The 72,089-nt window shown below is 39.6% G+C and overlaps 2 protein-coding genes across 3 annotated transcripts in view; both read right to left on the bottom strand.

Moving 5' to 3' along the window:
• The window catches only part of SELENOO (selenoprotein O), an 11,877-nt gene extending 11,368 nt beyond the window's left edge, over nucleotides 1–509 (bottom strand). The window contains exon 1 of the mRNA XM_075208906.1: nucleotides 1–509. This exon is cut by the window's left edge and continues 117 nt beyond it. Coding sequence (XP_075065007.1) covers nucleotides 1–459 — 459 coding nt within the window. The 5' untranslated portion in view covers nucleotides 460–509.
• A 23,033-nt stretch (nucleotides 510–23,542) lies between these two features.
• Nucleotides 23,543–64,435, bottom strand: TRABD (TraB domain containing). 2 transcript variants are annotated; one of them, XM_075208904.1, is made up of 10 exons: nucleotides 64,113–64,435; nucleotides 51,019–51,075; nucleotides 47,535–47,613; nucleotides 42,130–42,296; nucleotides 41,703–41,843; nucleotides 40,537–40,647; nucleotides 29,707–29,846; nucleotides 29,363–29,535; nucleotides 27,856–27,967; nucleotides 23,543–26,871 (listed from the first exon to the last, which is right to left on the bottom strand). In XM_075208904.1, the coding sequence occupies exons 2-10, from the start codon at nucleotides 51,040–51,042 to the stop codon at nucleotides 26,691–26,693; spliced, it is 1,128 nt and encodes a 375-aa protein (XP_075065005.1). In that variant the 5' UTR covers nucleotides 51,043–51,075; nucleotides 64,113–64,435; the 3' UTR covers nucleotides 23,543–26,690. The 2 variants fall into 2 exon arrangements, with proteins under 2 accessions (XP_075065005.1, XP_075065006.1); XM_075208905.1 differs by having other exon boundaries at nucleotides 42,130–42,293.
• Between the last annotated feature and the right edge of the window lie 7,654 nt (nucleotides 64,436–72,089).

Here is a 72,089-nt window from a genome sequence, read left to right as displayed (position 1 = left end):
GCTCCCGAATTGGTGGCCGCAGTAGCAGTGAGCGGCCGGCCGGGAGCCTGGCAGTAGCCGGTTGCCACTGAAGTACTCGGCCGCCTGGTCTTCATCTTCCTCCCCGAGCTGCAGACCAAGCAAAGCCAGTGCTGGGTGAGACAGCGCCACCACCTTGGGGGTCAGCACCGGGGTGGGACGCACTGGGGAGAAGCAGGCCCCCGAGACCTGCCGGGACCGCACGGCGTCTTCGTCCTGCCCATCACCCTGCTCCACGGGCAGACTGCGCAGCGCCCGGTTATCAAAGCGCAGAGTCCGCAGGTTGGAGGCCGGACTGGCGGAGGTCTGCAGCGCGCGCTTCATCATCCCCAGCGCCGTCGTGAGCAGTGTGTCCATCCGCGACCCGCCTGTCCCTGGGAGCGGGCGGATCACACCCGAACGTGCCAAAATACAGCAGGCACGTGTCAGGCTCGGAGCCATCCGCGTGCCCACAACCAGGACAAACCCAACATAAACACAAATCACATGACACAGAGGTAGACTCCGCCCCTTAACATCATGTCCTATAGTGACAGCGTACCCCGCCCACTCCGCTGGTGGGTGGTGTCATTATGTACAATTCCATTTCCCTCAGAGGTGAGCAGAAAGTTCTGTGATGTCCAGGTCCCTAGTACCTGAGAATGGGAGCAGCCAGACATCCTGGTGACACCTGGCGACTCCTCACTCAGAAATGAATTCCCTCCTATACTTGCAGTATGTACCCCGCACTAAATAAAATATATGTTTTTCACTGCTCTGCAAAGGTAAGTACTTCTGTGAGACTATTCCGTACTTAGCAAGGAACAGTATCAATTCCTCTAACTGGCACGTGTAAACGTCTGCCTTTTTTGCAAACGCAAGCTTGCTCTGCAAACCTATGCATTTTGGCAGAAATCTGGGTGAGCAGTGGAATCAGGGCATGATTATCCATTACGCTCAGTGTTGACTGGGGCATGAAGGGCCCACCAGGGGAATGCAATGGTAGGGGCCCAAAAAAAGGATGTGTGCCAGCGGCACACTGCTGAAGGGGGTGTGACCAGACACCTGAGTAGTGTAAGACAAGGCACATGTTATACTTTCATGCATAATAATTTGCCTAGGAATCATGGGACTGCTTCTTGTTACTTCTGAGTCCTCTGAGTGTGTGTGATCTTATTCTAAGGACCTAGATGGGTGGCCAGTAAATCATACTTCCCAACTTTTCCTCGTTGACTTCAGGGAGATCCCAGAGAAGGTGGGTGTGTGGGGGCGGGGCTTGATTAATTGCATCATTTTGGCACCGTCCTCTAAACTATTGTCACAATTTTGGCCAATTAGAGCAGGGGGCGGGACTAAGATAACAATATTTGTGTCATTAAGCCCCGCCTGCACCACTTATCTAGTGCGGGGGCGAGAACCGGGAGGTTTCCCCATACTTGCCAACTCTCCCGGAATGTCCGGGAGACTCCCGCATTTTGTGAGAGTCTCCCGGACTCCCGGGCGAGTGTGGCAATCTCCCGAATTCTGCCCACTTCACTAGGAAGTGCCCCACTTCCTAGTGAAGTGGGCAGAATTAGATCCCAAACGCCGCGATTCCCGGTGAATCGCGGCGTTTGGCCCCGCCCCCGCTGTCAAATGACGCAATTTGCGTCATGACGTCACAGGGGGCGGGGCCGAAATGACGCGATTTCGGCCACCCCGCCCCTTCACGCCCCCCTCCACTGGCTGGCTCCCGGAAGGGAGCTGAAGAAAGTAGGTAAGTATGGGTTTCCCTGCTCGCCCGGGAGGTCTCCCAGAAATGCGGGAGTCTCCCGGACATTCCTGGAGAGTAGGCAACCATACGTTAAAGAAAAGCAGCTACTGAATCTCTAGAGACTGAAGTGTCTTACATTTCTGTCTCCATTGCTGAAGTCATGTTGTCTTACCTGTCAGTCTTTGATTAAATCTTGGTCTCCATGAAAATGGCCACCTCTATAGGTCTCAATACATGGACATAGGACACAATTTCTGAACTGTGTCATCATGCCACAGATGGCGAAGCCAAACACATCTTGTACTGGCTCAGCATCAGGGAGAATGACAGACTCTTCAGGGAGTGAGGGAGATCACCCCTATTTCAGGGAGTCTCCCTGACATTCAAGCAGAGTTGGCAAGTATACAGTAAATACAGGATTAAGTACTTGATAAAGTACATCCTAGTGGTTATATATGTGGCCAGTCTTTTGTACCTAAAGGTATGTCTCTCTTAGTTTTGTTTCCTGCAGTACTGTACAATAGAAAGATTCACAATAATAATAACTGATAAGTCTGGCACACAAATAATGTAAAACAATGATATCTAATACTAAAAAAAAATATTTAAATTATCCAAGTTTGATCATTATGATTGCTTATTAGTTGACAAAAATTACACTGTTCAGTTTAAATTAATTGTTACAGAAAGAAGATTGAACAGATTATATCTAAAGACAAACTGATATGTGGCACCTCCTACATTATGGTCGAGTTTTAGATGCTTTGCATGCAAATGTACAGCATGACCCCGTTTTAAAGTGTATTATGTTACGCACTGCTTACAACCCTTTCCCCGAAAATTAACTGTCCCCCATTTTTTCCCAGATTTATCTATTAAGTGGAGCCTACCCACAGTGCATGTACACTTTTTTGTTCCTTCTCTTCCCACTCCATCCCACCTCCCTATCTCATATTGCACCAAGCGAACATATTTCATCTGTTCACTCGGCATCAAAAAACCTCTACCACTTTACACACTGGTGCTTTTCTCTTTCTGTGGTCCGCTCTGAATGACAGAAGATCGCTGCTTGTCAGTACCCATTCAAACTGCACACCGAAAAGTAGTACTAACTACTTATGAGTAACACTGATTTTCATGGTCCAGGGTAAGTGTCAAGTGGAGATGTGTTCACATAGTAGCTGTAGATCATCTAAAGAGACAGCAGCTGTGCCAGGTAAGTTATGCCGAGGGTATGTGGTCAGAGCTGGATTAAGGCTTTGGGGGATCCTGGGCACTTAAGACAGGGTGTCCCTATGGTCTAATACAGTGCTCAAAGTGCGGTGGTATGTGCCGATAAGGTATACTGGTACTTCTTCTCCCCACTCCATGTAAAGAGCATGTCAGCATACAACTGGTTCTTCTGGGGGAGGGGTTGATGGCACAGCAGTGTGATCGAGTGACTGGATTTGTCACCTGTCACATTGCACCTTGCTGCAAGCAGGGGTGCCAAGATGGGGGTGTGGTAGGTGTTGCTGAGTAATGATAACCTCTTCCGTGGAACTTCCAGTCATCTACAGTAGATTTGATGGGAATCTGCAAGGAGGCGGCTGTCTGTTAGACTAGCAGTAGACAGCTTTGACAGCCAAGGCAACAGAAATGGAAACATAGTCCAACCCACCAGTGTCTACTGATTGCATCATGCAAGAGAACAACACTCTGCTCACCCAACTGCCACTGTCTCCAGACACACTGTGCTTTGATGAGGAGGAAGACCTGGGGTTGTTCAGCAATATGGAGAAACAGGGCAGAGACAACAAGTTCATGACAATACAAAAAGTTTTCTGAGTTTCGTTTATGGCGTTTTGGAGACTGCTGCAATGTACTGCACATAATTGATCTGTAACAGAAAATAGAGTACAGCAAGCAGTCTGTAAGTTACTGAATGCATGGAATAAAATGTAGTATCATCTCTTTGTACTTTAAGGTTTATTATAACCACTTTATACTGGTGTGTTTCCTGTTTTCCCCAACAATACACATATGTTTTACATTCTTCTATGTCAGTATCTGATTACAGGTATGATACAGAGCAAAAGTATTGATGACTGAAAATATACCTGTGACTGGATCACTATTAAATAACTTTTGGTATAAATTTATTTAAAGCAAATAGCGCAGGGCGCTTAGTTATATAATTGCACATGCACTTATTTTTGATATTGTGTATATTGTGAGATAGAAAATCGTTATTTCTGAGACCAGGGTAGAAAATTTGTTTTTCTGTTGTAATCTTTCAAAAGCAAATACCTTATTTCTGATGTATATCTGATACTATAAGTCTTTGTTTTAAAAGCCTTTTCATATCTTGGTGCAAGGAAATGCTTTTGTTTGTAACCTTGCTAGAGGGAATGCATTCATGTCTGAGGTATATGTTTGATTTCTGATAAGCATTTGTAAGTTTGTAAGCGAAGCCCCTGAAAGATCTCACTAAGAATAAACTCCCCAAAGTAGTTCCATGGACACCCGCTTGTGAGCTGGCATTTCAGTCGTTAAAGGAAGCCCTGGTTCAAGCTCCAGTACTGTTGGCACCTAACTATGAAAATGACTTAATTGTGCAAACTGACTCGTCACAGTATGGACTGGGAGCAGTGCTTAGCCAGGTGGGGCCTGATGGGCAGGAGCACCCTGTGGCCTATTTGAGCAGAAAACTGCTAAACAGGGACATGGGGTATGCCACAATTGAGAAGGAATGTTTGGCGATTGTGTGGGCAGTGAAAAAACTACAAGCTTATTTGCATGTACGACATTTTACTGTGGTGACTGATCATAATCCTTTAAAGTGGCTACAATGCACCTCAGGGGAAAATGGCCGTTTGTTGCGCTGGAGCCTTGCACTTCAAATTTATAACTTTGACATAATTCACAAGCAAGGAAAGGCTCACAGCAATGCGAATGGACTGTCTCGGCAGGAAGAGCCAGAACCTCCGGGTCACCTCCGGTAACCCTAGGAAACGGCGGACCAGGAGCAAAATCGTCGGACATGGCACCCTGGTTGCTGCGTAGACAAGGGGGGGGGGGGGGGGGGTGTGACTGGATCACTATTAACTTTTGGTATAAATTTATTTAAAGCAAATAGCGCAGGGCGCTTATTTATATAATTGCAAGTGCACTTATTTTTGATATTGTGTATATTGTGAGATAGGAAATAGTTTTTTGTGAGACCAGGGTAGAAAATTTGTTTTTTCTGTTTTAACCTTTCAAAAACAAATACCTTATTTCTGATGTATATCTGATACAATAAGTCTTTGTTTTTAAATCCTTTTGCATATCTTGGTGCAAGGAAATGCTTTTGTTTGTAACCTTGCTAGAGGGAATGCAATCATGTCTGAGGTATGTATTTGAGTTCTGATAAGCATTTGTAAGTCTGTTATGTAGACTAAAGGATGTCCTAATTAAGGCTAATTAAGTCTATTCAATGTGAGTGACCAACACTTGAATGCACATCAGGGGGCAGTTACCTGAATGCAGGTCCTGTTAGACAGACAGGAACTCTAAACAATGGAGACAGAACATCTGAAGAGATCAGGGGAATGTGGAAGTTAAATTGTGTTAGATGCAAAAATTAGATTACATCCTGAGATCTGAGGGAATATTCTAGACGGGTTGGAACCAGCTAGGTCCAATGGGCTGGCTTACCCCTGCTAGGAGTTATGTCAGAACTGTATAAAAGATGAGCTGTTTGAGCATGTAATGTATTTTTCTGATTTTCATCTGACCTGATCACACTGGTACCTTCCACCAGTGTGAGAGCAAATAAACATCTTGCTTCAAAACCTGCTTGAAAACATCTTCAATATTGCTGTATTCTTGCAGATTAGACCCAAAATCTAATCCATTCTCCTGCTGTCTGAGGTTTGGACACAAACTTTTCCAGTACCACCGCTCTGCCTGTTACCCATGCAGCCCTGGTTAGTGTGACAGGCATGGGGGGATCCATCCACAGCAACCCTGATCTATAGTGAGAGGTCAGGAGTACCAGCCCGGGTACACCAGCAACGAGGTACACTAGCAGTGTCAGTTACCCAGAAGGAACGTGGTTCTGAGTGCCATAGAGCTCAGTGGTGGCAGCAGGCTCCTCCCACTGCGGCAGGAGGGGCGTATTCGGAACAGCGAAAGGGACGGTGGCAAAGTAAGCCCAGCTGGTTCCCAGCAACAACAGACAGGGTGGCATAAGCGGTCTATCCTGTCACAGTACCACTTATCCATATTACATCATGTTACTGGGCAGGGGCTCCAAGAAAGTGGACAAAGTAATCCAAACAGTTTGGCACTGCCCTCTTTGGCAGCACAGCAGCGCTCTGCAGTAGCCACAAACTCAATCAGCATCTATGGAAGGGGTCCCAAGAAGTTGCGTTATCGGGGGCATAAATCTCTTTTGCAGCCATGGCTGCACAGAGAGTATCTGTTAACTTCTGTTTATACCGTCGCCTGCAGCACTGCTTAGTACTCGTGCCCCATGCATTTCTGCTCATCTGTCTTACATCATCTATATTCTAGGTCAACACCCCTTATCCTCGAGATCTCTATGATTATCAGCGTGGAACGATGATGTGCTCTGCTGCGATTTTTACAGAATACAAAGCAATGGATGCAGCTACTTCCATCTGGACCTCAGACTAGATTCATCATCATCCTTATCATCAACATTTATTTATATAGCGCCAGCAGATTCCGTAGCGCTTTACAAATGGGAACAAACAGTAATAAAACAATACTGGGTAATACATACGTAGAGGCAAGAAGGCCCTGCTCGTAAGCTTACAATCTATGGAATCTAGATTCCTAATGTGACCCACTGAGAGCCATCCTTCAGAGATGCTGTTGTTAGACTAATGATAGCTGGGTTTTTGCATATATCTTGGTATCTGTAGGAGTCCAAGTGAACAAGAATCAGGATTAACCCCCTTGAAGTGGGCTGCTATGTGCCAAAGAGGTGAGGTACACAGGGTGTATAGCATTGCATCATTTAACATGTTTTATATTATACTATACAGTATTAAAAAAGCATATACATTTTTATCAAAAATATCCCGCAGTTTTCTTTAATTTCCGTACCAGTACTTCTAAATTCCCACTTCGACCATTGGTCTAATACATATAGAGATAGTGTTGCCCATATACAAAAACATTGTCCTTGTATTACTTACATTGCCCCCTAACGTCTCTCTCACTGTTGTTTGCCCTCCATATATTGGTATGAGTTGGCGCTGCCTCAAAGTGGCAGTGCCTAGCCCTCTCCAGGCGCTAGATCACCTCTATCCCTGTGTTGTGCTCCGTTACCGGTTCTTGCATCTGCTGTTGGTTTCTTGAGGTCAGTTACTGCTTGGCCAGATCCTGGAATGTTGGGTTCCTGTTTGGAAAAGTGTTAGTTACTATTCACCTCCTGGAAAGCTGAGCAATGACTATACACTAGGAAGTGGTATCACTACCTGGGGAGAAGGTCAGAGAACTCCTGAGACACATTGCAATTTGTGACTTTCTAAGCTATTAACAGACAAAACACGTTGAGATACTGGTACTAACTCTGTCGTGATACTGCTAGGAAATTACTCTCATCTGGACGTGGTTCACTACATGATCAATTATACAGATAAGCTATTATTCCTCATCTAAATGTGAGTGCATTACTTTGTATGTATGAAATAAATTTTGTTGCATTTACAATATTACACTATCTGGATCTCTATTGATTATTCTCATGAGGCACAAGGTTACCATTTGGACCTGAAAGAAATGTGTCCTGATACAGAGCAATGGATTTCATACAGATAAGCCATAAAGATTTTATATCTGGTACGCAGTTATACACATAAGTGGGAACGGTGTGCACTGCCTGGTACATCTGAAAACACTATCTCTGGCACAATTTCTCTGGTTAAATCTATCCAACCTCTCTTTGGTGATGAGGTCTTTGTGAATGTGTTTCTATACTGTACTAGCCTGGTACACACATGCATATCATCTAACAATTGTACTACTTATATATAGTTTTCTGCATCCTTTCAGTTGACTTAATGTTGACTGCAGCAATCTTTTAGTCTAGATATTCTGGTGGTTTTTAAACATGATGTGGGCAGCTAGGTGGTTAGCACTTCTGCCTCACAACACTAGGGTCGATTCCTGATCAGAGCCTTATTTGTGTGGCGTTTGTATGTTCACCCCATGTTTACGTGGGTTTCCTCCGGGTACCCTGGTTTCCTCCCACATTCCAAAAACATACTTGTAAGTTAATTGGCTGTTAACAAAAATTAACACTAGTGTGTGTTGTGTGGGGCAGGGACTGATGTGAATGACAAATATTCTCTGTACTGTAATTGGTGGTGCTATATAAATAAAAATTGTGATTGATGAATTCTGAATATCAAACCCCCAAAGCTTTTTTTTAGCCATGTCATTTTCCAAGCAAGAAATACTCCCCCATAGCTGTATTTTTATTGGATATGCATATTTAGAACATATATTTGTTTTGTTTTTTTAATATTGACATCAGAATGTCCAGTGTTAAAACTAGATCTTGTCTAAAGTTTCAAAGAAAAAGTTCCAGCCATTGTACTGTACTACATAAAGAAAGTTCCAGCCATTGTACTGTACTACATAAACAAAGTTCCAGCCATTGTACTGTACTACATAAACAAAGTTCCAGCCATTGTACTGTACTACTACTGTACTACATAAACAATGTAACAGGGGTGGATCTAGAAAGATTTTCTTCCCCGGGCGATTTAGGGGGGGGGGGGGGGGCGATTTAGGCCCCGCCCCCTTTCTGACTTTTAAGGCTGCCGGCGGCTGCACAGTATGTGCAGGTCCGCTCGGCAGTGACAATGTGCTGCCTGGCTGCTCTGATTGTGCTTAAAACACAATCAGAGCAGCCGGGCAGCACATTGTCACTGCTGAACGGACCTGCACAGTGTGCAGCCACCAGCAGCAAGCCCCTGCTAGGGGGGGCGATTGCCCCGATCGCCCACCCCCTGGATCCGCCACTGCAATGTAACAATACAATAATATGAAGGAGTGATTTAAATACTACACCTCTGCAATTAGAAACAGGATTTATTGAATAAATTTACTTTTAAATTTAAATGAAGAAAGACAGTCCCGCCTGTTTTAAAAGGTTTTAATTTATTTTCAATTAGTTGTTTTCATTGGATCAACCTATACACACACAGCTTAGCCTACATGAGTAAATTACTACAAGCCACTGCCGCCTCCAGTGCGATGGGACAGTGCCTCACTTGCACTCTATGCACCCTCCTCACTGAAGATGGCGTAGTGAAAAGGGAACAGTGTGATGAGGGGGCAGCAGTGTGATGAAGATGGCGCAGTGTGATTAAATGGGAGCAGTGTGATGAAGGGGCAGCAGTGCGATGAAGGGTGATCGGTGTGATGATGGGGCAGACATATCTTATTTGTATTACTTAAAATAAAGCAAATAACAAACCTGACCAACTTGTATTCTAAAATACATTAAATTGTGAGACACATAGTGTTGTGAGGCACCCTCTCCTCTCCACTCCCTACAGGAGTCGGGAGTGGAGAGGGGGAGGAGTCTGTAGAGGGGAGGAACCATGACTAGAGAGAGGGAGGGGGCAGGATTTATCAATAAACTGCCCCCCCACCCAAAAGAAAATTCTAGATCCGCCCCAGATCTCAGTATTCTTGCATGTTGGCACAATCTGCTGTAGTGAATAGGGAAGTGAAGGGGGTGAAAGAGAACAGACTACTAGATCTTCAAACTGAAGCTGATTTATACATGTTAGCTGAAATCTCCAGCTTAGAAATACATAGTATAGGTAGAATTTTTGTATCTTTCTTGTTTAACATCTGTGTTGTATATTAGAAGTAATAGGGTTATGCATGCAGTTGTCTGCTACTCCCAATCGGCTATCTACCGGAATTTATTTCCCCTCCCACTGGCCTTTAGGAAGCTGTGTTTAGCTTTAGAATTTCTAAAAATTGGTGGAGACCATAACACTGGTTTCTTGATTTTATACACCTCTGACAAAGGGTGATTGAAACACCTCAATCAAATAAATTACAGGTGTGGCCAAACACTTTTGTCCATATAGTATATGTCCTAGATACAGCATCTCCCTAAACACAGTAATGAGTTTCAACTATTACCCTATTACACCAGGGGTTTCATGGGTTAGATTAACATGGTTGGTGACTCAAGTATGTCCATCAAAATAAACAATTATTCGCAGAGCACCAATTGCAAATGCAAACCCAACAGTATTTTTCTGGTGACTATGCTAAGAAACTTGTGAACATGTGACCATAGTCCATTAATATAACATTGGTAAACTCAAACAAAAAAAACCAAACCATAGAAAATACTTTTACATTTACAAACCTGCAAGATATGCAACCCCCCTGCCAGTACATTTTTATTTGTACAAATGCACCCTAAGTGCACACCTTCTTTCCTGTTTTTGGAACCGCGCCCGTTAAATCACTCTGCTCGTACTTTTACAGTTTTGGCTAGAAAAGCACATGGTGTAAAGCGTATACCATTTACTGCAAATTCCAGCCTACTAACAGTGTAGGACCACCCTTTATTATTTCTTGAATGGATCATGTGATGATACAATGCACTTTTGTTTCAAAATTGTTATTACATGGATAAGTATTTGTGCACTTATAAATGTGCTTATCAGCATCAAATGAACTTGTATATGAGAAGACAAAAAGCAGGAGGGAGTGGAAGGAATACTGTTCAAAGTATAGGACAGGTCCTGAGGACAAACCTGTCCATAGCATCAATAATAATAATAATAAAAATTAGAAAAAAAAATGAAGACCTCTTGTAGAGAGGGGGTGGGGAGAAGCTCCAGGGCCACCCATAAGAAAACACCCTTTAAATCCGATTTAAATATTTACTGACAACATAAAATTTAGATTAAAGTGGGTGTAATTTGAGATGCATTTATACATCCAAATAACATTTAACTAGAAGAGCCCTGATCATTCTACCTTCAGCAAACTATACTAAAAAAAGTTGCACCCTCCTGAGCACTCTGACATCTTGCCACACAGTACCATGGGAGCGTTTGTGCAAAAGAAGCACAATGTTAAGGAAAAAGCAAAATGTAGCATGGAGTTGCATTTATACACATTCATAAATGACCCCTTATGTCTCCCTTGAACAGGAGCATAACAAGGGCCTGTGCTGTTCTATTTATCCACCGTGATTCTGTAGAAATATTACTACCCTGTTTATTCTTTTTTGGGATATTTCTTCCGACCCTCCTCCAAAATGTCATCCAGGTAGAGCCAGATCTTGATTTCTCTTTCTGACCCGTTTTCTCAGTGCCGCCACCATGATCAGCACCAACACCTTGATAAATGTTCTTGGGGATGATGACAGACCGAATGGTAGGCAAGTAAACTGAAAGTAGTGATCTAGATTCTAGAACACAAAATCTGAGAAAATGATGATGTTGGGACATGAAGATATGCATCTTGAAAATGTGGTGATGTTTGAAAAAGTCCTACCTGTAATGTTTTTATAATTGAGTTTATGGTCTCCATACGAAAGCACTTGAATTAATTTGTTCAAGCTTCTTAAAACCATTACTGTCCCGAAGTGTCCAGACTGCTTTTGAACCAGAAAAAGTTTGGAATAAAATTCTGTCCCTCTTTTATTGATCGGGACTTAATTTAATTAACTTAATTTAATGTTTTGTTAGAAGTATCTGTAAACTGTTGATAAAAACCTTGTTTTGCACCAGGGAGACCAGAGTCCTGCGGGTAAATATATTAAACAGCAAGTTGTGCCCTCAAAGACATTGCCGTTTTAAATTTAGCTGATAAAGTCACCAAATATCTGCGATTTGCCGAAATTGCAGTTTAATGTTCCCAATTGTAAAGCGCTACGGAATTTGCTGGTGCTATATAAATAAATGATGATGATGATGATGATGATGATGATACATTTACCCCCAGAACTTTATGAAAACAATTCTTTTTGGAGTCTCTCTGAATTCTATTTTATAACCTGTGGTTACAATATCTCTTAACCACTGATTCTGGTTCATTAGGTTCTAACTCTGTAAATAATTGATACTCTGCCCCTAGATCTTAATGCCTTTCTTTGACTCTAGAATTTTGAAAGGACTGTCTAGGTATATTATTTTCTGCCCATCTGAGGTAAACTGTTTACAAGCTGTCAACAGTTTCTTCAGATTGTGCGGTAAATTATGCAATGTTCCCCCAATCACACAGAGGAATCTAGTTTATCTCCAAACAATAAAGATCCTTCAAAAGAAAGCATGACCAATTATTTTTTTTGAAGAAGGATCAGCTCGCCAAGGCCAGAACCGAAGCCTTCTAATATAGCTCTTGCCGATTCACCATGTCTAAGGAAGCTCGACATAGAAAATCTAGATCCTTCAATACATTTTAATAAAAAAAAAATCTCAAAATCTCCATTTTTTTCCTTGAGTATCTTTACATAAAGCTTCCATCCAAATTCTAAAGGCTCCATCTGCTAGTGGAATGGTAGTTAGGGTACATCCTTTCATTTCTTTTAGGATTCTCTGACATATTTCTGTTTTTTTAATAAGATCTTTAATAACCTTATGCACCAAAAAATACTCTGTATTTAGGTTGACTTTATTCAGAGAAAGTGTTCTGTAATGTTCTCATGACTAGTATATCTTAGAAGTCTTCACTGTCTGACAACCAAATCCTCCTCTTCCATAGATTTTCCTGATGTATACATCATACACAGGGCCGCCATCAGGGGAGGTACGGGGGGTACTGATGTATGGGGCCCAGGCTCACCATGGGCCCCGCTGGCCACCAATGAGCTGTTCATCACTTCTGTGTCCTCCCCAGTGTCCCTGCTGCTGCTGTGAGCCTGGCAGTGTCAAGCAGCTGTGAAACGCAAATTTCATCTCCGATCCACGTTTGACAGCTGCCTGTCACTGCCAGGCTCACAGCAGCAGGGACACTGAGGAGGACAGAGCAGAGATCGCAGGGGAATGTTGGCTCCACCCATTTAAACATGTGATCAGCCTTCTCTTCCTGTCAGATGATGGTGTGACCTCACATCACACAGAGGGGCTGCTGCAATCAACTTCTTTTTCATTCTGGACAGTGTAAATAATTTTATTTTACTTGTAGACACTCATCTTAAGCCATTAATTCGCACTATTTTGATTTTATAGGCAGTTTTCCCCCTCATTTCTATTATTTTGTCACTTGGTAGTTTCACTTTAATAATAATTTCTAGTGTTAATTTCTATGTATATTATTCATTCAATATAGGATGTAATACGTCCTTTTGATTTATTGTATGATGGTAGGATTATGGGTATGGATATTATGATACATTAGGCCAGTGGTTCCCAAATTTTGCAGTTCGTGGCACCCTTAGAGTCTCCATAATTTTTTCAAGGCACCCCTCCAAAATAATTACTGAGCAGTCCTGTTTTAGAAGTAGTTGGGTCAAAAAAATGTAATAAGTATTTAGGTCAGGACAGAAATACTTATTTAGTTGTATGCAAAAATGCCCCCTCTGCATCCAGTCACTCTGCCCTCTCTCACGCTGCCCCCCTCCTCTGCCCTCTGTCACGCTCCCTCTCACTCTGCCCTCTGTCACGCTGCCCCCCTCCTCTGCCCTCTGTCTCCCTCCTCTCCCTGTGTCACGCTGTCCCCTCCTCTGGCCTCTGTCTCCCTCCTCTCCCTCTGTCACGCTGTCCCCCACTTCTCGCCTCTGTCACACTGTCCCCGCTCCCTCTCACTCTGTCCTCTCTGCCGCGGGAAAGCCAGAAAAAAACAAAACAAAACAAACTAACCAATCCGCGCGATGCCGGGACCCAGCATTCTCCCTCTCTCTCAGTGACAAGCTGCGTGAGTTAGGAGGAGGATGCTGGGTCCCGACGCCGCGCGGATTGGCGAGTTTGTTTTTCTGGCTTTCCCGCGCCACCCCTGGGAGCCGCGGCGCACACTTTGGGAACCGCTGCATTAGGCAGATGTGCTAATGTATCTCTTATTTATTTTCTTCACTAGGGTAATTTTGTTAATAAGTAATTTAGTTGTTCACTATAGGGCACTGTATAGTATTAATAGGTTTATTTCATTTTTCTCTTCTATCTACACTTTACACTTTATATTTATGGAACATTAGGATTTATATAAATTGATATGTTTTTCTAAGGGTACTATATTACTGCTGAAAACGTTTTATAGGAATTATCCATTCAGGGTGATCAGGTTTGTATTTTTTATTTTAATTTTTAATTTTTATTTTTACTGGATCGCTCACATATATTCCATTCCTCTAAATATGAGGACTCTTTAATGCCTCACATTAGAGTTCTAATGCTTTGAAACTTACTTTCCTGTCATTTAATTTTCATTATAATTTCAGTGCCTTGATATTTACCTTCTTGTCATTTGCTGAAAATGAAACATTCAGTGTTTAACAGCATTTTCAATTCATATTTACAAACATGTGGTAAGAACGGTTGCCCCCAAGCGTCGCTAGGTATGACGCAAGTAAGGGGGTGGACCTATTTCTATAAATAGCCAATAGAAGGGTCGCCTCGGGCTGCCTTGAAAAAGACACTAGCGAAATGCGCGTCTGAGAGACAAGCTCGCCGCCGGCTCTGTGCTATATAATTAAACTTTTAGGCAGGGTTCGACTTTAAAACAACAGAATTACCATTGAGAGTGGCCTAAATTTAAACTAATAACTTCCCCCGTCGCTAATTGAATATATCATGTCGCAAGAAAGAATTACTAAGGGGACTTGTTTACTTAACAGGAGCCTGGGCGGCGTGCTTTTAGCGGCTATTTGTCACTATCTCAACAGTCATTAATATTTTTCAGATTCAGCACATTTTTCGCTTTTAATTATTTCGCTAATCTTGTTTTTAATAAATACATTTTTTTAGAATTTGAGTATTATATTAATGCATATCAATAAAGCTTATTAGCATGTTTTATTATAGACAGGACCTTTGAGTGCCTTATTAGCCACATTTTCTTTCTTTCTCTAAGATTATTGTAGGATTTTCAACAAGCACAGTGTGCGGAGGATAGAGATAGAGTTAACTAAGTGCAGGTCTGTAAGGAAACACATATTGTGTATTGTGTCCACCATATCAGAGAAAGTAAAAAAAAAAAAAAAACAACTACATACTGTGCATAGAAAACCCTTGTCCACCCCACACAGCACCACAGCTCATAGAGAGGGAGACATTAACTATGCTTGCGGGGAGGGGAGAGGGGGACATTTACTGTGATTGGGGGGAGGGGAGAGGGGGACATTTACTGTGATGAGGGAGTGGGGAGGAATGTATTGTGATGAGGGATAGGGGGCACATGTATGGCAAAGAGGGAGGGGAGCACATGTATGGGGAGGGGGGGGGGGTCCTGCCAAATTAATTAGTACTAGGCCCCACAGTTTTTGATGGCAGCCCTGATCATACACGTATATCATACATATCTAATCACATATGTGTGTTTTAAAGCTTCGATGAGCATACACATAATCCTTAATAAGAAAAATATGTTTTTCATGTAGTCCATTAATTCTCTTTGGCTGGCTTGATCCTTCGTAACATGGGGTTTACACTCCACACAGAAGGGCTCTGAATAATCATTAGGTACATTTATTTTATTATTATTTTTTAATCACAGTCTCCACAATTTCTATGATATGTCTTGTAAGATTTCTTTTTCCCCCACAGACTCCGTAACAGTACTAAAGAAAAAAAAAATCCATGACCACACAATCATTAATGTGGTTTACCATGCTTTTTTTTTTTTTTTTTTTTTACCTCTTTAGAGGTACCTTAAGCAAGAGACCGTGGCTGCTTATAGTCAGATGCTGCTCAATTGCTACTGCTGAGCAGAGATATAGAGCAACACGAGAGTACTGCAGTGGTAATTCAGCCAATGTAGACATCAGATGTTGTTCTGATGGTATCACCGACTTCACTGGACAAATTGGTTAAATCCAATTTACACTGAGAGAGGAAGGGTGGAATCAAAATGAAACAAGTTTGCTTGCTAAATTACCACAGTCAGCTCGCCGAATGTTGTAATCTTATGTGGGGCATTGGCACCAATGGTATAATAAGCTAGGAATGGTTGGTATGTGTAGAAAGCACTAATAATAATCTTAATGTGTGGAACTAGGAATGGAGGCAAATCATTGTGTTTATTATGCAGATGATGCAGGTTAATAAACCAAGTGAAGTGTGGCAAGGGTAGATTTAATTAGAGATCAACAAAATACAAGGCTGATGAGGACAAAGGTTTATTAGGGTGTGATAAAAGGAAGAAAGGCCAAATGTGGACTTTAATATGTAAAGAAAATGCAGAGAGGACACTTTATACTGAGGAACACCTAGTGCAACTGTAAAGCAACAAATCTACACCGTAGAGGCAAGACAGGTTGGCTCACCTATTACATTTGAGAATGCTTGTGTGTATTTTTACTCTCACACACAATCACAAAACAATGCTAGACGTTAAAATATTAAGAGCACCCCCTTCTGGAGGTCCCCACCACACATCTTGTATCTCTAGCCCAATGAAATGCATGACACAAGCAGAATGATGCCAGAATGAGGGAGAGTACAGCAGCTATACTGTTCCAGGAATGGGTCACTAGGGTGACGAGTATTGTATGCCTGTTCTTAACATACTGCGACCAGATGTGTTGCCAAGGAATACATTCACAGAGGAGGAATTCCCAATTTTCTCTTTCACCATGTTGGTTCCATGTCACTTCATCTTCCCAGACAACCCCAACAATGCTGCCCTCTCTTCTTATGGTTTCCCACATAAAAAATTCAGGAGAGTTGGGAACATTTTATTAGTATTTCAACAAAATTTGAGTAAAGATGGCTTCCTTGAATATTTTAGAAGATCTAAGTTCGAGACAAGAAAAATGGGGAACCAATACAGAAAATTTATTTAGTGAGTCACATAATAGAGATCCTGTAGGTCAACATTTGTCAGAAAATTTATTAGACCTAAAACATCTATTAATAAAAGGAAATAAAGACCTTTTGGAACAAGATAACCTTTGAGAGCTACATCAAGCATAAATTAGTCCCTAGAGGCCTTAGACCTAAATTATTCCCTGGATATGAACTAGCTGATAACACATTGAAAGATGAATGGAAACAGACTCTCCTTAAATGGTCACATGACTTGATTAAGATTTTGATTAAACACGATCAAATCAAATTAGAACAATATAGGATAGGAGAAAAACTTAAGGAATTTGAGAATGTAGACAAATTTCAGAGAACTTATGAAAAATATAAAAAAGAAATAGATGAAATAGAACATATGATCAAAGATAAAAAGAAGAAGAAATTCATTAGAGACAAAAATGATTTTGATCAAAATACCATTTTCAAATGGAATCATTGGAGAGGCAAAACCGTGAATCAGGGTGCCTAATCAGGCTATACCACATCCGAAGTGAAAACATCGGATGGAGAGATATTGGATAGCCCGAATAGACGCTCAGAGTACATATCTTCCAGAAGGAATTTTTCAGGGGGAAAGAGAAAATTAAAAGAGCTAGAAAGGGAAAGAAAACAAGATGGGGAGGACAGAAGCATAAGAAAAAGAGAGACAAGAGATTGGGATGGACGGTTTCAAGAACAGCACAGAAAACGTCGTTATTAGAAGTACAAGAAAATTCATTACAAATTATTAATTTGTCTACGAAAAAATTATCAACACAAATTAATGTTCTCACAAGAGGACTTTCATTTTCCCCTTCAACTAATATGAATTGTTTTATATTAGAGAAAGATTTACATTTGGTCGCAAATTATTGCTAAAAAAGATTTTTAAACACAAACAAATGTTTGTTACTGTCAGTGACAACACTGAGCAACAAATGCAATTGCAAGATCTAAGTAGTCAAGATGAACAAATGATATCTATCCTTGAGGAATTACGAGAATCAGAAGATCCGCCTGCCCATACGGAACATAGCTCAGTCTTGAGAAAAAAGTCAACATTTAGTCCAAATCCTTCAATATGCCCAGAAATATAAATTTTTATTGATCTTGTCTCTAAAGATATAGATAGACTTATGATTAATTATAATGAGAACAACATCACAAGAGAGGAAAGACAAGCAATAAGGGAAATAAGTAACTGGCAGGACATAATAGTCAAGCCTTCAGATAAGGGTGGAAATGTGGTCCTGTGGCCAATTAAGGACTACAAATCAGAAGTATATAAGCAATTGGGAAATACTAAATGTTATACTAAATTATCTTCCAATCCGACAAAGTCCTTCCTGATATTGTACCTAAATCTTGTCAGGAAAACATATGAAGATGGTATAATTAATAAAAACCAACTATGATTTGCTATGGGTAGAGAACCCTAAGGTAGCAACCTTCTACATACTTCCCAAAATCCACAAAAATGAAAAAAACAAAACAAAACACCTGGCAGGCCAATAGTGTCAGGTCAAGACAACCTGACCGAAAAAGCCAGTGTATATGTGGACACGTATCTGAGAGAATTTGTATTTTCTTTACCGTCATATGTACGAGATACCTTAGACGTACTGAGCAAAATACAGAATATTACTACTCATGAAGATACGTGGCTTTGCACATGTGACGTGGAATCCTTATACACGAGCATAGAACACAGTAAAGGCTTGCAATCTGCAAGGCATTTTTTGGAAACTAAAGTAAAAAATGAGCACAATGACTTTGTGTTGCAATCATTAGAATTTGTCTTGACTAAAAAGGATTTTACATTTGATGACAAATTCTATTTGCAAGAGATGGGTACAGCAATGGGGACCACATGCGCTCCCACATACGCCAACCTTTATATGGGCTGGTGGGAAAGAGATGTAGTCTTTACCCCTGAAAATTAAGTGTACACGAAACATATCATGTGGTTACGCTTCATTGATGATATTTTCCTGATTTGGGAAGGTGATAAAGAGATCTTGGTTGCATTCATTAATTATCTAAACATAAACCAAATGTATCTGAAATTTACCTTTGATATAAGTTCGGAGAAAGTATCATTTTTAGATCTAATGATTTTTGTCACAGATCATAATGAACTATCTAGTGATATTTTTAGAAAGGAGACCGCAACAAATAGCATCTTGCATGCTTCAAGCTCCCATTATCCATCAACTATCCGAAGCATTCCAAAGGGAGAATTCCTTCGGACCAGAAGGAACTGTGGCGATCTAGACCTCTTTGACAAAAGAGCTAAAGAATTACGTGAAAGATTGTTAAGAGGTTATAGCCACAATATTATTAAAAAAGCTTATAGAGAAAGTAGAGATGTACAACGAGATTCACTCATCTTTCCACTACATAAGAAGATACCAGATGAGACCACGGTTAGATTCATTAGTACTTTTAGCAATCAGTGGCAATCAATTTTACAAAAACATAGTCACATTTGAATTTAGATCCGGATCTCTAAGAAATTATAGGGGATAGAATTTCTAACTGTTGGAGGAGATCCAAAAATCTACGTGACATTTTTGTACACAGCCATTTTCAGGATAAAACTATCAACTGTGACTAAAACAAATTTAACAGGTTTTTATCCATGTGGCAAATGCAAGGCATGCAAAAATACCCAGAAACCCAAGCAATTTTTGGATAAATTTGACAATACCCACATCATTGATAGTTTCATTAACTGTGAAACATCAGGAATTATATATTGCCTATCGTGTCCCTGTGAGTTAAAAATATATCGGGATGACAACTAGACCATTTAAACAACGCCTATTAGAACATATTGGGAATATACGTAATGCCATGCAAGACTCGAGAAAGATGAAAATCCTGACTTCAGTAGCACGACATTTTCTGAAGGTACATGATGGTGACCCTAGACACCTTACAGCATTTGGCATGCAAAAAATTAATCTCGGCTTGAGAGATGGAGATCTGAAACAGTCACTATTGAGACAAGAAGCTAAAATGATATTCCTAATGTGAACCACTACTCCTAGAGGATTAAATGATAAAATCAACTATACAGTCTCTCTATGACTTGGATAGAGATGTGTTATTATGAGTACTCATTTAATACAGAAAAGAGTATGAATTATTATTACAGTACAAAAAATAGAATCCGGACTCATACATAGCATAATTATGATGACATTTGCCATATAGTGTTTCGAAGAATGATCATCAAAATACAAAGCCTTGCGTAATACACTCATACAAATTAATGAAATAAATGTGTTATGATTATATTTCTTTCATAATTTTTACACATTTTTTTTGCAGTTAGTTCTTCAGCATTATAGTTAAGTAATCATTATTTTCATATCCCTTACCTGGACCAAATTTTGGTCCCTTATTTCAAAATCACTTGTTCCATTAAGGATGTCAATAGTTTACGATTATTATTAATTTTCAACACTTTGTCACAAGATTGTATGTTTATATAATTTCATATTAATCTAATACACAAGATTGTTGTTTTTTTATAAATATTTAGACAATAATAATCTTTTACACTTATTAATGATCACTGTCTTAATTACCAAGGCATATCACTCACTTCCACCAAAATAAAGACATGGTTTTATAACTTAATTTTTTCTTTTCAAGTGATATACTAGTATATATATATATATATATATATATATATATATATATATAAAAAAAAAATAATCACATAATGTTAAGTGAGAAGATGAGGCCAATATTAACATTCAATAGTATTAGCTAACATTTGGTTATATCTAAATTGAGTTAATCCGAATAGGACAAATCATCCATTTACATGCAATTATATAGTATGTCTTTACCAATAACCATACTTCGACCAAGTTATAGTAATAATAGCTTATATGTCTCAATAGAAAGCCTCATGTTGAGGATATTATGAACGACTAGGATATGATGATTGCAGCTTATAGTTTGTCTGAAGTAACTATATTTATAAGTCAATTCACATGAGGGAATAGAGAACTTCTTGCTGAGAGTATTCCTGTTGCATATCAAGGATTAGAAGATTGCAGTTTAGAGATTGCTTAAAGAAATTATACGTACCTGTACTCTCATTAGCGCAATATGTTTTATATGACCATGGTAACCCTTGACTAATTAGAACAGTCAGGGAGGAGCTATAACCTTTGACCAATCAGCACAATCAGGGAGGAGTTATAACCCGGAAAGCACGCATTAATGTATGACATGGGTCTAGTGATTACCGCATAAAGGTCTTAACGTTTGAAAGATATCTCCTATATGAAGTAGGTAACAGCATGTTGGTAGCGATGTGTGATCACGGTTAGCTTCCATTAATTATAATGAAAAAATAGGAATGGGCATTTTTAACAATCGGATCATAGATGACCAACATATACAATGTAGAGTATAATTCTCACATATACTGGACCTAATATATTGAGGTCATTTATACCCATGTTTCATATTAGGTGAGCTTTCCATTTACTATCGCAAGAATTGTTGCTATGGGAACAGCTAACCAAAAAGTAGGAGGAGTCTCCAATACCTATCAAATGTTTTTCGGTACACCATGATCGTTATTTAACTTACTGTTTATGTGATTCAATGGTAGCTTATAAATGTCACACGGATTATAGTTCAGATAATTGGAGTGTAGAGATCGCCTAAAGGAATCACGAGTACTCGTATCTTTATCAGTGTAATATGCGTGACATAACTAGGGTAACCCTTGACCAATCGGAATAATGACAATACGGGAATGGACATTTTTATTTATTGGATTACAGATGACATATATACAATACAGAGTTTAATGTTTGTAAACACTGGATTCAATACATTGAAGTCATCTATACTTATGTTTTACATTTGACGAGCCTTCCATTAACCGTCGTCATAACCGTTGCTATGGTAATGATTAACCAATAAGGATGTAAGTAGGCGGAGCCCTCAATATCTATTAATGTCCGATTGTACACCAAGACTGCCAATCAATCTATTATTTATGTGATTCGCTAATAGTTTAAAACGTCATACGGAATTCCCACACTGACGGTATTTAACAGCTGTGAGTTCAGATCTTCTTTTGCCAAGACTAAGCACACAGCGAAACGCGCGTCGGCGTTTCGCTGGCTGTTACCATATCCAATTACAAGGGAATTTACGAATCTGTTTGCTCCAATAGATCCATATATAGAGGGAGCTACAGATAGGCAGATAGCAATACACTATTTATTATTTTTAAGAATATTCAGCAGTCGGTATTGCAACAATTGCTCCGAAAAATCCACAGCTAGTTGGAGCACAGCTAGGCAGCTAGCAATTCACAATTTATCTAATAGATGTTTGAACTTTAAGCCAGCCAGGATTAGTGATTTCTATGGTTGTTTTCACACATTGGAATAACTGCCTGGTGTCTGGCATTGCTGTGAGTGGATACAGCCACAGCAATACATGATCTATCTAACCAATAGATTTATGGACTGTAGCAAGCCAGGATTAGTGATCTTTTTTTCTTGGAGACTTTAAATTGCACCAATACTTGCCCATTACTTTATTTTGCTACAGCTGGATAGAGTCATAGTTATTCATGATTCTAATATTTATCAGGATTTTGAGCGCATTGTTAGCCAGTATTAGTGATCATCTTATTTGAGATTCCGTTATATTCAATTATCCAGCATAGCACTAATATCTTGCTATTATATTATTCCCAGAAGGAGATAAATTGGTGATGGTCCATCTGGCGGATTTTAAAGCACACAGTTGTTTTCAAGTCCAAATCTTTTTTAATATTTCGCTACACCATAGCAAATAAAAGTTACGTTTTAAGTCTCAGTTCCTACTTCTCTATAATATTCCATTTCTGAGAGCATTAGTGCATCCTATATATTTATTTTCCTCCCTCAATTGTTTATTCGATTTCAATAATATGGTTGCACTCTCCAGATCATGGTATTGTCATAATTATTGAACCATGATATCGTTATGTTAGAGAATATGCTCAGATCATTGGTGCGATAGTATTAGCTTTTTCCATCTTCTCTTCTTTCTTTCTTTGCTAGGCATATATTGGTTTCCTCAAAGACAACAAAAGCCAAGGCAGCAATCAAGGAGACACTTGCTAAATAAACTTTGCAACTTCCAAAACAAAGTAAGCCAGATAAGATATTATACTCCCACAAATAACCTGTAGTATGCAAGAGTTTTGGAAACACAAGTTTAGTGAAGGTAGAGTAGTTCTTCAGATGTCTGTAGGACAGTCCCCACCTAAGAGTGTTTGAATGTCAGAAGTGAAGGACAAGGCCAAGAAGATCCCCAAATTCCACTTCAAACATGTCTTGCATTCATCATTACCTTACTATACATCTAAAATACTAAGCAAAAAACAAGCATGTTTAAGCTGATCATACTACCCAACTGTCTGCTTGTTTCAACCTCTCTTCCCATTTACACATCTGTTCTACCTTTCCAATGTAATAGCTCCTTTTGTGCTGCTATCTGTAAAGCACCTTATTAAAAAGTACCCCGATAGATACAAACTTGGTGGACAGTACATTCACTATCTCATATATTGCCAATGCATTGCTCAAAACACACACTTGTACCAGTTACATCATTTTCCTGTGTCCCATTATTGTGTACTCTTCAGAGAATAGAACCTACAGTTCCAATTTTGTGACATTTATATGTACATGCAGAATATGTTGGTATGTTATAAATAAAATTGATCTTTATTGTCTCCATTCACAGTAATACAAATTAGACTACAGCAAACAATGACTCACTGTTGCAGTTCTTTATTTTTATACTATAAATCACAATGTTCCCCTAAACCTTAAAAAGGCACTCTGCTATTGCAAAGAAGTACACAAATGCTACAAAGCAAATGTACAGTTATGAGAATCAGGCAAATAAAATGTTATGGCTTTACAATTTCAAGGACAGCAGGGCCACTATATGTATAGGCTTAATAAGTGTTATAAACCATTTCAGTGTCATTTTAAAACAAGGAATAGAAAAAGAGGGGGAATAAGAAAAACCCATCAAAAGCGCGCGCACACACAGACACACACCAGACGAGGAAGAGCTTCTATGGATCTGCATGCTCTCAAGAGTCCATCAGATAAACTTAGTGACCAGAGAATAACGCATATACTGCTTTTGACCATCAGGGGAGGATCAAAAGAATATTTTTAAGTCCTGGTGCGATGACTTGTAAAGGCAAACTTTACAAGTCATCACCACTTTAAATTTCCTCTGCAAAGTCTCAGATTTCCAGCGACCTGCAGAAATCGAAGTTTCATACATTTACCCCCTGGAGAGGATTTCATGCTGAACCAGACAGCGACCGATATGCCAACACAAAAAAAATAAAATAAAAGCCCACACCTTGTCCGGTAAACAATTAGATACATTTGTAATCAATATATTTATGGCACCTTTATTCAAATAAAACAGTAAGATTAGAATAGGAAATTGAATGCAAATTAGAGGATTTTGCTCCAGTTTAGAAAATAAAAAAAAAAAAAGAAAAAGACTTAAGGAGCAATTTGCCATTATAAATTAATTAGCGGACTCACAGAATGAAGAAACGCTGTGTAGTAAACATGCTCTTTTCAGACAAAATAAGATAGAGGTAACAAAGAATATTTAAAAGATTACCAGTTTCCTTCATTAGCCATTTATCAGATGTATTATTACAGTCTATGTGGAAAACTATTTGAACTGGGTATGGAAAAAAAAATCACTGCGGTTTAAAACACCTGGCCCCAATAGCTTTCTATGTGGGATGTTTAAATCACCAAGATCATCAGGAAAATTAGGTGGCTCAGGGTGGAACCTGTATACTAGATCCACTAAAGTGCTAATTATTTCCTATAAAAACCACTGTGACAAAGACGAATATAAGTGGCTAGATCTCAAAAACAGTACCCAACACATGATACATGTCAGGCATGTAACTTTACATAAAATTACCTTTAAGATGTTTAATATTCATAAAATACTTTCTAAAGAAGAGTTAATTGGAGTTCACAATCATTAAGAGAGAAAACCAATACAAATGAAACTCCAAAAACGTAAATAGTTATTAGGATGTAAAATAAAAATAAAAAAGCAGACAATTTAGACAAGGCATAAATTCATTCACACAGAGTTTAGAAATTCCTGAGACACATAAAAGCAAATGTCAAAAAGTTACATATTCAAAATTAGCTAGTAACAGCTCCAAAAAGGTACCTTTAAAATATTTGGTATGCAACAAAGGCTAGTTTGAGACAATACAAAATGCAATATTATTTCCATGCACAAAAGAAAAACAAAATAAAAACACAGGTAGTTATAAAAAATTACCAAATGCTATTTTAGAATAGAGCAACTTGTATCTTCACTTTACAAACAAGTAGTAAAATTAGTAGGACCCCAGAAAGTATAACGGAGGATTTAAAAAGAAATAGAACACATATGGGAAGAGTACTTTGACAGTAGTGAGTCACCGGGAAAGAAATGTTTAAGGAGGGAACATTAATGAAACCAAGGAAAATACGTCGTCTGTATAGTTACACAGATCATCCGGTCTACGTTAAAAAAAGCGATTAAATATTTAGTACCTTTCCTCCCTCCCCTCCCCCCCCAACAAACTTGTATTCCTCTGGCATACTATACTTCTGCAGCAAGGGAGCAATGATCTTTTAGTAATCTTTAAATAATTAGGGACTCAGACAGGCAATTTTAACAATCTCAATATTCATTTAGAAATAGAAAAATGTACGTCAGTGATACATAGTGCATGAGAAACTATTTTTTTTTCATCCCCAAGTGAAATTTATGGATTTGATTGAAATATATGTAGATGTCCCACAAAGTTATACAACTTTGTGGGATAATGACATTAAGGGAAATATTTTTCACCTTGTCCAAATTGTGTGTGCTGTATAATTGTACACAGCAAGTCTTAAGAAGGTAATGGGGAGTGAGGGGGGAGGGATCATTTCTAACTGGATCAGTTATATATAAAGAAAAGAAAAAAAAATCAGTGTGCCACGTGGTGGGAAAATGCAAAGCAAGTGATACAATCTAGAATTCAAATTTGTGATTTAGGAAAGACTAACGTATGTGGGTAGCTTTAGATATGCATGACCTCCAACAAACATGTAGCAAAAGTTCCTTTTGTTGTATGTATGTGCTTGAAAAGGACAAAATTATAGTGAGGTGGTGACATAAGATGGTAAAGAAACTAAAAGGTCTATTAAAGGACAATGAACAGTCAATTCATTGTGTGCCAGTAGTTATACAAACTCATTGTATAGGAAAGGTGAACTGCTTAGAAAGGAGCATTTCCAATACTTGTGTAACTGTGGACATCCCTAGCTCATTTACAACAGAGTGCTTGTCTCCCTCTTACATGGCTCTAACAAGATCTTTGGATACAGAAGGCATACTGATACGGGGTAAAAAAACAAAAAAATAAACCTGTGGCTATGCGAGCTAACAAGCAGTCAGTTGGACCATAAAAGTAGTTTATTTATGAAATATTTCAGGTTGGAGGTAAAGTCATTGCTTTATAATAAGCATTTTATTGACCTACTCCTAAAAAAATAGTTAAAAAGATTACCAAAAAAAGGTGTGATTTATTTTATGTGAATGGGATTAATACATTTTTAATTGTTTATGCAATTCCTGTGAATGTTACATTCTTGCCTGTTTGAGACACTTGATACAACCTATGTGCAAGCCTCCTGTCATCACAGAACAAGGCCAATTTCTTCATGACCTGCAGTGGTGCCATTACAGTGAACAAAGTGTGGCACTCAGGTGACACTGCAAGTTTATGTAGGTAATGCGTAAGTGAACCCAGAACAGTCAGTGTAACCAGTACTATAGAAAGACCACGACTAGCTCTGTAGTTCCGGAATCCTCATGGTCCAAATTTAATAGTCCCAGATTCTCATCTTGTTCAATCTTTGAAGGCAATACTGTGTGGCTGGCACGGAGAGGATAAACCGGACAGTCCTTTTACTAACACAAAAACAACCATAACCTACAAGTCCAAAAAAGGTCACCTTGGCAGCAAAAGTAACCACTTTACTCAGTGTTGAGGGGGGAGGCACACTGCAAAAGAAAAGGAGAAAAGATTAAATCAATTTGTAGGAACTTCCAGTCAGGAAGATAACACTTTACTGTCCCCTCTTGGGCATATTTGACCCCCATCTGTGAACCTCTTAAAACATAGTGCCTGGCGTTCAGAAGCAAAGGTTTGGGATTTTATTATGGACAAAATTAAGAGGCTAATGACATGACTTACTGTTGAGAGGCTTAATATTGCAGTTTTGAAATGAGATTCCAGTACAGTTCGAGTTACCGCTGTACCTTTACCTACTTTTCCCAACTACTTCACATGAATTTTAGAACAGCTGTGGCAATTTGCCCTGAGCATAATTCCCTTTGGCCCAATAAGATATGTTATGAACTGTCAAAAGGAGAGTACTCTGAAAAACACAAAGCAGCCAACACTGAATATGCTTCCAGATCAGTGACAGTTGGGTTAAATTGAGGCGTTGAACAAATTGGATGTATGAACAGGGTTTCATATATAGAGGTGTGACAGATACCTCACATTACTATTCTGGGTTGTTGGATGACCTGATCCTGCCACTCTAAGCTTCCACTGCCCTCCTTATATAATGAAACTGCCACATGCAATATAGGCAAGCTTCTCTTGTGGAATACTGTGTTCTGAGCATTCCAATTACAATTGGCTAGAAGTTGCTCAATGATCACCCATTTCAGAACTGGGGGCTGGAGATGGAAAATGACGTTGCTCTGAATCTAGTTGAACGCACCTTAAAAAGAGCACATCAAAAATAACCAGACAATGATGAAAGCTCCATTTTGTAATACTGTTAATATAAGTTAAGTTTTCTTATATCATGTATAATAGGTACACAGATATTTACAGTCAGCCTTTATAACTGGTTGACTGCATAATGGAGGATACATATATAAAACCCAACTGTAATTGAAAGTCAGTTTTTATAAGAATACATAAAGAGATTTCTAGCTGATAGGTCTGCATCATAAAGAGGACATCGTTACCTCATGATTTCTTGGATATTTACATCACTGTTCCAATTCATCTCGATGCCAGGTACATGTCCCATACCAACCACTCCAACAACTATGGATGGCACACTCTTTCTAGGCTCAGCTGAGTAAGGAAAAGCGACAAAACATAAAACGTTTACATGAACATTAGTAACACAATCTGGACAGACTTGGCTTCTATGATAGGCATGGCCAAGCATTTAGACTTCTTAAAGAAATTCCACAACTTCATTTTTTAAATGAGAGTCAGTCACCTTGAGCAAAAGCAACTTAAAAATAAAAATATACTATAATATACTCTTTAAATGGCAATTCACGGGTTGCACGCTGGTGGGAAAATGATGACCCAGTACACAATACTAAGGTTTTGGAGCCTTCATGTCAATATTTTCTCTGTGGGACCATACATCAAAATTAAAAACAAGTTACATAGAAGATAAATATGACATTAAGCCTACATTCAGCCCTGTGTGAAATGGGCACAATGTACAATTATATTTAGCAAGGTTTACATTTTTAGTTGCCATTTTATTTTTTACTACTAGATGTGTTATACTTAATATGCATATTGAAAACAAGAATGAAAGAACATACCAAAAAATAAAGAAACCACTATGCCAGTCATGGCATGCTATAAACAATGCTCAAACTAATCCTGGGTAATTTCTGATAACACTATAGTACAGAAATGGCAGAACATGTATGAAATAGCTGTGCTGTAGATTGGGTAAAGGTGAAGAATGGGTGGGTAGTTTGTTAGCACAAATAAAACCAATAAATGGTGTTTTTAAGAAGAATGGTTTGTAGGCTTTTTAACATTACAATGCCCCTTCCTGCACTATCATACAGTGAGGGCAGTGGTTTATTATATTACTAATAGGTGGTCCAGGGATCCACTGGCTTTGGGGAACCCCCTCCCATCTCCCAATATACCTCTGCCACATTCTGCATCTTTATATTGTGTGCACATCAGCTACTTCTTGTTTAGGATCTAAAACCATTTGCAGAGATTCTCAACCTTTCACCACTGGTGCTTTTATTAGTAACTCCTGGCATCGGAGGTCTCTGCAAATCGTGATGTGTGATCCCATTTAGGAAGTAATTGTATGTGGGGCTCATGTGCACATGGTCTTTACCTAAAATGAAGATGCAGATTGAGGCCAGCGGCTCAGAGGGGACTTCTGAGGGGTATTTGAGAAACGGGGAGAGAAAGGGGTAGGAAGGCAGACAGGCGAAGTCGGAAGAAAAAGCAGACAGTAGTAAATGAGGCAGCAGTGACAGACGGAAGGACAACATCTTGTGGATTTGGATACAATTTTTAAGTCTTTGTTTTGCACATTGCTTTATGTACAATATCGGGTATAATGGGACAAAATACATTCAGGAAAGACAGTTACATGTATTCATCCATACATATAATTATTTAAATCTATTGATGCTATACTTCTCATTACGAGTTAACATTGGCAGAAGGATAACACCAAAAATGTGTAATTACATTCAGAGGCACGAGGTAGTTCGGTTCTTCGAGCTGCTTGTTTTAACATGTAGGTGAGATAAATATCTCTTTCAGACACTATGGTACGGTGGAGGTCAGGAAATTCACCAATCATCTCTGCCATCATCTGCTCCAACAAATCCTTCTGTTTACATTTCTCAACGTCATCCTCGCTGAAACAAAAAGCCGGCATACAAAGGATAAAGTCAGATTTCCAAATGACTATCCGATCATTAGTTGACAGAAAAGAATAAATGAACACAAAAATGTGATCATTGACATAGATCTACAGCACGTACATATAACAAGGGCTGAAGGCTTATAGATAAACCAGTTTTCTGTACCTGATTGGATCCGATAAAGAGCATAGGCCCCAGGCAAGTTTGACCTTCTGCCAGAATGAAAGTGCAGCAATGGCTCTCTTGAATGTTACAGGAATAGGTCTATCTCCGAGGTGAAACTTGCAAAAAGGCACTTTGCTGGCCTGCAATATGACACACATCATTAACATTTTGTAGCAACCACAAAAAAAGTCAAATTCAAATGAGCTTTATTTGCAGGACCAATTCCAGTGTATAATATCAAAGTATGTAGGATATAGGAGAAATTAAATAATGATTGGGGGTGTTACAAGAGCAGGCTGTTTAGTCTAGTTTTCAGTGGGTTCCAAAGCAATCTAGACATGTCTACTGGCGGTGTTGGGTACATTTTTGAAAGTTTTGATGTACAGCAATATCAGTGGTATAGCTATTCACAGGGTGTGAACCTTCAAAGTATATTATGGTTGGTTAAATAAAGTTAAGAAAAAAAAAAAAGAAAGAGCAAGAGAACTGTAAACTATAACAGAGAAGAACAGGTACCATCTGTCACAATTTTTAGGCAATTTAGAAGCCAGGGCATTTGTGACGGATTCCACAATCTTACACTGCAGTTAACAGAAAGGTTCTGTATGGGCTGCATATTGGTGGATCCATAAACGTATTTCCAGCATCAGACAGTCAGTTATATCTAACGTAACATTAAAACTTCATAATTTTTGCCCTTGAAAATGAGATCTTTTTTAGTATATCATCAGAGTTGAATTTAGCCATTTGTGGTGGGGTAAAGAAATGCGTAATGCTTTATGCGTAGAAGTCAGGGAAAGCCTGAACAGTGCATTCATATTTTATATGAAAATTTCAGCTTCTGGGTTTAACTGTTCATCATATGTGTGATTACAACCCAAAACCATAAACAGCCATCCGTCTAGCACACAAGTGCAGCCTAGAAGACTGACACACATCTGAAACTTTGTGCAATATAGAGCACATTCTAACCAAGATGTGGCTATGTTTATGGTGGTGCTAAATACTTACAATATACTATGGGACAATATGTCAGAAAGCACAATGAAACCACTATTATAAGACCGGTATTTTGTGCCTTTTCAGAAAATGAACAATTCTGAAATCTAGCCGTTTGAACATAGCATAATAGGATACTCAATAGACATCTAAATGTCACGATGAGAATACAGCTACCTGCGGATATTGACACTGCAACACAAGGAGGCGCAGAGTCTAACACGCCGCCAGTTTTCACCAGGGACCCCCGCAAGGAAGTTTGGATTTTGCGGCTCTCCCAGGAAGCTATCCGCGATGCAGTGATGAGAATCGTAGTCGTACAGGCTGTGGTCTGGCAACGTGCGGGCAAACAAGGTACAGAATCAGGAGCCAAAGAATAGTCAGCAAGCCAAGGGTCAATCCAGAGAGTGTGGTATAAGGCAAAAGGTAATCCAAAACAAGGTCAATGGGAGCCGGGTCGGTACACAGGAAGTCAAACTGAGTATACAGGAACATGGGACGCTGGAGGCTAGATAACTAGTTGCTCTGGCACCCTAATCGTGTCAGAGCCATCTTTAAATAGGGAGACAAGGAAGTTCATTGGTGGACAGCAGGGGTGACGGTCAGACACGCTGACCGCCGTCACGCATGCGCCTATTGATCCCCAGAAGTGGTGTCTCCGTTGTCTAGCAACGGAGCGCCTGGGAGAAGGAAGACGTTCGTCCCCGGCCAGCGGGGACGGCGTCTGACACTAAATGTCTGTGAAGGAGTGTATGTGGTATGTCAAACTAGAAATATCAGGAAGGTATAACTGTACATTCTATAGCTAACACACACCTGCGCTGCAATATTATACTGTCACTGTATTCAATGGTTGAAGAAAACCTAGACAAATTTCAGGAGCCAAGTACTATATAGAATATACACATACATAAAATATATACTGCGGGCAGCCAAGTATTGGGAGAACAGATGCATATCTTGCCCATTTCCTTAAAAAACCACAGATAATGGATAAATTGAACCATATAATGGGTTCCATGGATTGCAGATCAAAAAAAATAATTTCTCTCTTCATTGGGTGAAGTATGTGTAGAAATGGTGCAAGTGTCACTATTAGACTTCCCAGAAGAGGGCTTCCAATAAAATAACTTCAAGAGTAAGGTGTACTATACACCATGAGGTTACAAAGATCCCCAGAGTAAAAGTCAATTTGTGTCCATGAAGTAACCATACGGGAACACTGAAATGGAGTTGTGTGCAATGAGGGGAACCAATGAAGAAAGTACTGCGATCTGAAAGTGACATTACCAAAGAACACCTGGATAATCCACTCAATAATTGCAGATGCCTTGAATTCTGATCTGTATCAGAACATTCTAAATGTGAGCTGGAGCTTAAAGTGTTTTACAACAATATCCACACCTGAGAAAAGCTTAGTTGTATTTTGGTTATTGCATATTTTCAAAGAGAAAAAATAAAATAAAAAAAACCCAACATTAAAATGGTACCGCCCCCTCTTTTGCCACAAGCATCGTCTAAATTAGTCATTAATGTGAGTCGACGATCTTGTGCCATGAATCGTTGTTGAAAGTTAGTAGACTTCCTGGAGTTTGAAGTCACAGAATTTCTCATGAGCACAGTGAATGGAATATACAAACTCAATGTTTCATACCTACCTAGAATATGGCTAATGTCATGCAGACATAAAAAGTTGAATTCAGAATAACACAGCAAAATGTAACACGTTTATAGATCATCTCTTCCGAGATCTGGTTAATGTATAGTTGTGTTTAGATGGAAGATCCACTTTAACAGATGTGAGCCACTTGACACAATGACTATAAACAAAGAATCTAACACATAATAAAAGTACAGTAGCGTCGTTTAATTAGATTCTTTTGTCTATTGGATATTATGTTCCCTCATCCCATTTCTATCCCTTTAATCATAAAAACAAACAAAAAAACCCAACAATTGAACAGAGCTTGAGTACTATTGCATCTGCATGTTTGCAAAAAATGTTACAATTATTAATTGTTCTATCATGTCCACTTAGTTGCACAGCACCAAGAGCGGTTTTAATTTGGAATTGCTAACATCATGGAATGATATAACATTGAAGGTCATAATGCAGGAATATACAAATTAATCTAAAAAAGGGTTCTCGATATTCTTTTACAGCTGTTTTGGCCATGTAAAGCTATGTTCATCAAAAGGGGGCTGAAAGGACAATGCATTTACATACATGTCTATATGTTTGTGGTTAGAATCTACTAGTTTTGCAGAATGATCCAAGCCAACAACCAAGCCACACACACAAGTTGACGGATAATGCTGCAAATAAAAAAAGAAAGAAAATAACCTTCTACACACCGTTTGCCACATCAGACAATGTCCTTACTCAATAAGTGGGTGGGGGGGAATCCAAACAAAAAACAAAACAGTGGAGTGCATCATTCACATTTTTACCATGCTATTTGGATTTTTAATCCATTCTCAATGCATGTTGCTGTGATCTATAGCCCCTGGACCACACAATAATGTTTTGAACATTTCTCTGCATGGCCGATTTAAATATCCCCATTGGCAGTTCACACTCCAATGCCGCTTACAAACTGCCCTCTCTAACCTCCTCCCTCAGCCTCTCCCAGTGGATTGAATCCTCTCCTCATCGTGATAGCCACTGCCTTGATCTTGTTTTCTCTAGACTATGCTCAGTTTCTGATTTTCTTAACACTCCTTCCCCCTCTCGGATCATCGCCTTATAAGATCCACGCTCACCCGCAGTACTTTAACCTCTCTATTGATAAACCCTACTAAGCCTCCTAATACACGCAGAAAATCTTAACTGCATTCATTTTCAACAGTTTTCCACCTCTCTCAAACACCTTCTCTTCCAATTTCTCTACATTCTTCTCCCCCGGTATGGCAGCACCTCATTTTCACCATACCCTAGCAACAGCCCTTGATCAAGTGACTCCAGCAACTCTTCATACTCCACGTCGACTTCGATGTCAGCCGTAGCACACTAAAATACGAAATCTTCAAAAACACTCTCGTACAGCAGAGCGTCATAGGTGTGAATCTCGTACTTCTAATGATTTCCTCACATTTACCACTCCTATAGTAATGCTCTGGACAGTGCTAAACAAACATACTTCCAATCACTCATCTCTGCTCAAGCTACTAACCCCAAATGCCCTTGAACACATTTAAATCTCTTCTCAACCTTCCCACCCCAACCCTCTGACTATTATCATTGCCCTGGATCATGCTTCCTACTTCAAAGGACAAGATTTAGAAAATCAGATTAGAAATGGTATCCCTCTTCCTCAACTAGCAATTGGCTCAATTCCTTTTCAGCACCCCCTTACAACCTCTCTTCAGTTGATGCCAGAAAGATACAGGATCTAGTCTCTTATCTTCCTACTATAACTTCTGTCCTTTTGATCCTACTCCTTCACAAGTTGGTAGATCACCGACTCCTGTGGTCATGCCACCTAAAACTAAAATATGTAATATCTCTCCCTTTACTGGTATCTTTTCATCACTATTCAAGCACTCAGTGATTACACCTATTCTAAAAAACAAAATTCTCACCCAAACCCCCTCTCAAATAACCGTCCCATCTCCCACCAAGCTTCTAAAGAAAATTGCCTACATTCCCCTCACATGCTTTCTTTCTGCAATCAACCTATCACAGAGACTGCATTGACTAAGATTGTCAGTGATTTGATCACAGCTAAAACTAAAGACCATTACTCTTCTAATTCTCCTGGATCTCTCTGCTACATTTGACACGGTTGACCACTGTCTTATACAAACGCTACAATCTCAAGGTCTTCAAGACACTGTCTTATCCTAGTTCTCATCCTACTTATCTAATCGCTCTTTCAGTTTTAATTTCTTTGGATCCACCTCTGCACTGCTTACCTTATCAGTTGGAGAAGCAAAAGGCTCAATAGTAGGTCCTCTGCTGTTCTCAATCTACAAGACTTCTCTTCAAAAAATAATAAGCTTCTTTGGATCATCTCTATGTGAATGATACTCAAATTTATCTATAGTATTGGGATCTCCCTCCATCTGTGTCTGGTGTTACTCACTGTATTTCTGCCATTTCATTGTGGCTGTCCTCTCACTAACTCAAACTCAATCTTTAAAAGACAGAGTTAATATTCCCACCCACCAACAGAAGTTACCAAGCTGACACTTGTTTCTGTTGACAATATGACCATAAATCCCACCCTGCAATCTCGCTGCCTAGGTCTGATCCCCGACTCAGAACTACCCCCCCCCCCCCCCCACATTGATTTTATATTTTAATCATGCTGCATACATCTAAAAAACATTTCTAGGATAGGCACATATCTCACACTAAACACTGAAAAAGCTTTAATTCATGCACTTATCTCCTGCATTGACTATTGCAACTCTCTCCTTACTGGTCTTCCCCAAGTCAGACTCTCACCCCTATCTATTTTGTACATGCAGCCAGATTGATTTTCCTTGCAAATCCTTCCTCTGCTGAGCCACTTTGTCAGTCTCTACATTGTTTGCCTATTTTTTTTTTACCAAATATAAAATTACTTCAACGAACATAAAAGGGCATTAACAAACCTGCACCAGCATACTCCTCACCTGTCCAAAATATTTCCCAACTTAACACCTCCGTACAGCATAAGATATGCGTTTCTATTTCACGCTCATCAAATCCCCCCATTTTTGGTAACAGGACTTTTTTCGGGCTAGACCCACTTGTGGAATTCCCTTCCTCGCACAATAAGACTTTCCTCCAGTCTTCAAACCTTCAAGTGTTCTCTTCAGGCAAGAATAGAATATTTCTCAACCACCCTCTTAAACTTTTTAGATTACTCCATTACCAACCTTTACACAGTTCCCACAAGACTACAACCCTCTGACCAACATTGCTGTGTGACTGGATCCACCAGCCACCGGACCTGCTCACATTGCCGTTTTAATGCCAGCAGTGTGACTGCAGCATTTCCACTGTCCGCAATCGCACTGTTGCCATTTCCACCAGGTATGTATTTAGCCTGCCAGAATTTTCTCCATGTTATTTACACTATTAGGTGTTTTCTACGTGTCAGTATTTACAGTGTTGGGATTATGGTGTCAGTGTTATCTCCATTGGTATTGTAACCGTTGGAAATAGGACTACCACCGCCAGTAAAAGGTATCTTCATTATAATAAAACTCAGACAAATACAGGAGACAACCTCAAGAAATAAAAGTGAATAGTTCCAGAAACAAAAAACACAGAGGCTGTGAATTTAGTTGATGTTTTACCAAAGCTGCATCATCAGTTTTGGGCTTAAAGGTCCAAGAAGAAAAGTTCATATGACTTTTCCCAGTCAGATTTTATAAGTGATCCCACATTTCTAGGAGATCAGATTTCCCCTAACATACTCTCTTTACAATATTATAAAGAGGGTTGCCAAGATGTCTCTTAAGAGTGCTATAGAATATTTATCATTCAATGGCAGTTTGTTTATACTGGTTTGTATGTTATAAATGGTTATTATTTGTGTACCTGTTAGATCATATTTGTTTACCACAATGCAATCCATGGGAATACCCCCATCAGGCAGCCCAGTTTTTTAGTATATCTACACGATAGCCAAATCTATAAAGGTTAAAATGTCTGAATGTGAAAGGTTTAAATTCACAGCTAAAAAAGTCACTTCTATCTTTTGAATGCAAAAGGTCAAAAACAGTGAGCTCTTCAAGATTCACATTAAAGCAGAATATCAACCGAAAATGTTTACTAAAGATATTTGTCCACACAAAAGGTGGACAAAAAGAACGGTATTTTCTTTTTCACCAATTCATAAATTAATTCCATTTATAGTAGTAGTTACAGAATCCAATGCAAAATAGAGATTTGTATAAGGATCAACTCACTGGGTCAGTCAGGTATCTATGATCAAAACGATAACAAATTTTACTTTTTAGCAAATGTACTGGCCAAATGGCAACTTTCAGGAAGTTATTCTACTGGTGAATTTGGGGTCAGGGTGTGACAACACGGCTTTGGTACCAATCATGAAATGTGCAGGTGGGTCTAGAAGCATGTGCCTAGGTCAGTTGCATAAACTTCATCAAGTTACAAATGTGTACTTTGTCTCTGGGTTCAGGGATCTCTAAGAATCCAACAGACTTTAAAGTAGAATATCAACCTCAAGGGTTGATAGCAATTACCATATTACAAAATATCATAAATGATACACCAGATGTGTCAGACATATCTAATGTAAGGCTCAGCTTAGGAAAGAAAAGACAAAAGTAGAGAAAGAATAGATATATATATAGGTCAAGTAGGGGAACCCGGTGGTTATTTCACACAAAACCAAAGATTACGTACAAGTGGCTTTAACCAGGTTCATTAAATAAGAACACTCCAAAAATAAATATATATCTATAAAGATTATAAATAGAATTTTCTATGCTTAAGAATCTGATACGTATATATTTGCACAGTGAGATCTGGCGACATTTACACCGTTTTCTCCCACTATGTGAAAGTCATTCAGTCCTTTGATCAAATTTATAAATTTAAAGCAATGCTCAAAAAGATATAAGCAGGTTTGTCATTTTGCAATTATTTTTAACTCTTATCTATTGTGGAGTAGTCTGATCTAATCAGTTAAAATTAAGAAACCTTAATTAGCAATTACTGATTTTGCAAAGTGAATGGACTATACGGTTAGTTATATAAACTGAATTTGAAGCAATTTCTGGATGCAATGTTGGGTTATTGATATTAAAGTTTTAATCAGCATCTTTTTTTTGTCAATTGTTGTTCTGCGGCACTGTGTTTTCTCTACATTAACAATTCAAATTGTTTTAATCGTGTTTGACACAGCTCATATATTGACTTTTTGAAAAAATAGTTATTTCTATTAAGTTTGGAGTAATTATATATATATTATATATATATATATATATATATATATATTATCACTCTATAATATATCTTGACTCATAATTATTTTAAATTCCTAGACCAATTTTATTTACAGATCTGTGGCACAGCTATGCTAATTTATTTTTGGGACAATGGGAGGAAAGATCTATAGATCAATCTGAGAAGTTCAAGAGCAATATAAAATTTTATAAAAGATATATTGATGACAGTCATGGTATGGGAAGGAAGTACTGAATCTTTGGAAAAAATTTTAAGGGATCTTGATAATAAGGACCTCAATTTAAGATTTACCGCAAAATCTGATCCCTTACAAGTGGAATTTTTGAACCTCATTTTAATGCAAGATAATGGTAGGGTCACTACAAAAAACTTTTTTAAGGAAGTGGATGCGAACAGTTATTTGCATTTCAAAAGCTGTCATCTACGCAAATGGAAGACGAACATACCGTTTTCACAATACAGTCGAATTAAGAGAAATTGTAGTGATCCTTTAGTATGCAATGAACAATTGGCGATATATCAAGATAGATTTTTGGAAAGAGGGTATCCAAAAAGTTTACTCGCAGGAGCCCTTAACAAAGTTGATAACGTAGATCGATCACTGTTGTTAAATTACACTAAGAAAGAACAGAGAAAGAACAAAGATGGAGTCTCCTTCATTACTAACTATAGCAATGGAGAAAGTAAAATTAAATCAGTGTTCTCAAAACATTGGAACATTCTTAAAAGAGACCCTGTTCTCAGTGATATTCTATCTGATAAACCTGATATCATTTTCAGGAAGAGCCGTAATCTCAAAGACATGCTAGCTCCTAGCATGTTGAAAGAGAATACAAGTATCCCTTCCACTACTACTACTTTTCTGAGCTCGAAAGGGAGCATAAAGTGTAATCACTGTAATATATGTAGGTATATGAATAAGAGCAACAAAACTTTTTTAAATCCTAACGTTGATAAGAGCTATATTATTAATAGTCTCATGAACTGCACAACCACGTCGGTGATTTATTTGCTATAATGCTCCTGCGGTTTGAGATTTATAGGAAAAACAAAAAGAATGCTCAAACTACGCATTCAGGAGCATGTGAGGAGTATTAAAAATAAACTAACCATTCTGTACCTAAACACTTTTTGGATGTACATCAATCAGACCCTAATCATTTGAAATTTTTAGCCATAGAGCACGTAACCCTAGGTTATAGGGAAGGAGATCTGGCTAAGAAACTTGCACAGCGAGAAATGTACTGGATTTACACGTTGAATACATTGTCACCGCATGGTTTAAATGAGGGTTTTGAGGTTGCCCTTTTTTATGATGTCCTTTATGATGAGTTTTAGGTAAACCTGTATTATAGTATGAGTGCTATTAATATAGACCTGAAGATTTTATTTATTATATTTTTTATATGTTTTTTTTATATTTTATATTTATATTTATAAGTAGATATAGTGATCTTATGCTCGGTTATGTTGCCGTGTTAGATCCAATGGGCAATATTTGACTTTTATATATGTTTAATATATTTTTTATGTCAATTTACTATTTAAATTTGATTACGCATGCGCAGGAGGGTTAGAGAGATATGTTTTGGTATTTAGTGCAAACGCTAATATAATATTGTGTTACCATGGAGACGCGCTTAAGATTGTTATATATTTTTTAGCATTTAGCTATTAATATGTCTGTACATAGGAACATGTAGTGCTGTATGTTGGAGGGGTCTCCAGACATAAATACTCCCACTCTATCATTTGTAATCTCTCATTGTTAAAGTTTGAGTGATATATTCACGCATGCGCAGTTTAGCTAGACGCATGCATTGGTGTACTATCAGGTTGCCGTGGAAACGTCCATATTTCCGGCACCCGGTTATTAATATGTATGTTTAATGGGCGCATTTTATAAGGGACTTTGTTCCTGGTTGTATTTTTATTGCATCTATATTGGTGTAGTTAGGTCTAGTTATATAATGTATTGTATTGCCCCGGAAAGTGGTGTTCATACAAATTGAACTGGCAAGTTGCCATAGGAACATATATGTATTGTGACCACTTCCTGTTTCCGGTTATCAGTGCGCACGCGCGAAATGGCGCGATTTACTACATTAAGGGATTCAGATCCTTGATATTGATATTCTGTTTTTTCTCCTAATGAAGTCTGACATTTATATAGACGAAACGCGTTGAGAATTTGCTGAGAAGTTACTACTGAGTTTCCCATTATATTGGGAGATGTTTCCTGTGTTTGCTGTTCAACTTATAAGTTGCTACTTTTTTATTATTAAAATGTACTAATTGATAATACATCTATGGTCCCTTGTGTGTCCTTTTCCTGAGGCTGTCAGCTGTGCATCCAGTTTTGTGATCTATCCCTGATCAGCTGTGAGATCTCTCCACAGACAAGTTGAAAAATACTGATTTCTGGTACGCATATATCTGCACAAGTGTGTCCTGGTTTATGTGGGTTTCACTTATAGAACATGGAAATATTACAAGTCCTGTCACTATAAGACAATAAGCTGCCACCATATATCTGGTACACTTATACCCTCATTATTGGGTGCACTACAGTTTTTTGTGGTGTCCTCTACACTGGTTTTTTTGGTTTCCTCTCCACAATAGGACCAAAAACACCAGTGTATTCCTGTGTGATTCCAATAATATATCAATATACTACACTATTGTGCGCCTCCTCCATATAAATATATATATATATATATATATATGTGTATATATATATATATATATATATATATATATATATATATATATATATATATATATATATATATATATATAATAATCACTCTCTAGAATATATCTTTGAGCACTGTTGTAAATAGGAATATACAGTTCTAGTAAATAACAGTACGATTAAATCCAGTTATGTAAAGGATTCTAACCTCTTTGAATGCCTCTCTGAACTCCCCACCTGGGGCCATTCCCAGCTGTTCAGTGATGTGAGCAGACACCTTCAGCAGGAGCATTTGCATGAGGCCGGACATGACTCCATTCTGGCACAAGTACAAAAGAAAGAACAGCAAAAAGGGAGAAAAATACGTTAATGAAGCAGGAGGGAATTGACAGAGAATGGGAAGAAAATTATTGCAATAAATATTATCTATCTTGAGTGAAGCAAAAGAAATACCAAATGAATTCATTCAAGTATTGTTCTACATATGTATCTAGAGAACATTACCCTACTGGACTATTTGGCCAAGTCAAAGCCTGCTGCGTGGGTAGAGAATACGCTTGTCCTTTAATCTTCATTTGTTGAAGACTGGTTTCATGCCACTGCCAAATATTTAAGATAATAGCACACAAATAGAGTGACATTTACTGGCGACAGGTTAATATACGTGATAATCCCGTTTACTTCCTCTTCTAGGTCTAGCAAGAACGTCTGTCGCCACCCTATTGTAAAATCTGTATTTTAAAGATTGCTAAACTTTTAAAAATCTAATCATTCAATTCAGATAATATTGTCAAAAGAGTAGACGTGTGGGTGCCAATCTATCCAAGACAAACCTATTTAGAATACCAAATCTGATTAGCCGGAGTCAATAATTTTCATTTAAAAAAGATTGGATTGAAGCAGTTAATCTAATTTTAATGTCAACTAGAAGCCATTGTGAACACAGAGTTCCAGCAGTAGCTCACAGCCACTTACAGAACACTAGAAATACATCCAAATGATTAGCTGTTCTGAGATGGGCACATAGATATGCATAAATTAAAGGAATAAAAACAATTAAAATTATGAAATTTACTTTCAAAATGCTGTTATTTCTGTATAAAGGGGTATCTAAAAATGACATTGTTCCATAAAATGTATCCTTTTCCGATTGCCAACGCTGTCATTTTAAAGGCTTTAATGCAAATGAGTCCACGCACTACCTATCAGCTAATTAAGCACTTGGTTACACTGTCTTACTACATTTAAAAGGTCTAATTGCCCAGTCAGCAAACGCAATCAAAAAAGTTAAATAAATATTCAGACCTTGAAATAGGACAGCAAAGAACCATCACAATGAGGAGAGCAAGTTGATTTTAGAAAACAACAATATACCTGTTTAATTGCTTGATGAAGTTTTTCCAGATTTATTTCTTTGGCTTCTTTGAGTAAAGTTTCTTCATCCATTTTTAACATAGATACTCTGTACTGACACAGCTCAACCACTACCACATCTGGCTGAACCTCCTGTATGGTCTGGAGACAACAAATTTTATATTACGGAGACAAAATAATACAATAATAACTTAAGTAATATTACATCACTGGCGGCCTCATAGAGCTATCCGTAATATTTATCAATAGCAGTTTAATCATATTTTAAGAACCCAACAGATCTCCAGCAATAGACAGCTAGAAGTCTCTGCAAAGCTAGTTATACATAGGTAAATTACAAGGAGACATTGTCAAGACTAAATCCTGGACAAAATAAAAAAAGGTGAAGAAATTGCAATTGCTCTTTGAAAGCTGGTTTGGCAGTTACCTTCGCCACATCTTGTTTACTGCTGTCACTGAAGTGAGCAGTGCCTACAATGTACACTTTACTGCCCTCCTCAGTGCTAAGCTCGGTCACTGTTCCTGGAAGGGATGGACATCTCTGTCTTTTCTTCATCTTCATCTCCCACAGAATCCGAAAAGCATCAGCATCTGCTAAATAAGACAAACAAGGAAAATAAATAAATATAAAAAAAAAAAAAAAAAAAAAAAAAAGGTAAAGCAGGCTACTACAGAACACAAATGGAAGGTACATCAGAATGATCACCTCAGACATATTGCATTAATGGGAATTATCTATAGTCTAAACATATGATCCATATCTAACTCTCTATGGGTATCATAGTAGCCTGCAATTGCTTACTTTTTTTTTTTTTTATTATTATTTTTTTTTTAGCAGGAAGAGACCAAAAATGAGTAATTCCAACTTCACAATGAAGCCAGAGAAAACATACTCAGACTCAATTTGCAATGCCTGACAACCATGGGCAAATAAGGTATTGGACATTTTCAGAGACTCATACACAAATAAACACAAACATTAAGGAAACAAAGTTCCACGGATGTATTCACCAATGTGTGAATGCAAAAGGAGGAAGTGGCAAGGTTTACTTACTATACGATCTAGAAGCAGGAAAGCTTATGGGCTGATATGCCAGCAGTTAAACTCAAAAGCCAACTGGGACATCATGGGTTTCACATATAAATCATACAACAGATCAATGTGTAAACCTAAACCAGTGGTTCTTAACCAAAGTTCGATCGAACCCCAGGGGTTCGGCGGAGGTGTGTGTACATTCCGTTCGCCAGAGTTGCCAGGTGCATTAATATACCTTTGGCATTCACACAATACTTTTATGGCATTTTCAATGTTTCACCATAAGAAACTAAAGACTATTGACGAATATTTATGGCAAATTCTAAAATTTGTTGCGTAATTTATGGCAAAAAATGCCATAGATGGCACGACCTGGTAGCTCTGCCGTTCATCCCACTCGTATGACGTCACGCTGAGCATGGCCATCATTGACTGCTCGCTTGGCCTTGATATCCGTGCTGCAAGGAACTTGGTGCGCTCAGTAGTAGACTTGTGACTGTTGTGATTTCCTTTTTAATATTCCAATCCCTTCGTACTATGTCGAGCAAAATAAGAAAGTGGTCGGACGAATACGTATAATATGGATTTACCTGTATAACAGAATGTGATGGAAGTCCGCGTCCTCAATGCATGATTTGCAATGCCAAGTTGAGCAATTCTAGCCTAGCACCGGCAAAACTAAAGGAACACTTCCTAAAGCTGCATGGAGATGGGAAATAGAAGAACACAACGCTTGCTGAATTTAAGGTGGAGAGCCAGATTCAATGAAAGTGCCACTCTGGCCGTTTTCGGCTTTGTACCCATCGACAAGCCGATTTTAACAGCATCATACGAAGTTGCGTACCTGATCGCAAAGCAGGAAAAACCACACACCATTGGTGAAATACTCGTAAAACCAGTTGCGCTGAAGATGGGTATATCATGCTGGGAAAAGCTGCTGGAAATAAGTTGTCCCAAATTGCTCTTTCAAATGACACCATCAGCAGCAGAAATAGATGACATGAGCAATGACATTTTGGCTCAAGTAGTTGCAGATCTGATTTCAAGCCCAGTAAAATTCAGCCTCCAACTCGACAAGGCCACCGATGTTTCCAATCTAAGCCAGCTTGTTGTATTTGTGCGCTATGTGAAAGACAACATGATAAAGGAAGATTTTATTTTGTAAGCCTCTTACAACAACAACTAAGGCAGCCAACGTGAAGAAACTTGTGGATGACTTCTTCAGAGACAACGATCTTTCCTGGGATATGGTTTCTGCAATTTGTTTGGACGGAGCTCCAGCCGTGCTGGGCCGAAACTCTGGTTTTGGTGCGCTGGTGAGAGTTGCTGCACCACACATCATAGTTACGCACTGTGTTCTGCACAGGCTTGCGTTGGCAACAAAAACTTTGCCTCCAAAACTGGCAGAAGTATTAAATATTGTAGTGGAGTGTGTTAACTATGTGAGAAATAGTGCTCTGAAGCACCGCATCTTCAAAGAGCTGTGTAATGAAATGGGCTGTGAATTCAAGGTACTTCTACACCATCCTAACATTCGGTGGTTATCCCAGGTAAAGGTGTTGAAGCGTGTTTTTGGCATGCGTGTGGAATCAGCCCTGTTTTTGTGAGAGCACCAACATTGTCATGCAGATTGCGTAGAAAATTCTGAGTTCATTCTCATTTTGGCGTACATGGCTGATATCTGCGATGCTCTCAATAAACAGATGCAGGGGGGGTGGAGTCAACATCATCGAAGCGGAAGAAAACCTGAAGGCTTTTCAAAAATCACTACCTTTATGGAAACGACGAACAGAGAATGATAACTTCGCAAACTTTCCCCTGCTGGACGACTGTGTAAGTAAGATCGAAGATGAGTTTGGAATCGGGGACATTTCTGTACCTGGGGAAACGGAGCAAGCAATTGCCAAGCACTTAGATGAGCTCGCAAAGTCTCAATGTATACTTCCCCGCCAGAGAGTCATATCCAGCATGGGTGTGACAGCCGTTCACGTTTAGTGTTGCGACAGCAGATGTCATTGATGAGTACCTCAACGAAATCATTGAACTTCAGCAGAGCCAGGATCAACAGCAACTCTTCAGAACAAGAACGCTCTCAACGTTTTGGGGTCACCAAATCGTACCATAACCTCTTATTGCTAAGAAAGCCCTTGAGATACTCATACCGTTTGTTACAACGTATCTTTTTGAGCAATCCTTTTCGAGGATGGTAGACATAAAAACAAAGAAAAGGAACAGACTTTGTTGCGAAAATAATGTGAGAGTGGCACTTGCCAAGGTGAAGACGCGCATTTCTGAACTTGTCTCTAAAAGGCAACAGCAAAAGTCACATTGATTTGCAGTAAATATTTATTGAGTTATGTTTTTGTGTGACATTCATGTTTTGTTGGTTTTGTTCTTTGAACACAGTGATTTTATGTGCAACTGATGCATGGTTCATCTTGTGCACAAATAAAATATATATCTATGTTTTGAGTTTGAAAAATGAAAACCACATTTTATTTTTCCAACTATGAAGGGTTCGGTGAATGCACGTATGAAAATTGCAGGGTTCAGCCTCTTGCCACGAATTCTTTATTTGTTTCAAACCCTCCCTGTTCGAGTACCCTCTCTTGCGCTACAGACCCTCCAAAAGCAAATTACTAGATTTATTTGGGCAGGCAAGCGACACAGAGTAAAGGCCTGCACGCTCTTCCGACGAAACTCAGAAGGAGGGGTGGGCCTCCCAAACATCTCCAAACACTATAATGCTGCACACTTGACCCAGCTAGTTTTATTTCACTCTCCATCTTCCACTAGGCTCTGGGTAGACATTGAGGCTACCTTTTTGCAATTACTCTCGCCCTATACATTACTTTGGATTTCAATCAAACATAGACCACCACTACCGTTACTCTTATCCACCACCCGTTTCTCCCTCCAGATGTGGGACTACAGTACTCGCACGTTTCAGCTAATAAAAAATTCGGAAGCTATGTTTCCACTGTGGAACAACCCAGCTTTTCCTCCAGGACAACAGCCCTCCTCTTTTCACCACTGGTCCCGACGAGATTTAAGATTCATTACTGACATAGCGCCCATGCGGATATTCCCCGAATTTGCTGACTTACAACGATATGGCATTCCCCATGACCGTTTCTATCAATACCTTCAGTTGAGACACTTATATCAATCGATCCCAACGCTTAAGCTTATATACCAACTTACACCTTTAGAAACTTTTTGCAGACGTAAATCCCTTCCTACTGGTTTAATCTCTACTTTTTACAGCATCATGGTGGCATTTCGTCAACCTGCCAAAGATCGCTATGAGCTGAAGTGGGATGAAGACCTTGGCGTTGAACTAGAGATAGAGGAACGGGCTAAGATCAGGTCACGAGTCACTAAGAGCTCTATCTGTGTCCGTACCAAGGAAAACTCGTATAAGCTCTTATATAGATGGTATTTGGTCCCAACCCGCTTGAAAGCCATATATCCTGACTCCTCTAGTCAATGCTGGAGACTATGTGGGCAGGAAGGCTCATTCCAACATATTTAGTGGTCCTGTCCGAGACTTGTGGAATTCTGGCGGAAAATTCACAATTTAATTGATAGAGTCACCTCAGTAAAACTCCCCCCCTGCCCCTCATACTCACTATTGCATAGGCCTATACCGGACGTTAACAAATATACAATGGCGCTCATAGGCCATATGCTTAATGCAGCTAAATGCGCAATAGCAGCAAATTGCAAACACCCAGAATCCCCATCGCTGCCTGAATTTATCAATAGAATATGGCAGACATATAGCTGTGAACACATTACAAGCATTCTCAATGACCGTCCCAATAAATTTCGTGCTATTTGGGATCCTTGGCTCACCTCCTATGGTACAGAACAACCAAGGCCTGATCAGAATGGAAACTAATGAATATAGCGTCAGAAGACGTTGAATATATGGTATATACATGTAATACATCTAGATGCCAAGTCAGGTGCCCCTTTTCCTTCCCCCTCTTACCATACTAACATTTCTTCCTTTCCTCCCCCCCCCCCCCCCCTGCTTTCTCTCTTCTCTTTCTTTTCTATGTTTTTACTTTGATTGACAAAGTTCACATTATTCTTCTCATTTGCAAGGTATTTGTTGTTTGATCAATGTAACTTAACCTTTACACTGTTTTGAAAAATCTTCCTAATAAAATATGTTTCAAAAAAAAAAAAAAAGAAAATTGCAGGGTTCAGTACCTCCAACAAGGTTAAGAACCACTGACCTAAACTTTACTATGTGAAATGATTTCTCAGCGGTAAACATGACACTTTCTTCTCACTATGTCATATATAGTGCCTCCCAACAAAAACAAAACAAGGATTGTATAGGCACCTGCTTTAGAAACAAATTCATGAAAGCAGGTTGGTGGATATCCATCCACAAATAAAAAGCACATTTTAAAATACACCCTAACAATTGTTCACTTTTAAAGGAGCTAGAAGTGCACTTATATGTAAACCTAAAGTAAGCAATCCACAAATCCTTCAAGTAAAAATAAATAGAATAAACGACCTAAAAGGGATGGGGTGTGGGGCATCGACCCAATGGTAAATGATTGGAAGGTACTTTTATTCTTATTTACAGAACAGACAATAGAGCGGTCTATTTTTATTTTCTTACTTAATAGTAAGTGATATAGATAGAATATGTCAGGCACTCAAAGTAGACAATAGGGAAGAGTTACAGAACAAGACATTGGCAAAAGTACAAAATGAAGGAAATGTTAATAGGTGCAGCAACTTGTGCCCTCCCAATCCTAGAGACTACTCACAGATGTTGTGTGGTAAATTAGAAGAATCAGCTGCTCCATCTTCCGTTGCATCCGATGTAGACATTGGTGGCGTACCAACCTGGCAAAAAACAAAACTTGATATTTAGCAATTAATAAACAACCCTTAATATTTAGGGATACTGCATGCATATAGCACCATCAAGTGGGAGCCCAATCTATAACCAGATCACATTAGTGCACTGCCAGCTAGATGCGAGGGAAACTCCGTTAAGGTGGACGCGTCACCAAACACTGCAAAAATGTTTTACGAGCCAAATTAATATTTATGAAAATGCAGCCTATTAATTCACTAGGACCCAGAATCTCCACTGTTTATACGGGACAGGGCCTCATTAACGTATTCATGACACACACATACCATCAACGGGTGCTTTCATCTAACAATATTGTTAATATTTAGCAGGTAAAGTAACAACATATTTGTTATATTTAAAGCTTATCACATACATGCCTCTAGCAAAAAAAAAAAAAAAATGAAGTGCAACTTTCAATCAGTCTAAATATAACAGATTAAAACAAAAAGATAGTAATAATTTCTTCAGGATCTATCATATTCGTTACCAGCAAGCAAGTATTTTTTTAAAAAAATATTCTCCTGTTTATACCAGAGGTATCAGAGGGAATAAATTCCCAGTAGATCTATTCACACTTGGAGGAAGATTCAATTCAATGCTATGCATCTCTGGAACAGTCCACATAGACACATCGCCTTGATGCACTCATTGCAATCTCTGCTCATTTTCCCTTGCATCCCTTGCAATATGAGGTTTAACACAGATAAATGTAAGGTTATGCATTCAGGGATCAAAAACAAGAACGCAATCTATAAATTAAATGGAATTAATTTGGGAGAATCTATAATGGAAAAGGATTTGGGAGTGCTCGTAGACAGTAGACTTAGCAATAGTGCTCAATGTCAAGCAGCAGCTGCAAGGGCAAACAAAGTATTGGCATGCATAAAAAGGGGCATAGATGCAAGGGAAGACAGTGTAATTTTGCCACTGTATAAATCATTGGTAAGACCTCATCTTGAATATGCAGTACAGTTCTGGGCACCACTCTATAAAAAAGATAATTTGGAACTAGAAAGGGTTCAGAGAAGGGCGACAAAATTGATAAAGGGTATGGAGTCATTAAGTTATGAGGAAAGGTTAGCCAGTTTAGGCATGTTTACTTTAGAAAAGAGGCGTCTAAGGGGAGATATGATTACTATGTACAAATACATTAGGGGTCAATACAGAGAGCTTTCATGGGAACTTTTTACCCCAAGGACCATACACAGGACACGTGGTCATCCCCTAAGGTTAGAGGAGAGGAAATTTCACAACCAGCAAAGGAAGGGGTTCTTTACAGTAAGGGCAGTCAAGATATGGAATTCATTGCCAGGGAAGGTTGTGATGGCAGATTCAATAGATATGTTTAAGAAAGGGTTAGACAAATTTTTAGCGGAAAGGTGTATCCAGGGATACGACCGTTAATTTAAAATAAAGGATAGTAGTGGATATAGGGTAAAAATTGGATTGCAATATTGAGTCTGGGGGTGATTTTCAAAATTGAAACAGATGGGCGGTTGCCTACTCTGGATTAATTACAAATATAAGTGCAGGATCGCAGGAGATCCAAAATAGGTTGAACTTGATGGACTGGTGTCTTTTTTCAACAATAAAAAAAAAAAAAAAAAAAAAAGGTGTGCAGCAAAAAAAGAGCAGAAATTTTGAGGCGATGTTCGGAGGATCATGCTGAATTGAATCGCCACCTTTCAATTTAGTAGGGGCAACACAAAATATCACAGGGTAAACAAGACTGTCCTTAAGTGATAAAAATTGGGAGTGCCAGGCAATATAAAAGCTCTTACCACAGCTTTCCAGTTTCCCACTGGGTAAAAATTCACAGGCATTTCACTCCCGTTGCTACGAGAGAAATTTGATTTCCCCAACGTAAACCCATTTGCATTTCTCCAAGCAAAACACTATGTTGACTCTCCCCAAACCCGATATAACGAGACCAATGACCCCTCTGGAATCCCTATGTGTACACTTGCCTCTGCAAAGAGAAATTATATCCACACTTTACAACCTCCTGGTCTCCTACAATCTAATTTCCCCTCTCATGAACTTAGGTGGGAGGAGAATTTTGGTGTGCCGTCAAATGAGGACACTTGGGCAATAATTAGAGTGTCGCTAAGACATTTATTGCATATTATTCATTGCAGTAAAAGAAAGATATGATCATTCATCAAAACCAACAGTGAAAGAAGCCATTCCCTTATATCCAGAAATTGTCAGATGTTGCCCTGGTGGTTACTGCTTTGCCACCTACCGAAATTAGTGCCGAGAGGTTGTTCTCTGCTCTTAGAATAATTAGATCAGATTTGAGAGTATCCATGAAGGAGAATCTGACTGAGGCAATTCTTTCCCCGAGGACAAATTCTTCATAAATTTACAAAAAATACTAATTGAAAAATAATTTTACAATTAGCCGCGATGTTCTGAGGAACTGTATTACTACAGTAAAAATATCAGCTAATATTTCATCGCACCTCTATGGGGCGCTAGGAAAAAGGAGCGGATATTTCTGTAAGAATATCTGCTGCAAAGTGTCTCCGGTATTGTTGCGAGACACTTTGCTGCTAATTGAATTCCCCCCTTAGTGTGCAGTGAGTAACAGTGTTTTATATTTTAATCTCACAGCATTTTTTGTTGAGGTTTTTGCTCAATTAAATATATTTGTGGCCCAATAGTCCTATGTATATCATATTGATTATAGAACTATCCTATTTTTCTGTAATTATTCCATTTTCAAATAGATTTACCATACACAGCAGAGTAGTAGTTTTAGATATTTATAGGAAAGCATTTGGTAATATAATTATATATATTTATAATAAAATGTTTATATGCAGGGGGCAGCTTAATATGATCCTGTTCTGTTAGAATATATTTCAAAAATAAAGAATATGTAAAATGTAAGACTATGTTTCTGTTAAAACCCTTTTTTAAAATTAAAAGCATAGTTTATTCAATATTTATTTTCATAAGAATTTAGCACAGTTTTCGTGTTCTAAAATTTTAAAAATATGTTATGTTCAACTAATCCAGTAGCCTAATGTTTTAACGTGTGTGATGAAGATGCCTTGGGGCTACCATTCTGCTACAGTAAACTTATTATGTATTAATATACATTTGACATTTATGATGGAGTCAAGGTCAATAAGTAGTAAAATAGAGGGAGTGGGAGTCAAAGATTTGGCGTACCGACTCCACAGCCCTGTTATTGTGACGGTTTCAATGAACCACTGTGTAAGGCTGGGTACACACTACAGAAAATTTCTCCCAATGCGATATCGTTAACGATTTTACCAACATCTGAAAGTCCCGATCAGCATGCCGATTTATTGTGATAGCATCACACAAATAAATAATGCAAACACAACAAACATAAGGGATCTAGCGGGCCAGCTTACCTCTTGTGGTTGGCCCTCCTGCATAACAAAACAGATTTCTGTTTCACCGGAGAAAACCTGCATAAAACAAAAACAACAACCACTGTCAGGGATAGCCATTCTAGCCACTACCTGATTTAATAACTTATCCTATATTGACACAGTCAAACAATACATCACCTCTATTTTGTCAGGATCTCTCTCCTGACTACCTTTACCAGTCACAAACCTCACTCATGACTTGAAAGTTTACTGTAAGGGGACACACAGGATTCCAAACAAAAACTCACACTCACCTATTTCTCAGGCTACAGATTTAGCTGGTTCCTTTCCAGGCGCGGGCTGAGAGACTTCAGGCGGGGGGCACACATGCGTCCGCATCTCATTACACGGGATGCGGCCGCATCATTGATAACGCGGCCGCATGCCCTGTCATGTGATGCGGCCGCCTGTGCGCTGACGCGGCCGCATCTGATGTCATCAGATGCGGCCGCAGGTAAAAAACCGGGGAAACTGTATCGGGAGGCAGGCGGCCGGCCCTAAAAGCGTAAAGTCTGAACGGCCGAGGGGGCCGATGCCCCCCTGTCCCCGGGGCCAGCCCGTCCCTGTTCCTTTCCCAACACAGACACACACTAACACACACTACTCCGCAACTGCTTCCAGCTACGTATAAGGCCCGAAGCAAACCTATGACTCAATTACCCAATTGTGCACACTCTGCTCTGGTAGCTAAACAGTTAACACACTGGTATCTAAAGGGTTAACCCAGCCAAGCAATATCTCTCTTCTAAACAGGCAGTAAATTAGTTTAGAGCAATAAGGACAGCACTAATTAAATTTTAGATTTAATATACAAAAAGTACAATGCTTACAGGTAATAAAAAAAATTGATACATGTCATGAACATAGGGAACTTAGTTATTTATAAGGGATAAATCCTAACTGCAGTGTAAATATGTTATATCAAATTAATCCATTGATAAGTTCAGCCACTAAAGTGGAAAATGTGAGGACGGAAAGTCTGATGTAAATGTATTGGAGGACTTTGCACATTCCAGTGTGAGAAGATAGAAGTGTCACCTATGGCAGCTTCAAAGGGCTCTTGCTGTGAAATATATCCTGACAAGTTAGTTTTTGGACACCTGAATAGACTTTGTGGGGCCGGTCACTGCTGGACATCCTTGCAGTCCAAGGCAGCATTTTGAAGGCCTATACAAGTAAATAGAAATATGAGCTTTGAAGGAAAATACCTTCATAGTTCATATTTTGGGAAATCCAGGTGTAACTCCATAATGAGGAGCAGAAATCACACTAGGGTTGTGTACGGTTGGTATCCGGGAACAGCTAAAATCATATATCTTTGGAAAAAGTATGTCACAGTGTCCAAATTTCATCATGTTTAGTATCAAAAGATGGACAGTCATAGGGGATTTATTAATGATGAAATGGGATCGGTGTATGACGCTTCACAAAAAAGTTAGATCACATAGTGGAGTTGGTTAGTAAATCAGGCAGCATGCAAATGAAGATTGAAAAAAGTGTCACAGGCCACAACCCCCTGTGGGTAGAAAGGGTGGCAGTGTCTTTAAATGGCTGAGACTAGGTATAGCAAAGGGTCAGAATTTTTGGGGAAATCAATTCACATTGATAAGCTGTCCATCTTCCTAGCCAGTTTCCCATGGCACAGATTATGTAACTCAAGTAAGTGATATTCTGAATGTAACCCCTTTTATTTTAAACTGTTTTGCTTGTTATGGCAATCTAATAATTGTGTATTCATTATTTTTTATATCTGTATACCCTGTTCTTTTGCATATTAAATCTATAACTTAATATGTTGCGTTCTTGATACTCCAACAAATCCATTAGCCTGTTAAGAAGAAAATAACTCGGCCAAGTTAACCCAGTGTGTGATTTGTTGATACATTTGATTAACAAGCTGTGTGTGCTTGCATTTACATTTGTGTAACAGTCTGGAGGTGTGAAGAGTTAACCCTGTACTTGCTGGTGTAGGTCATGCTAGTCTGTGAGCAGCTAGAAGCCTTGTGTGCCAGTGTAGGACAGTATATTGGGGTCCAATTGCCCGTCTTCAATAGGAGGTGGCAATCCTAAAGTGTGTGAGGTGTGAGCACTGTTTGGGGCGACGCAGTAGGCCTATAACCTGTGTGATAGGTAGAGAGACTGCAGGCTGGAATCGTGTGACCTCATATAGCAAACACCCCCAAAGTCACGGCAGCTGGGAGCGTATTTGTGACAACATACATAACCAAAACATGTAAAATAAAGGGATTAAATGCAGAGTATAATTTACAGACAAGTGATATAATCTGCACCAAGGAAAATTGGCTTGAAGATGGACAGATCATCAGTGATGATTGATTTCCTAAAAGACTGACAATTTCTTGTAACTGGTGTCAGCTTTTTAACAGACACTTTCACACCTTTCCCCACCTCCAGGAGTTGTGGTCTGTGACACTGTTTACAATAAAAATTTGCATGTTCCCTGATTTAATACCCAATTCTACTATGTGATCTAGCTTTCCTGTGGAGTGTCACAGACCCAATTTTATTATTAATAAATTATGAATTTATAGATACCAAACAGCATAAATCCAGCGTATCCACTGAGCTGAAACCGATTTCCTCACCTTCTCTGCCTGGCAGACAGCTTCATTTGACATAGGAACTGCTCTCCTTCGTGCCATTTATGAATATGGGGTTGATCCCAAATTATATTGATTGTAATTTGCATTTTGGAAGCTGAATTATATTTGTCTATATAAGATACAGCAAGCCATCATCCTTATGTAAGACCACAAGTTGTGAACAGCTCACTGGAGTCTCTATGTGTCAACAAAAAAACAAAAACTTTTTACACCTTAGTAACTGAATTTATCAATGGATTCATTTGATATACCCCATCTACACTGCAGTTATGATTAGGCATTATTCTCAACAATGTTATGGGTTAATCCATATAACTGTAATTCCTCTATGTTCACTACAACCACTTAGAAAAATGGCAATATATAAAAATACTCTTAAATAGAACACCATTCAAATACTATATGCAGCAGCAATGTGTGCATAAGAAAATGCAGCCTACTCTTAGTTACACAGCATGAGAAGAACAAATAAGATTGAGAAGGGATGAGGAGGAGGTTTATGCAAACAAACGACACATCTGATGTTCAAATGTTGGGCCTTGCGATAGTTGACTAATAAGCAGCAAAGAACAATAATCTACCGGCAAACCTAGTCCATTTACTGCTAGCAGCATTTACCAAAGACTAAAAAAGTGTACCAAAAATTGAAAAGTTAAGTGCATTACTGGTAATTGGTGCTGAAATATTTCACATTTATTTTTTATTTCTTGACAAACACAAAGTCCCATTGTTTAAAAAAAATAAATAAATATTGCTTGACTGATTTGACCCTAATATTTCCTGGGTCAAAATATAAATAAAAATAGTAAGCTAAAGCTTAACCTAATAGTCTCAATCATACATCAAATCCAAGTCCTGACTATAGGCCTATCTCATGGTCTAAAACTAATGATGGTTGCTTCTATAATAATTCAAATTAAAAAACCACAGCATAAAGTATGCCGGTAGAAAGTTACTGTTCTCAAGGAAACGTAATGCACTCAATTTCTATACACTAGGATATAGTACAAGAAGGTATTGGTGCCCACTAATGTGATGTGTTCCCTGGGAGCTATGAATGTCGTGAACTGGCCACGCAAGGGAATCATTTTTTGTTTTAACAAATTATCTATTTAACAGTCATATGCACAGATCCAAGTCAGTACTATTTTTATTTTTGCTGTTTTATGGATTGTACAGTGTTACTATGGTACAAATTAATGACACACTCTCTGCTTCCACAAATAGTCAAGTCCTTGAAGGTAATCTTTTTCTGAACTTTTTGGTCCACAATAATAAAAAAAATATTCCAGAGATCCAGTTGGACATAAAGAGAAAATAAGGGCAAATGAGGAACTCGCTGGGTCAATCACCCAAACAGTCATCTCCTGGATTTTATATTTTTGAGATTTTACAATGTAAACATCAGGCACTTGCTACACAATTGAATATTACAGTTCTGACTGTGAATTGGAGACTGTGGGGGCCTGAATGCAATCTGCTTTTTATGACCTCACCCTCCATAATCCATTTCCTGTTTACATTGAAGTGAATATAAGGGGATTGGATCACCACTTGTGTGTTAGAAAGGTAATCCACCGCTTTAAATGTTTAAATGTGCTCAAATAGCCTGTTACACACACTAGCATATATCTGGTTGTTGAGTGGTTTGTTTGTTTGTTTTTAACCTCTCACTGCTCTGAAATACAAGTGCCACTCTGCAGGAGAAGTTCACCCGAGAAGCTACATACAAACGGCAACACTTTCTCAGAGCTCCTATCCTTATGCGTGTATTGACACAAACATTAGTTCTGTTACTATTATACCGTAATGCCATGCAGCTGAATAAGCCCAGGAACACCCACTTGGGATTATTCTCTTAATGATGAAGCAAGTGCTGCTATGTATACTGTTACATTAAAAGTAATGGGACACTTAGTAACAATGTGCACAAATACAAAGCAATGCACAACAAGATCTATATATTCTAAATTGCACTATTATTAGAGCCCAATACTCTGCTTTACACCACAGGTGGTGCATCGCTGGGACCACAAACAAGGCAAGCCCCTGCACTACAGAAAAATATCTGGCTCCCCCAGGAACCTCAAGGAGCAGTCCTGGTGTAATAAATATAATTTCACGTTAGTTTACAGACCTCAGCGGTTTGCACATGCGAGTGTGCCTTGTCACAGGTGACAGGGTTCCAAAATTGAGGTTTGTAATCCTGTTTTTTTTCAGTACTTTTGTAGACCCCGTGGAAGAGAAGAAAGAAAGCAAACGGCAACAGCATGGAGCATGTGATAAACCTTTAAGGGATTTTTGTACAATGTAGTTCTCATGCCAATGGAAAAAATACAATAAAATCAATCAACTCCTTCAGTTTAAGGAACTTATAGTCTGGAAGAAGTAGTCTTGTGTGACCAAGGAGGATGTATGCGCAACGCAAGGCTTTAATAGAGCAAGATCTCAGATAAGGATGGATTTTGATTGATAGATAATTTCAGAGTGGGATTCTTGAGGAAATTTAGAAGACCCTTTTAGTAATGATTCTGGGGAAATTAAACACCTAGGATGTTTAATCTAGACAATGAGAAAGTTTGCTCACATGTATATAGCCTACAAGTCTATGGGTATGGATAAGAAAACAAAGGCCACAGAGACTCAAACCCCTTTTTGAAGATCTCAGTAAGAAGAATAAAGTTTCTGCGGTACGTTTTGAGAAATTTGATAAAGAACTTGTACATAAAAAACAGGAACAGGTGAAAGAGCTTCAGAGATTAGAGTATATCTGTTCAGTGATAAAGGGGTTCAAAATTGGAGCTTGGTTCCAAAGGTAGTTTCACCTACAGCTAGTGTGTTGGCCAAAACAATGGTACCTCTTGAAAATGGGGGGCCCCTGAGGGATCCCATGGATAGAGAGCAGGAGAATCACTTTAAAAAGTTTCATATTTCACCTGAAACCACACTGAAATCAGACATGGCCTCAGTGCCAGGGCACTTAGAATGTGCCATCCATGGGCAGCAGAGTGAGAAGAAACATTCGAAAATTCTCACACAGGTGAAGTGATTACACCTCTCCCCTTTGTAATTATACTCACAAGAGATACAGATGTATGTGGCTATGAGCTGTACCAATCGTCTCTTCAGGTGATATTCCTCTACAATCCTTATTTTGTAAGACCACTTTTCTCATTACCAGAATCACTTTAATACTAACAAAATGCAGAGGGGGGAAAAAAAAAAAAAAAAGCTCCTGTATAAAGGCTCGATTCTTAATCCAAATCTGAAGGAACTAGCTTTAATGGAATGGAGACTGAGTAAAAGAAGTCTCTGAGCCAGTGGTTAGCACACTTATACACACAATAAGCTATTCTAGAATTTGGAAGACGTTTATCACAACGCAATCCAACTGCATAAACTATTCTACATATCTTGCCTTATCTATACTCAATGTACACGTGTCAGCACTGAGTGTTTTCTGACATACCAAATTAGCTTAAAAAAATGGATTATTGTTTATTCCAAGCAGTGAAAAGGCTCTGTCCCTTTATTAGGTCTTTTGCAACTCCATGGCACCTCAACCCTCAGACCTTTGACCCCTTTTGAAGCACTACAAGAGTTTCCTCGGAGATGGACGACATTGAAGATGGTGTTAGTGGTGGTTACTTCTACTTACAGAGTTGGAGAATTACATGCACTGTGGACCCATGAACCCTTTTATTAATACCTATGCAGATAAAGTGGCACTTTGAGCCAATCCAACGTTTCTGTCAAAAATAGTAGCTACAGTTCACATTAATCAGGAGTGTCATCCTTCTGTCCGTAACATGATGATGAAAAAGAAAGAAAACTGCACTTGTTGGACTTGGTGAGGGCAATTTCCATTTATTCATCCAAGACAAAAGTATTTAGAAACACGGAACAAATTTTTACAGGACCTCAGAGAAGTAATCCTCTTCAAATTCCAGTGTGATCAGAGAAGTACTTATACAGGCATACAAGACGAATGTGTGTAAGGTTCCAGAGGCGAGGGCCCACCCAACACGAGCCTTAGCACCATCTTGGGCAAGAAGGGCTCGGCCTTCAGTGAGAGATTTGCCAAGCAGCTGGATGTCCATCTATCCATCCATTCTCTAGCCATTATCATCTAGATGTTTTAACCTTTATTGACTCTTGTTTGGGAGACATGATCTCCACACAGCAACTGAATAAATGTCTGAGGTTTGATATATGTATATTTTGCACAGACAGCTTGTCAAATTACTCAAAGACGTTGGGGAAGAGAAGGAGCTGCACTGTATACTGTCATGAAGCAAGTTGGTAGGAGTTTGCCCTTTTCCTCCAGGACAGGAAACGTATACGAGTGGTTCAAATAGTCTCTTTGCCCGATACTCCATTTTGGAACCCTGTGATCACATGGGCATTGGCACACAACTAATCTGGAATTCTCACCTAACATGTGCATATAACTAATAAATTAAGTTATGTGAGGGGGCGCTTTCTCAATTAAACATACAGATAAAGAATTTACAGTGTGAACTTTTATTAATATATTAAAAACTTTTTGATTCTTAGCCTGGTCTCAAAAAGGCGAAAATATAAAAATCAAATAGGTGAAGAGTAAAAATAAGTCACAGTCAGATCCTTCAGTGTAGTCTACCTGTGTGCCAATATTATGTAATCCAAATACCTATAGTTACACAAAACACTACGAAGATCCTAGGTGTAATAAAACTTTACATTGATCTATTTGTCTCAATTTACATTGAAGGTTTGTCTCCTTAAATTACTACACCTTATTATATGGTATTACTTTATTTCATATGTTCATATAGATATTGGAAAAATTTAAAATATTCAATTGATCTATCAAAAACACATCACATAATATTGGAATTATTCAGTCAATCTATCAAAAACACAACAGGTGTGATGTGCATATTACATGATGGTACATCTTCTTAGTTATGTCTGGCATGATTATACTCTAGCAGTATTAATGTATTCTAAGCTAAGAGAGGGGTCCTTATATCATAGGGATTCTCTGAGCAATTATCAATCCTTAGTGTTAGCACTTCGAAGAGAATAATATCTAGTGGCTGGGGGTACTCACAAGTTGCAGGCCAAAACTGATTTATCATATATTCTAATACAAATGTATTTTAATTTCTATTTATAACAAGGGTAACTCCAGGATCGGGTACTGGTCTGTGTACTTGGATTAATGACAGACATATCACTTAGATCCGTCCGCAATACTCGTGTGTTATGCCAATCTACTCAATTGAATCGCTATGTACTAGTTGGTCAGCTCCCCTCCCCTGTACGTCACTAATGGATTTAGTATGTTATAGCAGAGTAATAATCAATGTCCTATTCTCACACATGCGGCTCCTTGACACTTGCCGGCTCCTGACTTCCAGGTCTGTGACGTCATACACAATGTACAGCCCGGCACACGTTGCACCCTACAGGCTTAGTCATGGGAATTACCATCACCAGCTATTTATATAGCGCCACTAATTCCGCAGCACCGTACACAGAACTCACACACATCAGTCCCTGCCCCATTGGGGCTTATAGTCTAAATTTCCCAACATATATACACAGACTAGGGTCAATTTGACAGCAGCCAATTAACCTACTAGTATGTTTTTGTAGTGTGGGAGGAAACCGGAGCACCCGGAAGAACCCCACGCAAACACTGGAACATACAAACTCCACACAGATAAGGCCATGATCAGTAATCGAACTCATGACCCCAGTGCTGTGAGGCAGAATTAGGCAAGTGCTGCTGCACAAGACTTTTTGCTACTGGCACTTGTAAACTCAAAAGGTGAATGGGTGACAAATCATTTAAGACAGGTATTTATATAGTTTGCATTCTCAGCATACAAGAGTGAGGACACCACTAATGGCAGTTATGAGGAGTTTTTGAAAAGCTGGATCTGTGTATTGCCTATTTGTCTGTGCCCCTACATTCTTCGATCATCCACTCCAGTACTTTTGTGTTTCTTTCTGCCTCAAAGACAATCTGTACCCGATCCCTGTATGGTTACCTTCACAATAACCCAAGACTACACCAACCCCTTAAATACTTTACAAACTTATGCCTTTAATTATTTGACACTTGGCAACATTTAAGTTGAGTTTAGAAGACTTTGCCAGCAATACATTAACATGCCCCTCCCTTTGGATTTCCATTGAACTCCTTTGAGAGACTAAATTTTCCTGTATTTTATGACTAAGCAACTCTGGTCACAAGCATATAATCATAACACAACTCACCCTATGAAAAACATGGCCACTACTGCTACTCTAAAAGGCAAGAAAAGCCTGTTTTCCTTATGAAATAAAAATATGGTTTCTATTGCATAATGGAAAGCAGGCAGTCCCTGGTTACAATGAAGAACTATAGAGGAACTTACAGAATGTGAAAAGAACATGTAGCATCAACAACAAAAACAGCAACAATAATCCCCTATAATGACTGGAATTACATTTTTGTTTTTAAAAAAAAAAAAAAAAAAAAAGCCCAATTCTCAAATAGGGTTTATTCTACAAAAGATATTTCCACTATGATAGGCTATTACTACAGTAGCAAAAACAAAACCCAACTATAAATCAAAATATCCAAAATAAGTTAAATTACATAGGTTAGAGCAAGGTAAGTCGCAAGTAAGAAAACAGGCTTATTTTAGAAACCATTGAAACACTTTCCATTCTAATATACTTAATGACGTTTTAAATAAGTATTTTTTTTTCCTCCAACAATGTTGATACCAATCATAAAAGGATGCCATAATGCAAAATACACAATACTGTTTGATACACAGATTTATCTATTAGTCATTTTTAGCATAAAACACTACTAAAAAAGAATATTGTTACTATTGCCTTGCTGCCCACCTTTTCACTGCAAGTCTAAAGACAAAAGGACTAGTGGAACCCCAACAACCCTGCAATTCCCTGGGCAGCATACTTGGCATACCACAAGATAGGCAAACAAAGCAGACAGGGCAGTAAAGTATAAGTTGCAAAAAAGTTTCAAATATTGACTTGCAATTGATAGATGGATGTCCAAGAAGTCTTACATTTTCCTTTTGTTCAAAATTCTAGCCACATAAAATAGAAACTATGTAACATGTATACACCATTTTGAAGTAACTGTCTGTAAGGATCCATTATGCTTTTTAGCAATCATAGCAAGGCTTTGAGCCAAGACTCTGGGACTCTACTGCAAAATCTGAGCTGCAGCCCAAATATCTTAGATTCACCACCATACCTTGATTGAGTTACTCATAAATTGTATGAATGAACAGATAAAGACAATTGAGCATTACATCATATACGTCACAAGATTGGGTTGTTTGGCTGGGCTTGGGTTCCAACAGCATGTTGCAAATAGAGTAACTCATGATATATTGCTCCCTTACAGTCAGTCTTTAGCTTATGTATGGGTCTGGGTTGGTGTACCTAACCAGCCACCTTGACAGATATTCAATACTTCAACTACATTTTTATCCAGCACTCCTAGGCAATTGCCTTCCCAAATTCCAGGGAAGACCAGCACTGTAAGGTGCTACTGTGACCCAGAGCAAATTGTGGTGGTGGGGAATATGAGTACCCGGGTAGTAATGTCCCCCATTATCTGTGTCTAGTTTAAAAAAACAGCCATTTTGCTATGCTATGGTGAATGTTTTGTGACAAATGTTTGAAAACATACCTCACAAGTAGATTCATGTGGAACGTGGGGCGAACTCAACTCAAACACATGAAACACCAGGAGTATGTACATTTTTCTGTGTCAGCTGTATCATTGACCTTGATGGCAAATACCCCGTCACTAGACATTGACAACCACTGGCCACACCTTGACTGTGCATTGCTCAATATATGGTCCAGTAAACACTTACTTGAAACATCATCAGTGTATTCAACAGAATGTTTACAACAGAGAAGAAAGATATCCATGTTCATAGCCATTCAATTTTCATTAACTATGTCAGAAACGCATCCTGATGTCTCCAGTGGACAAACGTGGCTGAAACTCAATGTATGTAAAACAACCCATGCATCATGCTTCCGTTTAGGAGAAACATACCATAAACCCCAAAAACTATCCAATTGGGATGAATGTGTTCATACATACGAACCTGAGATTCTTTATTTTAATACGCACACTTCAAGTTAAATGAGTTTTGCAAACTCAGCCTCATCCATCTAGATGTATAAGCAGATCTCTCAAAAAGTAGTGGTGGTGCTGTGCTTTGCATAATGAGAAATTGTACAGCAATAGAATTACTCTGCTTTGATTATGCAACAAGCAATGAAGATATTTAAAGTCAGGGGCTAAAAGACGCCCATACACACAGAGATTATATCAGACTTAAATGGCCACATATGATGGCATGAATAGACCTAAATGGATGCAAATCCCAGGATCTTTTAAATGTCATTATGGGATGGATGGAAAATCTGAGTGGTCATCATCCAACCACACTAAGATCTCAAAGAAAAGGCAAAACTAATGTATTTCATGTATGGTGCAGGTCCCAGCATCTATTGCATGGTGGCTGCAGCTGCAATTCTACATTATAAAGATCATTTATCTCAATGGTAAACCTGTTCTATACTCACTGACAATGTACTTAAAAACAAAAACAGCAAATATTTGTCACGGAATGGCTCAAGTAAGTCCTGCATTTAAATGAAGTACAAAGGATGCTTTTGACAGAGAAAATAAATTCTCTATCATTTCATTCAAGAAGTGTCCACTTTCCACCAGTCTCCCTGTGCACAGGCCCTTTGAGGATGTGAGATGACGTATCACAGATTATAAAATCTCTCAGCAGTATGAAAAGAACATCTACTAATTTTTCTGATAAAGGAAGATACAATGTACCATTATTTAAGTTGTTATTAAACTATTCTTTAAAAAATGTAAATAAAATAGTCCTCAAACTTACATAAGCTGGCACCAGCAAAATAAAACTGCAGGTGTTATTGGTCAGGCATATGCTCTTGATTTATCTTAAATATAGACTGTATTGCATATTGGCATAAAAAAATAACCCACTATTAATAAAAAAAACAACAATGTATAGCAGCATATGCTGCCTAACCTCTAAGGATAGTCAAAGCTTTTAATGATTTATATCAAGTATCCAAATGTTTATACACATTGCTAAATGGGTTTACCACCTTCAGATTAAATGAATGCATTGTTTTGTACTTTCCCTTGTGAAACTTCCGCTATACACATGCCACGTTTTTTGGTTCCATCTGTATTTTTCTATAGAGCCTATATATAAGGGAGGTTGGGTTATTTATGTGGTTGCTCTTAAGCTGGGTACACACTACACAGTTTTCATCCAATAATCGGCTAAATCAGCCGACATACGACCGCTCGTTCAAAAGTCGGGTCAGTGTGTGCAGTGACACGGTGGTCGAAAGTCTGCCCAAATGGACGATTGTCGCCTCATTTGGTTGGTTGTACTGTTTAATATTTTAATATTTTCGTTCCAAACTTGTTTCCGTTGTGTAGTGTGTATAAACTTCCGACCGATCCACAACAGTGAGTACGAATTTACAGTCATTGCTCACGACAACATGGCTGTAAAAAGTCGCTAAAGGGACGTCCGCTCTTCCCTTTATCGTCCTAAACAAGGCTAGTGTGTATGCAGTCCATGGACCGAGCGATCGGAACATCGATCACGTGTAAAATCGCTCGGCATAAAAAGTTGGTTGAAATTTCTGTAGTGTGTACCCAGCTTTAGAAAACAAACAAAGCTCTGCTCTATGTATGGTATACAATTATGTCCAAAGATCAGTTATACATTATATCCAAGTGCAATTAAAACAAACAGCTTTAACTATTTAAGGCCTTGGTGAAAAACAAAAGGAGGTTAAAGAAAGTCGTTATTTATTAAACATTTCAGGATACTTTTACAAAATAATACATTAAATAAAAAAATAAAGATAGCTGCACGACCTTTGCCTCATTTTAACCCTCTGCTCACTATCACTGCTTTCTGACTGGCATACTGAATATAAAATCCAATATAATCAAGTATAGGCAGTGCTCATGTCACATTGGTAAGAGTAGTGTACCTCGTACAAATTTGTTTAATACCTCCCATACGTGTGCACCTTGGAATTATATAAATGCTTACAGCTATAATGCAAAAGAAAATACACTACCAGCAGTGGATATGTCAAGTCTAAAGTATACCTGTTTTAGGTATAATTCAAACCACGACTCACTTAAGTCCCCTGTGAAGTACTATATAACAAAAAAAAACCCCACTGCCACTTTCCGGACACAGAAGCACATGTAGGTGTCAGACTAAACAACACCTGTGGCCCAGAACAGCGCGGTGTAACTATGAGTGCACTAATCCATATGGAGTGTGTGCAGACATGACTCTGACACACATAAAATTGGGATTTAAAAAAGGGACTCACTCTGACCAGAAGCAACAAGTGAGAGAAATTGCAGATCCACAGCCCGGACTCTTCCCCTCTCACTATGTGTGATCCCGGAGCAGACACTCAGCTGGAGCTAGAGCACGGTACAACATGCTGCACTAGTCATCTCTACGGAGGGGAGCCAGGAGCGGCGGCCGCACAGCTCCACGGGAAGTGTAGTTCCTACACAATAGATCCCCTAGTCCTTCGGCAGTACTCCAACCAGAGGGGACTTCAACTCCCAGCATTCCTAGCGGCGCAGGCTCAGCTGCGAGGCCATCTCCAGTTAGAGACGGCGCTGTCAGCAGAACTTAGAGCCAATCAGGAGTCGAATTGTACAAATGGAGTAAATATGTTGGGAAACGATTTCACGTCACAGCCTGCTCACGTCACACGTGTTGTGATGTCTGTGGATAATGTGTGATTGACAGCTCACACCAATTGTACTAACAGCCCTAAGGAGCTTTCCCCACACAACACTACTCATCAGCGTACTCGCTGGTGCTAGAGTATAGTTATGACATGACAATCATATGATGTAGAGGCGGTCCGAAGTCCTGTGTTGTTATCACCGCTATAGATAGTGCAATTATCTGGCCATTTTCAGGTGATCGTATGGTGACCAACAAAGCAGACGGAAGTGCAGGACATTCAGTGGTTCCATAAGTTGTTCTAATTCGATAATTTATTTGAATGTATTTGTTTTCCATAGCCACAAACTTATCAATTGCCCAATTTTCCAAGGGCTGTTCCAGTTTTAAAACATTTGGCTTCACTTATAAAAATTGACCAACTACAATATATATAGTGGAATGTAGTCATTCTGGCTACGGTGAATGTCGACAGACTACAGATTCATTCTGTCGATGTGTTTAAAATGTTGACATTGTGACTGTCAACAGTTGTAACGTTCAAAGGGTAATGCCAGCGGTAGCCGCAGGCATTACACAAACACAGTGCCGTAACTAGACGTATTAGTGCCCTGGGCGAGACAGGGCACCCCCCATCGAAGTGGGAGTGACATTTGCCAAGTGGGTGTGGCTAACCTAATGTTAGGGTGTGGCTAGCACTTTACTGAAATAATTATGTTACACATATTTGCAAATGCATGAGATATATATATATATATATATATATATATATATATATACACACACATATAGCCATCTCTCTCGCTCATATATATATATATATATATATATATATATATATATATATATATATTATAATATGACTATTATATAATATATAAAAGAAAATGGAGAATACCAGCGTGTATATCTAAGAAGGCTGCCAAAACTGTGGGGAGATGGAGAGGAAAGCCCCAATCATCTCTAAGTGAATATAAATTCTAACAAAATACACTCCCCGGCGAAGGAAAGAATACTAAGTAAAGAGGGATAAGGGTAAACAGGTTTATAGCTAATGAGTGAATGAGAGATCAATAAAACAAAATATTACAAAGGAAAAATACCAATATAATATATAAATAAACACATACCCTATGATAAAAAAAAATATAAAATATGTCTGCAGACAAATATACAAAATAACATTTGAAAAAATGTAAAAATGATGAAAAAGCACAGTCCAGAAAATAGTATAAAAACAAATTAAAAAAATGGGTGGAACAAATGTAAAAGATGTATATTCTGAAGATTAAATATCGGAATCCTTTTAGATCTATAACGGCACTTCCATATACTTATACCATGAGCTGACAAGGGGACAATCCCAGGTTTATCTTATCTGAAAAATGGTAAGGAGAAATGGGTACCTCAATTGAATAATATGTCCGGGAATGATTTATTCATGCTGACAAGGAGACTGGAAACTTTTTTCACCAATATCCATTAGGACCTTTGACGGAAGGGTGTGCATGCGCAACAGTCCAGAAGCAGCCATGAGTGAAGGAGAGTACAGAGCCGGCCAATGCCTCTCCAGTGAAGTTACACCAGTAGCGAATTTGAACCACCTTTTTGACCGCTGACCTCCCGGATATATTATTCAACTGTGGTACCCATTTCTCCTTACCATTTTTCAGATAAGGTAAATCAGGTATTGTCCCATGGAACGCATGTGCGTTCCACGGGCAGGAAGTTCGGCATTTGGAACGCAAGTTTGCGTTTCAAATGCCGAACTTCCTGCCAATGGAACGCACATGCGTTCCAATGCATCCGATGCCATGAACAAGTCGTTTCTTGTTGAAGAAGCTGGCTGAAGGTTCAAGTAGGGTGCAGTAATTGAGCCAGGGCACAGAGGCAGGTAGCGGGCGGCTGCTGTGCCCCCTTGGGCTTGCGCCTTGGGCTACGGCACCGCCCGCACCTGCCTAGTTACGGCTCTGCCAGCCTTTGTTGGTACTAGCAAAATGGGTGGAGGGAGATTTTACTAGCACTAGGCTGTTCCAGACGGGGCTGGTGGCACTATAACAAGGAAACCCGCAATGGTCAGCAAAAAAAAAAAGTGCCCCCACCCCTTTCCTAGGGGTACCCAGCGCCATGGTGAAAACACTAAAGCTCATCCTATAACCAAGCTAAAGACTCACTGCAAAGGAACAGTGCTGTAATATATTATGTGGGTATGGGGTAATACAATTTATATTTTTAACAAAGATGCCATTTTGTGTTGGTGCACTACAGGTGTCAGCTACCCCAGGCTGCCACTAACAGTTTGGGCATGCTGATGCTTGTAGTATTACAAGCACCAGCATACTTATGGCTGCTAGGGCATGCTTGTACTTGGTGAACCACAACTACCAGCATGTCATGGCACCCAGGGCCCGCTGTGACCTGTAGTGTACCAAGACAACATTTAAATAAAGCACACACCTTGTTTCCAAAATAAAATTTTAAAAAAAAACAATAATACTAACCAAATTCCTGGTTCTTCATCTGTAATCATTCAAATGTTTAGTGGTTATACCAAAAAACCCAATACCTAATAAAATTATTCCAACAGTCAGTGATTGTCCCCAAAAAAAAAACCTACTAAAATTATTCCAATGGTGTCTTTATGCTGTTGCCATCTAATCTATGACAGGCCATAACTAGTTCTGCTAAACTTCCAGAACTACCACTGGGTACATCCAGGGCTGGCAAGAGGAATTTTAGGTCATTAGCATGTAAACTGATGCGCCTCCACTGTTTGGCGGCGCGCTGCCGAACGGGCTGTGGCCTTACCATTGGGGGCTTGGTTGTGTATCATTGTGGGCGTGTCTAGCAGGTGAAAAGCACTAGGCCAACCTCCTACAGAAAAATGCATTACTCACACATGCCCCCTCTGCCCAGCAGCTTTAATCACTTTTTACCCCCTTTGTCCACTTGCTTTAATCACGCTTGCCCCCTCTCTGCTCAGCAGCTATAATCACACATGCCCCCTCTCTGCCCAGCCCCTTTAGTCACACATGCCCCGTCTCTGGCCAGCACCTTTAGTTGCACATGCCCCCTCTCTGCTCAACATCTTTAGTCACACATGCCCCCTCTCTGCCCAGCAGCTATAATCACACATGCCACCTCCCTGGCCAGCACCTTTAGTCGCACATGCCCCCTCTCTGCCCAGCACCTTCAGTCGCACATGCTCCCTCTCTGCCCAGCAGCTATAATCACACATGCCCCCTCTCTGCTCAACATCTTTAGTCACACATGCTCCCTCTCTGCCCAGCACCTTTAGTCACACATCCTCCCTCTCTGCCCAGCACCTTTAGTCGTACATGCCTCCTCTCTGCCCAGCACCTTTAGTTGCACATGCTCCCTCTCTGCCCAGCAGCTATAATCACACATGCCCACTCTCTGCCCAGCACCTTTAGTCACACATGCCACCTCTCTGGCCAGCAGCTATAATCACACATGCCACCTCTCTTGCCAGCACCTTTAGTCACACATGCCCCCGCTCTGCCCAGCACCTTTAGTCGCACATGTCCCCCTCTCTGCCCAGCAGCTATAATCACACATGCCCCCTCTCTGCTCAACATCTTTAGTCACACATGCTCCCTCTCTGCCCAGCACCTTTAGTCGCACATGCCCCCCCTCTGCCCAGCACCTTTAGTCGCACATGCTCCCTCTCTGCCCAGCAGCTATAATCACACATGTCCCCTCTGCCCAGCACCTTTAGTCACACATGCCACCTCTCTGGCCAGCACCTTTAGTCGCACATGCCCCCTATCTGCCCAGCACCTTTAGTCGCACATGCTCCCTCTCTGCCCAGCAGCTATAATCACACATGCCACCTCTCTGCCCAGCACCTTTAGTCACACATGCCCCTCTCTGCCCAGCATCTTTAGTCACACATGTCCCCTCTCTCCCCAGCACCTTTAGTCACACATGCCCCTCTCTGCCCAGCACCTTTATTCACACATGCCACCTCTCTGCCCAGCACCTTTAGTCGCACACGCCCCCTCCTCATCACATCTTCTTACCCTTTTCTCCACTGCACAGCACAGGAAGAAGTCCAGCAGCCTGCCCGCAGTCTGTATCATGTGACTGCTGCTCTGATAGTGTCCGGTCCAGCTCTGCACACAGGCTCCCCCCCCCACTCGTGGGTGCTCGTGTGTAACACCCACAAGCAAAAAATATAAAGTACTTTTTTTAAAAACCCCAAAACTATTTTTTTTAACTATAGAGCTCTAGCGGGGCCCCGGCCCCCCAGGAAGGCCCGGGCCCGGGTAATTTGTACCGGCTCCCCCACTCTCTCGGCGCCCCTGGGTACATCTTCCTGCATGTACCTGATGCCAGCTCAGGCCTCCACAGGGTTGTGTAATGCTTCCAACTATTGGCGATTATTCTCTGCACATGTGAAGATTTGTCAAGTGAGGGTAAAAAGAGCGGTACTGTAGGTGGCCTCTTTTTGTTTATGTAACTGACCCCTGTCACGTATGATCATTGTCACACATTTACCATGACCACCACTGTCATATCATGGCTACCCGGGTCCCTCCTGGTAGCCTGCAGCATTCCTGCCCATCACATCTCCGTTTGTAAACAAACACATACTCTTTGTTCTGCCGTATGAGTGTGACTATCTGGGATGCAGTCACATTCCAGACCAACCAGATTCAGCAGCTCTGATTGCATGAACTGTGCAGCCAATAACTATTTGGAACCAGGGGCGGATCTAGAGAATTCTTCTACCCGGGGCGATTTAGGGGGGGCGATTTAGGCCCCACCCCTTTTTACATCTGAGGCTGCCGGCGGCTGCATACTATGTGCAGGTCCGTTCAGCAGTGACAGGTAGTGACAGTGTGCTGCCCGGATGCTCTGATTGTGTTTAAAACACAATCAGAGCAGCCGGGCAGCACACTGTCCCTGCCTGTCACTGCCGAACGGACCTGCACATAGTGTGCAGCCACCGGCAGCAAGCCCCTGCTAGGGGGGGCGATCGCCCCGATTGCCCCCCCCTGGATCCGCCACTGTTTGGAACACCCTATTTAAACCTGCTGCTGCGATCTGTTCATTGCCTGAACAACACACTTTTCTCCTGAGGATAGTTCTTGTCTCCAAGTTCCAGTTGTTTCTGCCCTGATCCTGATTATCCTGGATTTACAAAGTGATCATCTTTCTGTTAACATCCTGCATTACCAACTAATCATCACTTTGCAAGTGCCCTGCTTTTTCAAGTGCAAATCTATCTACAAATACTAGCAATCCCAAAGTACATATCTTACTACAAGTAACCTGCATTACCCAGAGTTCATCACCCTGCAAGTACTCTGCACTTCCAAGCTGCTCCTATTTTGCATTGATCAAGAGTGCTTACCTCAGTAAGAACATTGCACTGTCTAGTATTTATTCTGCAGCACCTGGCATTTTATGGGTATCGCCAGTTCTGTTTTTGGGGCTGGTTCTGAGTCTCTAGGGCTTATTTCTGTTAGGAACCCCTCCAGCCGGCACAACACAACCCAGAATCTACTCTGCCAATCAGGTGTTCACTGGAGCCCCTGATGGTGGGGACAGACTGGGCCGCAGACTGACAGAGGGTCGTGAAGTGTGTACCGGCTGGGGAGAACCCAGGCAAGCGGAGTGAGGTCCACGCAGAGGTCAAGGGCCGGCAGCAGACAACAGTATCGGTAAACAAGCTGAGGTCAGGGGGTCCCAGACAGATAGCAGAAACGGTAAACAGGCCGGAGATCAGGGTCACAGGAAACACAAGTGAAGTCCAATACAAAGCAAAGGGTCATACACGGGAAATCAGTAGCAGTATCAGGATACAGGAACAGGAACAAGCAGGTCAGCAGACTGGAGCACAGAAACTATAACTGGCAATGAGGCAGCAGACCTCATTGCCTTAAATACACAGATGGGCCAATCAGAGCTTGCCTGCACCCCTGAGGACTAATCAGCAATCTGGCTCCAGACCAATCAGGGCTAGACCCTGTCAGACACCCACCGTTGCAGGTTAATACCTGTAACTACAGCCCTGCATTAATTAGCCCACAGGCTTGCCTGCGCACGCGCCCATCAGTTCTCTTTTGCTGGGACGCGGCGCTCTCACTCTCAGCGTCCCGACCGTTGTCCAGGCAACGGCCGGGACGAGCCCCCAGAAGTGACGTCCCGGTCGTCATAGCGACGGCCGGGAAGGAGGTAAGGAGGTCGCGGCGGCTGGGCACCGCCGCGGCTTGTAACAATTTCCAGTTCCGTCTATCTGTGTGTGGATTCCAGAACTGTGGCTCTCGCGCAGTCCTGAGTTCGCCATATCACGGTTTTGAGTTCCTGTTTCCAGCTCATTCTGTCCTGAGTTTCCATGTGTTTACATTCTGAGTTCTTACTAGTGTGTTCCAGTCCTGTGTGCCTGGTTACAGGTGCCAGGTTTGAGTTCACGCGAACAATTTCAGAGTGTTATTACAGCGGATTCCAGTTCTGTACTCTGGTGCAGGCTTTGGCACTAGACTCCCATACTACCAGTGCTACTCAGAGTACTCTCGATGAACACAAGGCCAGGTTTCACTTCACTCCTTCTTCAGCCAGACCCAAGGGTCCTGGGTCAGATCAAGAAATACAGACAACCATGATAATCATATCCTGACTGCTCGGCCCTTGACGGAATTCTGAAAGGATAACAGGGATAATTTAACTGCTTCTGAAGTGGATGAAATCTGAAACTATACTCCACTGTCCTTGAATACCCTGACCTTCAAAGTGAGCTCTCCAGCCTATTGAGCTGCCATCCATTATGTTGAATTTTTTCTCAATCACATGCTACATTTCAGCTTGGTAGACCAATCACCAACACAAGTTCTATATAATCCCTTTCTTCAGGTTAATTAGCTGACCAAAATTCCTGTTGTCTTTTTTCTCCTCTGTCATAAGAATCCACTTTGTAAAGGCATGATATAAATTATGACTGTAATGAATGCTTGAAACAATTTGCACAGCTAGTGTTCTAGGCTGTGTGAGGGTTAAAGTCATTGGTTTATAAAAAGGAATGCCAACCTATTGTTGGATTTGTGGAAAAAGGAAATGGTATTTAATCAATCTAATATTGATTAAATATACCAGCTATTTTGAATATACCAGCTACTTATTATTGTGGATCATTAATATGCTATGCAACTTAATTTCTGTATTTATTCACATACTGAATATATATGGATTTACTTAATTTTGGAATGAATAAATTCATAAATTGTGGTCACTTGTCATCATCAGTTATTTATATAGAGCCACTAATTCAGCAGCACTGTACAGAGAACTCACTCATATCAGTCCCTGCTCCATTGGTACTTACAGTCTAAATTTCCTAACATACACACAGACCAAGAGAGACTAAGGTCAATTTAATAGCAGCTCATTAACCTACTATTATATTTTCGGAGTGTGGCGGAAAACCGGAGCACTCGGAAGGAACTAACGCAAACACGGGGAGAGCATACAAACTCCACAAAATTGGGGCCCTGGTCTAGAATGAATCTCATGACCCCAGTGATGTGAGGCAGAAGTGCTAACCACTAACCTACCATGCTGCCTAACCAGGATGTCTGAT

Source organism: Mixophyes fleayi, chromosome 4, assembly GCF_038048845.1.
Source record: "Mixophyes fleayi isolate aMixFle1 chromosome 4, aMixFle1.hap1, whole genome shotgun sequence".
Taxonomy (NCBI): domain Eukaryota; kingdom Metazoa; phylum Chordata; class Amphibia; order Anura; family Limnodynastidae; genus Mixophyes; species Mixophyes fleayi.
The sequence above is the reverse complement of the archived record's forward strand: the minus strand, read 5'-3'. Positions and strand labels throughout refer to the sequence as shown.

Excerpts from the sequence above, each read along its gene's own strand:
- TRABD (XM_075208904.1), bottom strand. The coding sequence starts at position 51,042 with ATGCAGGAGGGCCAACCACAAGAG. Across the intron at positions 40,648-41,702 it reads TTCATCAAGCAATTAAACAG|AATGGAGTCATGTCCGGCCT; the intron begins GTATATTGTTGT and ends TACTTGTGCCAG. Across the intron at positions 26,872-27,855 it reads AATATCCAAGAAATCATGAG|TGTGCCTCCCCCCTCAACAC; the intron begins GTAACGATGTCC and ends TTTCTTTTGCAG.